We start from the raw sequence: 53,457 nt of genomic DNA on the forward strand, positions 1-53,457 counted from the left end.
AACATTTCACTATATTAAAAAAAAAAACGGCGTATACTTTTCTCCTACAACGTTTTCAGCATATTTAAAAAAAAAAATTGAAGTCTACAGTTATTTTCTTGTTCCCTGTCCCCATCTCTTTCCCTGAAAACATCAAGTTTGGTCGTTTTATGAATATAAACTTACTGTGCTTTTTCTTATGCTATTCGGCTGTATTTTTCATGCGGAAGGGAAGATTTGTCTGTTTGCAGGACATATAAATAAGCAATCCCGACCTATGATCACCTATTGAAATCGGGACACCAAAGTCAATAGGATGAGAGCGTCCCGCTCTCTAACACGTTAAAAAATTATTTCAAAATCGACTTGGGTGAGGGTAGTTGGTAAGGATCTGTCCCGTCCCATCTTGGCCTCACTACTTGAAAACACCTACTTATTTATTGAACTGTTTTAAGTTTTACTTGTCTTAAACATGACTGGGATAGTTGCCACTGGACTTGAAGCGAACAACAATCAGTCACGGCGAGTCAATTTTCATTATTGGTCAACTTATAAGAAATTAAAAAATTACATCGATAGATTTATAACAGTTAAGATATCCTCGAACAAAATTGGAAGTAGTATATAACCTTTTCACCTGCCGACCGAGAATTGCCCTTCCCACGAAAAACTTTTTTGGATAAATTCTAGAAAACACGGTTAGCGGTATGTATTATGTGGCTTAATGTTTGTAATAGTCTGTTTGGTTACCGGACGGATATGTAAATAGCAGACAAACATCAAAATAAATATTATAAGTTGTGAAAATTAATAATATGACTATAATGTGTGGTGTTTCACATCAAGTTCTCGTCTGACATCTACGGTCGATGAACCCTTTAGGATTTGAACTGTCTATTTAAAGAATTAAGAAGTTAATTTTGGTATACATGTACTGACATTGAACATGTATTTTTTTTAAATATTTTCACAAGTAAACAAGAGGTAGCAAAATTGGGATATCGTTGATAGCATGATGAACAAAGATGCACACACAGAACGCCTTAAAAGGTTCAAGACTTCTATAACTATTCGTGTTATAGTATATGCATTGTCTTAGCTATGATCTATCTAGCGAGAGATTCATTGGTGGAATAGATAACCAGCTGATACAAATCAAAGACATTAAAATTGCAGCATTGAGTAGTAAGAGCAAAGACATTAAAATTGCAGCATTGAGTAGTAAGAGCAAAGACATTAAAATTGCAGCATTGAGTAGTAAGAGCGAAGACATTAAAATTGCAGCATTGAGTAGTAAGAGCAAAGACATTAAAATTGCAGCATTGAGTAGTAAGAGCAAAGACATTAAAATTGCAGCATTGAGTAGTAAGAGCGAAGACATTAAAATTGCAGCATTGAAATTGCAGCATTGAGTAGTAAGAGCGAAGACATTAAAATTGCAGCATTGAGTAGTAAGAGCGAAGACATTAAAATTGCAGCATTGAGTAGTAAGAGCAAAGACATTAAAATTGCAGCATTGAGTAGTAAGAGCAAAGACATTAAAATTGCAGCATTGAGTAGTAAGAGCAAAGACATTAAAATTGCAGCATTGAGTAGTAAGAGCAAAGACATTAAAATTGCAGCATTCAGTAGTAAGAGCAAAGACATTAAAATTGCAGCATTGAGTAGTAAGAGCAAAGACATTAAAATTGCAGCATTGAGTAGTAAGAGCAAAGACATTAAAATTGCAGCATTGAGTAGTAAGAGCAAAGACATTAAAATTGCAGCATTGAGTAGTAAGAGCCAAGACATTAAAATTGCAGCATTGAGTAGTAAGAGCAAAGACATTAAAATTTCAGCATTGAGTAGTAAGAGCAAAGACTGGTAGGCTCCAAGTAGGATTAATGAATCTAAGTAGGGGCTATGTCTTCACTGTAACTGTTGCATTGGGAACTAATACGTTAAAAATGCTATTCAGTGTTTGGTTTGAATATATGTTAATGTTTCTAAGACCTGCATTCATCAAGCCACACTTTTCAGTGTATCTTGTATATTTCTGGTCGACTTTACAGTAGGAATTTGGTCGACCAATGCTTCAAAAGGAAGTTTTATGGCTGTGCGGGATGGATGTGTAGATACCCATTCACGTTCGGTCGAATATAGGGTCATAAAATGGCAGACTTTGTGAAAAGTGGGGGGGGGGGGGGTAATTGTCATGCCCTTTGAACGTTAAAGACCTTTTCAGCTGCTATTCGAAAATAAGTATGCGGCCTAGCAAGGCGAAATTTATGCCTTTATCTTAATTACTAGTACCCTCATTTTACACAGACCGTAGAAATTCCAACGTTTTATTTCGCTCGACCACTCTGCAAAAGGAATATATTTATTGTATTTATTTTTAATTTGTGGTCGACCTAAATATGGCAAATGGTGCATGAAATTGTAAAACATTGATTTATCCATCTCTTCACTGTTTGGATCGTATGCATCATGTCAGGAATTTGACGGTCCTTGGATTCACACCTGAAAAATTTTGTAACTCCTTTAAGTCATGTTGACAAGATTAAATAGCGGTTTGACTGGTTTTGTGTCTTTTCGTTAAAAAAAAATCAATGTATTTAACCGTCTTTGAAAATATCTCAACTTCTGTCTCTGAGCTTTCTAACTGACGGAATATCAAGAAATTCACATGGCACTATACTTGAAAACTAACACATTGAATGAGTAAATTTAGCGTTAGAGAGAGCCAAAACTGATTAGTCAAAAGCAAACTGACAATGCCACTGCAAAAACGAACAAAAAATACAAAAAGATAGCAGTGCACACAACATAACATATAGAAACCCCATCAAAAATCGGGGGTGTTCTCAGGTTTTCCAGAAGGGTAAGCAGATCCTGCTCCACATGTGACACCCGTCTTAATCATCACAATATAAGTTACGCAATTTCTTGAATTTATAGTAACTAAAGATTTGTAGAAACATGAATAATCATATCTCTGTTTTACGTGAGAGTTTTTAGAAAGCATCGATGAAACTGACAGCTATGTTATAGAGTTGTGCACCAACAAACAAAAAAACAATGCAAGATGAGGTGTGATAAACGGTAAATGTGAACTTCTATATTAACATGATTTAGATACATTTGATAATTTTAATTCTTATGATGGTTTAAAAAAAACACATGTGCGTTCCTAATGACATCCTGGTGTAACCCACCCAGCCCATGACTTCAAAGTTTCAATTGGTAAATCCAGAAATTATTGCGATGTTTTTTTTATTATTACGAAAATTCGATAAGGTTATACTCGCATTAATTCAAACTCGCTTTTTTATAGGTTTTATATATATAATAAATTAAACAGGATTTTTCTCAATATTACAAAATATAAATCGCATTTAAGTCTAAAATGACAAAATCGCAATAATAAATGCACGCAATAATTTCTGAATTTGCTGTGACATAAGTGTTCCATTTTCTTTAATGATAAGGTGCAGTCAGATTTTGTATGTTAAAACGTACAGAAAAAAATCGGTAAAAATTGTGTTATACATTAACAATAGGATGATAAGTAACTATTCTTGTATTAAGCAAAGTCATTTTATGTGATAACCATATGTTATAGATATACCGTGTCTATTGTTTTATTATTAATCTACATTCCCTACTATTCTTTGAAGCATTTAAGAAAATTCCATTAAGCAAATTCAAGTGCAATATTCTTACAAATTATAACATTTTTTTTACTACTTGTTGAAATATGTAGTTTATGAGAATTGGGCTTGACACATAAATAGAATCTTATTGGTAGTATGCATAAGCTGAATCTTAGGATAAAAAATAGAAATTGCCGTTTTGTATCAATGATAATGTCAATATTTCATCTTTGGGAAGCATTATAGAAGTTTTATATGGGTGTAAAAGTGTTGATCGAAACTCATTTTGTATGAAGAGTTGAAACATTCAATTCGCCCGATTACATGAAAAAAACTTAGCTGTTCTTTTTATTTTTTTGCTTTATATATCCAAAGCAGGGGTGGATCCAGCTATATTTAAAAGGGTGTTCCAACCCTCGGACCCCTAGCTTTCTTTTTTATCCGTCACTGTCAAAACATTGTATCGTTCTTGTTGAAGTTGCAATTTATTGGAAAATAAAAAAAAAACAATTTGGAACAGTGTTTGCATGATTGTCGTCGGACAAGTAAAACGGGGGAGATTTACTATGAAACATCTATATAAAATAGTACTACTTTGTTTTATTTAATTTTCCTTTTTGAAGCCTATTATGAAATTAACAAACTTGGGGGTTAAATGCTTCGACCGAATTAACCAGTTTTTGTGTTGGTGCACATTTTAAAATGCGCATATTCCGGTTATATTACTGATGTGTGTTTTTCCCAGATTTATTAGGGATTAAAAGCTTACATTATGTGATTAAAAATTTGAAAAACTACATTGAAATGCACTCTATAATACTCATTATCAGTGTTGATTCAATTTGTAGTTGAGCTCAATCGAACTGTAGAATAACTGTTAAACAACTTCTGGGAAAAGGAACTATATATTTCAAGCTCACCTGGAAACAAGTCAGCATGTTGATCGCGCGCTTCATACAAAATGTGCTTCGGTTAATGCTTTTACACCCCAGAAAAATTACAAAAGGACGCATTCATTCAATTCTTCACTTGAACTACAAAAAGGAAGATGTGGATTATTGTAATGAGACTTTTCACAAGACCAAATGACCAATTAACAACTATAGGTCACCGATGATGGAAGTTTTTAACGACCTTGACTAGCTATACAGCCCTTGGATAGGTCAAAATACGGCCTTCAACAATGAGTAAAACCTATACTGCATAGTCACTTATAGGCCCCGAAATGACAAATGTTGAACAAAATTAAAACTAGAAAACTAACGGCCTAGTTTATGTACAAAATAATGAACGACAAATAAGTAACACAGCAACAAACGACCAACAAACGACAACCACTGAATTACAGGCTCCTGACAAGTTAATTTATTTTTAACGGACTGAGTACACTGTCGAAAAGATTCACTATAACACATTCCATGCACCCGTAATACGCGTCACGTTGTATGTGAACGGAAGTGTTAAGTTTGATTATTAAAGCCCCAATATTTACTTGACAAACAACACTAGACTAGAGTGCTCGCTACTTAACAATTTGGAGGAACTAATAATCACTCTGTTTATAATTATAAATTGTAACCTTTGGGGACAACACTCTTTAACTAATTTATTTGGGGTATCAAAAGGGGGAGTAGATATTTAGGTCCATTTTCGGATCGCAAAAATTGTTTCGGGACATTAATAAATAGAGACTTAAACGATGTCTATCATCAACACACGTAAAGCTCGTAAAGAGACTCAGCTCGTGGATGCAGTTCTTACTTAACTTTCTCAAAATACTTATATTCACTTATATTACACTCTTCAGAGAAAAATGAAACGTCAATGTAATGACAAATCTATTCGTTTTCGATTTCAACCATTAACAAACCCGTCCATTTATTCATTTTATTTTTTATTTATATTTATTTAGGTAAAGGGAGTGTTGGGCATGATTATTTTTGTTGTACATTATGTTGAGAAAAATTATTGTTTCAGAAGGGAAGTGACTAAATTTTATGACCTATCTGAATGCAAAATATAGTGAGAAAAAAACAACAAAAAAATCGACTAAAAAAAGTTGTTCCTGAAACTTTTTGAAAACGTTTTTGTTTTCCCCGAGAATTTTTGTTTTTTAACCTTTCAAACAACTAATTATCAATTCCTTACAAAACAACACACATTGACACCTACAAAAACCGTAACAAAAAAGTTTGAAAAATATTAATACGAAAAGTTATTCCTTACTATGAATTTTCAAAGAGGTTAAAGGTTAAATTATTTATCTTAAAAATGAACGGAGATAAAAAGATTATGCTGATCATCACACCCTAATATGGGCCTCATCGAATTTACCTATCATGTTCAAGTAAAGCGATGTTTTGCACAAATATTTACATTTTAAAATGTCTTGTTTATCCAAATTAAGATAATAGTTTTGTCTATATAAAACATCATGTTTATGTAACTTGTAAAATTAATTAGAATTTGATACAACATTACCATAACAAGGAGATAACATCTGTCAAACATTTTATTTATATTAGCTGTTATTTTCCTGAAGATTTGAAACATTTGTTAGTTTAGAGGGCACGGTTCAGACTCCGCTGCATATCTTCAGAATTAGTTGAACGGGTCATAATCTTCCCATATCTGCATCGCATGCGATTGATCTTAATGATTTGGTTTGTGGTACAGATATTCTCTTCATATTTCTGGAAAAACTTGCTATAGACCCCCCTTTTCCCCTTCTGTTGATGGAACTGATACTTAAGCATAGACACACGAAGGGGTTTTAATTGGAAGTGGGTGTCTTTTCAAATTTCTTTATTGTTTCCGCTTACTTTCAACTTCATTTTTTATATAAATAAGCCCGTTAGTTTTCTCGTTTGAATTGTTTTACATTGTCTTATCGGGGCCTTTTATAGCTGACTATGCGGTATGGGCTTTGCTCATTGTTGAAGGCCGTACGGTGACTTATAGTTGTTAATGTCTGTGTCATTTTGGTCTCTTGTGGACAGTTGTCTCATTGGCAATCGTACCACATCTTCTTTTTTATATTATATAATGTATGTGGCACCAATCCAACTATAAAAGCAGTCACTATCATTGAATGTATATCAATACCTGTCATATAAGGGGGGTCGGAGGGGGCCTGATCCCGAAATCCCGGGCTTAAAAACATGAAATCCCGAGGTTCCGAATTAAAAAAAAAAAAAAAAAATCCCGACATCCCGTATTGCGAAAAGAAAATTCCCGGATCCCAAAAAGGGTCAATCCCGAAATCCAGAGCTTAAAAACACCCGATCCCGACGTCCCAAAATAGGTCCTATCGCCCCTCATAGTAATAAGATACTCAAGACTTAATTTCATGCTGGTTTAAACTTTTGGTTAGTTATAATTGTTTTAACTTAATATGGCCTTATATAATTTAATAACACTTTGTATCAATGATATGATTGGTTGATAGATACGTGAAGAGAAAATAAAAGTACTACACAGCCAATTTTGCATAGGTACTATATTTGTACTTAAAATCTGTAGTACTGAAAATTTACTTTTGATATTTAGTACTATTTTTTTACTTTAAAATTATTGTACTATTTACGTACCTGTATTTTACAGTACTTGATTTGTACTTAAAAATTTTGGTACAGAAATAATACCAAAAGCGATCACAATATTCCATGTTTAAAAATCATAATATTAAGAGATTTGAAGTAAACATACTATCAAAATGCTTAAAATGTAACGTTGTAACCAAAAATATGTAGTACTTAAATTTTCAAGTACAAATCAAGTACTGTAAAATACAGGTACCTAAATATTACAATACGTTTAGAGTAACAAGATAGTACTGAATATGAAAAGTAGATTTCCAGTACTACAGATTTTTGGTACAGACATAGTACCTATGCAAAATTGGCTGTGTAAGTATTATCATGGCCGGCAAAATCAGAGATATATACTTTGTTGTAACTACACATGTTAGTTCCAGAATTAGAATAATCATGAAAACAAGGATTTGTTCAAAACTGTAATAGCAGGCGCTGATCAACGGGGAGGGTTCCGAGGGGGGGGGGGGGGTGGAACCCCCTTTTTTTGGCCGATCAATGCATTTGAATGGGACATGTAGTTAGAACCCCCTTTGTAGGACCCTCCCCCTTTTTAAAATGGCTGGACCGCCCCTGAATAGATGCCTAGGTTAATTCCCCTTAATTTTGACAGATTTATTATTTAGTGTTTAAATGGTTTTTTTTTTAATTTAAATTTGATTTAAACATATAAAGATAGAAGTAAGGATTGTTAATTTTACTATTTTAGTATTTAACTTTTGATTCTTTAATATTGTTTTGTGAATATTCATTTCTTCAACTTTTTATCAGTACTTTCTTTGTTAAAGTTATCTTGTTTGATTACAAGATAAGGAATTAAATTGATATCGCACAGCCTCCTATTTCTTCTTCGGGTAGCTCATCTTTAAATTCTTCCGTTTTGAACTCTATTGAGCTTATTGTTTCTACAGTAACCACATTCCCGCTAATATACACTCGAAATATATCATTCCACTTGAGGCTCTCCTGGGTGAAAAATATCTTACTTGAGCAAAGAGTAAGCCACCACTTCGGTGCAGTTCGCTAGAATTAGTCACCCTTTTGGTGAAAGATTTTGCTACTTTTAAAAAACACAACACGAAGCATATTTTCTTTACTTAAGACTCTGGGAACACTTTATTTTCATTTTACATTTGAAGCGTTTATTTTTTAACTTCATTTAAGACAGTTTTCTGACTCTTGTTCATCCGACTTTGTTTAATGCAATTATTATACATTTGTAAGTAAATATGGTTTCATTCGATTTATTGTGTTGTTAAGCCATAAATCTGATATCAGATATCCAGTTGGTCGAATGGGGACGAAGTACTAGCCATCCGTTACAAATGGTGCCGTGACCAGGATATTTGATCCCTCAGTTATGGCATGATCATTTTTGCTTATATTTACTTTTGATTTTCAAATTGTTTTAATTTTTTATTTTCAATATGATCAAGTTTGAACAGAAACCTTGTACTTTTGACGGTGTTAGTGTTAATGTTTAAGATTGTTTTATTCAGTTAGTCTGTGGGATAACTGGAATTTATCAGAAATGGCTCTTCAGTTAGTAATAAATTTAAGAGAAGAAGCACGAACTGAGATTTAAGTTGTTTGAAGTCTGGTTTTAATCAAATTGTCAAAGTTTAAAAAGCTGGTTTATAGGAAGTTTAAAGTTAAACAATGTTTTAACTGTTCGGTAGTTGGACATATCAGAGCTAATTGTCCAAATAAGATTTGTAAAAGTGTCAATTCTGTTCATGTTGTTGAACCAGTTGTTGTACCGGAAAAATCAGTTTCTTCTTCAATAGACGTATTTACACTTGTATGCAAATTTGTCCGCCATTACATATAATCACACAGGTTCCCTTAAACTTTGACATCATTATTCAAAACATTTGACGTCACAACTAATTAAAGATAGTTGTTTGACCTCAAATGGTTATTCGGAGGTGATATAAGGTTATTCGGAGACAAAATACAGCTAAATACCAAAAGTGTAAATACGTTTATTAATGAGGCTGTCAAAAAAATCATGCAAAGTTGTCAAAAGAGTTCAAAGTTTAATTCCATCTGATTTGCATAGCTTTTCATCTGATTATTTGATTTCTAGCGTGGATGAGTTTTCTCGATTGAAGGGTAAGCTAGTTAAAGTTTTGATATAGAATGTTTTATGAGTTTTAGTTTGTATACCGGTATTTGAAGTATTTTACTTATTTTGTCAGTTTATATTGTTTTATATTTGTACAAAGTCAGGAAAATGACCATTGTTATATTATAGTTTGTTTCTGTGTGTGTTACATTTTAACATTGTGCTTCTGTTGTGTCGTTTGTCTCCTCTTATATTTGAGTGTGAATTCGCATTCCTATTAGACGTGTCACGGTACTTTTCTATCCCAAATTCATGTATTTAGTTTTGATGTTATATTTGATATTCTAATCGGATTTTTTATAATGCTTTAAGTTAGTTCATTTCTGTGTGTATTACATTTTAATGTTGTGTCGTTGTTCTCCTCTTGTATTTGATGCGTTTCCCTCAGTTTTAGTTTGTAACCATGATTTAGTTTTTTTTTTCCATTGACTTATGAGTTTTGAACAGCGGTATACTACTGTTGCCTTTATTTAGTAGATATGGTGTTAAAGTCTTGATAAGATTTTTTTTTTTTCTTGGTCACGTTTTTTGAGCCGGTTTTGTCATCGAAACCACCATCAAAAACGGTTTTGATTAGATTGTGTTTTCTCTTTAGATGTTGGTTTGTTTAGATTGTTGCTAAGTTTCTTGCCGGTTTGAATAGGTTTATTTATGAGTTTGCTCATTTATTTGGATTTTTAACTTTCTGAACAAGTTTTATTGTTTTAAATTTGATTGCTTTAGTTATGGTGTTCCTTTTGTGACGTTTATAAGTAATGGCAGAAATCTATAGAGTGGCAGTTAGATTCTGTGTGAAGACAACCAGCTGATTAAGTAAGCCGTTCTTGTATCGAGAATAATTTTCTTACTTTTGGTAAAACGTATGATAATTTTGAAACCCGGAATTACAAATTAAATGTGATTCTGTAAGATCTACAAAGGTGGACTAAACCTGGTACAACGTATGATCACCTGAACCCGGAATTACAAGTTAAATGTGATTCTGTAAGATCTACAATGGTGGATCAAACCTGGTACAAAAGAGGGACGAAAGATATACGCAAAGGGACAGTCAAACTCATCAATCTAAAACAAACTGACAACGCCATGGCTAAAAATGAAAAAGACAAACAAACAACAGCACACATGACACAACATAGAAAACTAAAGATTAAACAACACGAACCCCACCAAAAAACTAGGGGTGATCTCATGTGCTCCGGAAGGGTAAGCAGATCCTGCTCAAAATGTGGCACCCGTCGTGTTGCTTATGTGATAACAAATCCGGTAAAAAGTCTAATTCGGTAGGTCACATTCATAAACGGGAGGGGGATTGTAGTTACGACGTAAGGAACATATCCGATATCATTATATTCCATAACGGTCAACCAACTCGTGATGGCGTCCGTAAAATTTACGAAGAGATGATTTCAACTTCACCATTTGGAACTCTTGGTTTAATAGATTCCTTGTGAGCAGCAACCCTCTATCAAGAAAATCATGATAGGAAATGCAAGCACGGGAATAAAGTATCAATTGGGAGATGTATACCCCGTATGCAGGTGCTGCTGAAATGTTTCTACTTAGAAATGGAAAGTTCACAATTGGAAAGCTGAAATCATCTCTTTTGTCGTAAAGTTTTGTTTTCAACCGACCCTCATTGTCAATTTCTAGATGTAAGTCAAGATATGAGGCCGACTTAACTGTATCTGTAGTATCCTTTATCTCTAGCTCGGTGGGATAGATGCGTTCCACATAGTCAACAAATTTTGAATTATTTAGTGAAAGAACATCATCTATATAGCGGAAAGTAGAGTTAAAGGATATTGCTAACTTCTTATCTTTCTTCCTAAGAAGTTCCTGCATGAAGTTAGCCTCATAATAGCAAAAAAACAAGTCGGCAAGTAGAGGGGCACAGTTTGTTCCCATTGGAATACCGACAGTCTGTTGAAAAACACGTCCTCCGAAAGTAACAAATATGTTGTCAATCAAGAAATCAAGCATCTTGATAATATCAGTTTCAGAGAATTTTTTGTTTGAATCAGAGTGATCCTTTACAAAGTAGGATTTATCCCTCCCTAAGACAAGATACTTGTATCTACGTTGGCCATTCTTTTTAATGAAGCAAAGCAATACCAACTCTTTCAATTTGTCTCTTAGTTTGGAATGTGGAATACTAGTGTAAAGAGTAGAAAAGTCAAACGTTTTAAAACTGTTACATGATGAAAGAGAGTTAGATTGTATGTACTCTAAAAGATCTTTGGAATTTTTAAGTATCCACATCTGATTCACGCCCCCTCTAGAATAGGGAGTTTTACAATAACTTTTAAGCCCGTCTTTGATTGCTGATAAAAAAGATGTTAATAATTTAGAAAGAGGTTTCGTGGAGCACTTGGAAGACCAAACAATTTACCGTTGTTTCTAAGGACATTTATGTAGTTTAGGTATCGAATACAGTGATGGAATATCCAGTTCTTCATCTTTGGTTGAAATTCCAAAGGAACACAGAACAGACCTATGATTATCAAGGATTTCCTCTTTGGTAAGTGTTGTGAGGGTATATGTTGAGTTTCCAAGTGAATTGTCAATACCTAATACAACGTATGATCATCTTGAACCCGGAATTACAAATTAAATGTGATTCTGTTAGATCTACAATGGTGGACTAAATCTGGTACAGCGTATTGTCATCTTGAATCGGAATTACAAGTTAGATGTTATTCTGTAAGATCTACAATGGTAGACTAAACCTGGTACAACGTATGATTCTCTTGAACCCGGAATTATAAGTTAAATGTAATTCTGTAAGATCTACAATGGTGGACTAAACCTGGTACAACGTATGATCATCTTGAACCCGGAATTACAAGTTAAATGAGATTCTGTTAGATCTACAATGGTAGGCTAAACCTGGTACAACGTATGACCATCTTGAACCCGGAGTTGCAAGTTAAATGTGATTCTGTAAGATCTACAATGGTGGAGTAAACCTGGTACAACGTATGATGATCTTGAACCCGGAATTACAAGTTTAATGCGATTCTGTAAGATCTACAATGGTGGACTAAACCTGGTACAACGTATGATTCTCTTGAACTCGGAATTACAAGTTAAATGTGATTCTGTAAGATCTACAATGGTGGAGTAAACCTGGTACAACGTATGATCATCTTGACTTTAACTTTTGAAGTTTTTATAATATTTTATATGGCTATTCATTTCTTCAACTTTTTATCAGTACCTTCTTGCTTAAAGTTATCCTGTTTCATGACAAGAAAAGGATTTTAATCGGGAATGATTAACCCACCGTGCAAGATTGAGTCGGATTCGGCTATGCACAGCCCTTCAAATTCGTTTTCGGGTAACTGATCTTTTAATTCATCAGTCTTTAACTCTGTTGTATTTACAGACTCTACAATATCCATATTCTTTCCGCCCCCGTTAGAAAATGCTCTCGAAATGTGTCATTCCACTTAAGCTCTCCTTGGTGAAAAGTAAAATAAAAAAAATACTGAACTCAGAGGAAAATCAAATCGGAAAGTCCCTAATCACATGGCAAAATCAAATGACAAAACACATGAAAAACGAATGGACAACTACTGTCATATTCCTGACTTGGTACAGGCATTATTATCTTACTTGCGCACTGAGTTAGCCACCACTTTGGTGCAGTTCGCCAGAGTAAGTCACCCTTTTGGTGCAAAATTTTGCTACTTTTAAAAACACAATGCAAAGCAGATTTACTTTACTTAAGGAACACTTTATTTTCAGCAAATTCAGGTCGGTCGCTTGGGCTTTTTTTGGCGTTGCTATGGTCTTCTTGCCATTTTATTTAAAACTAATCTTTTTTTTTTTATTTTAAAACAAATTTAAGATTTTACAGTCTGTTAAATTTCATTGATGTACCAAAGAGCAAAACTTTTGAAAATGAATAAGTATTCTGTTTTGTCATTTTTTATGAATTTTACAATTTTTTTGTTGCCATGGTAACAAAAAAAATAGAGAAAAAAAAATATTTCTTTTTCGGTTTTAAATAATTCAATATATGAACTTTTAGCTGCAACCATAGTTTGTAATAAACTTATCTGCCCAATGTCAATTTTACTTGATTTAAAATATGATATTTAAGCCATTTTTAGAAAATACAGATTTATTCAACTTTTTGAATACCATTTTAGCCTTATATGAAAAAAATATTTTACAACTTGAACATCAAAATATAAACTTCAAATAATGTAAAAATATGTGTTGAAATTATTTTTCTCTTGCAATTTTTATTATCATAAAATTGCTGCAACCAAAAAGCACACATTTTTCGATTTTCATGTCTGATTTCATCATAAATTCCTGAAAAAAATGGCTGCATGTTTCCATAGCAACCGCTCAACAAAATTAAAAATATTAGCCTGCAACCTTCATTTCTGTCTATTATATAAAAGAATAAAGCAGTTCTGTGATATACATGAATCACCACTTGCCTGGATCTTACAAATAACATTTAAGGATAGGTGTTTGCGAGAGAAAAGTCTAAAGAAAACATTTGTTATATTTTTTTAATATGTTCATAATTTTTGTTGCATGCTTTCATTGTCTTAGGTAAATAGTAACATACAAAAGTGCTAGTAAAAAAGGACTGCACAGAGGCGGATTTAGGGGGGGGGCAGGGGGCCCGGCCCCCCCCCCTTTTTCGGAAAAAAAATGGTTGCTTATATAGGGAATCACTGAAGCGTGACTGGAGCGGGCCCCCTCTTAGGTCAGTCAGTGGGCCCCCACTTATGAAAATTTCTGGATCCGCCACTGCTGCAAACCAGTTAGGATCATATCAGTTATTCCCAATTCCAGCAAGGTTCGTGCTGTTTGGTTGTTTTATGCTGTTTAATTGTTTTTTGGTGTTGTTTTTATTTTCATTTTGCGATGGCTTGGATTTAATTGGAGGTTTTAAATTGTCCCTTTAAATTTTCGTCCCGATTTTATTGAACCAGCACATGATTTACCTTACATAAAACTGCCAACACACACATTGATATATATCAAGCCTAAAATTTGTCAATACAGAGACGTACATTGTATGTAACTGTCAACAGAGATGAACCTCGCCTGAAACTGTCAACACAGAAATAAACTTTGCTGGAAACTATCAACACAGAAATGAACATTGTTTAAAACTGTCAACACAGAGATGAACATTGCTTAAAACTGTCAACACATAGAGGAACCTTGCCTGAAACTGTCAACACAAAGGTTCACATAGTTTAAAACTGTCAACACAAAGGTTCACATAGTTTAAAACTGTCAACACAGAGACATGCATTGCATGAATGCATGTTCTAGAAACTGATAGTAGAAATGTACTTTACCTGAAACTGTCAAACAGAGATGAACCTTGCCTGAACCTGTCAAACACAGAGATAAGTGTCAACACAGAGACGTACATTGCATGTTCTAGTAACTGATAATAGAAATTTACTTTACCTGAAACTGCCAACACAAAAATAAACATTGCCTGAAACTGTCAACACAGAGATGAATCTTGCCTTAATTTGTCAACACTGATATATTCCTAGCCGGAACTGTCAACACAATGACATACATTGTATGTCACTGTCAACAGAGATGAACCTTGCCTGAAAATGTAAACAGAAATAAAACATTGCCTGAAGCTGTCAACAAAGAGATGAACCTTTCTTTTAACTGCCTTAACAAAGATGAATCTTGCTTGAAAATGTCTAGATATCTAACTTAATTTGTATGAAACAGTCAACACAGAGAGGAGCATTGCCTGAAACGGTTTACACTGGGATATCATTGGCTGTAACTGTCAACACACAGAGGAGCATTGCCTGAAATAGTTTACACAGGGATATCATTGGCTGTAACTGTCAACACACAGAGGAGCATTGCCTGAAATAGTTTACACAGGGATATCATTGGCTGTAACTGTCAACACACAGAGGAGCATTGCCTGAAATAGTTTACACAGGGATATCATTGGCTGTAACTGTCAACACACAGAGGAGCATTGCCTGAAATAGTTTACACAGGGATATCATTGGCTGTAACTGTCAACACACAGAGGAGCATTGCCTGAAATAGTTTACACAGGGATATCATTGGCTGTAACTGTCAACAAATAGATGTAAATTGGTTGAAACTGTTCATAGAAAGATGTACCTTGTTTGAAACTGTCAATAGAGGTAACCCAAGCTTGAAACTGTCAACAGAGGTAACCCAAGCTTGAAACTTAACAGAGGTAACTCAAGCTTGAAACTGTCAACAGAGGTAACCCAAGCTTGAAACTGTTAACAGAGGTAACCCAAGCTTGAAACTGTTAACAGAGGTAACCCAAGCTTGAAACTGTCAACAGAGGTAACCCAAGCTTGAAACTGTTAACAGAGGTTACCCAAGCTTGAAACTGTTAACAGAGGTAACCTAAGCTTGAAACTGTCAACAGAGGTAACCCAGGCTTGAAAATGTTAACAGAGGTAACCTAAGCTTGAAACTGTCAACAGAGGTAACCCAAGCTTGAAACTGTTAACAGAGGCAACCCAGGCTTGAAAATGTCAACAGAGGAAACCCAAGCTTGAAACTGTCAAAACAGAAATTATATGAAATTTTCAATGCAGAGATGAACCTTGTTTTACACTGTCAATGCAAAGATGTACTTTGTCTGAAATTGTTTACTCATAGACGGAACTTGCTTGAATTTATCAATACTAAATGTATCTTATATGAAACTGTCAACACAAAGGTGAACTTTTCATAAAACTGTTGCCAGATAGATGTCTGAAACTGTCAACAAAGTGTTGTACCTTGCCAGAGACTATCAACACAGAAATCTAACTTGCCTGAAACTGTCAACAGAGTTGAATTTTGCGTGAAATTGTCAACACAGAGATATGATTTGCCTTAAACTGTCAACAGAGATTAACCGTTTATGAAACTGTCACCACAGAGATGAATCTTCCATTAAACTTTCAACAGATAAAATTTGTCTGAAACTGTCAAGAAAGAGATGTTAATTGTCTGAAAATGTCATCACAAAAGATATATTTTGCCTGAAAGTGTCATATAGAGATGTATCTTACTAGAAACTGTCAACAGAGATGAACCTTGCCTAAAACTATCAACACTCAATGTACTTTGCTTGAAACTGTCAACAGAGATTAACTTTACATGAAACTGTCTACATAAGATTTATTATGTCTGAAACTGTCAACAAAGAAATGTACCTTTGCCCGAAACTTTTAACACTGAAATGTACCTTGCCAGAAAATGTCAACAGAGATGGATGAACCTTGCATGAAACTGTCAACAGAAAGATGAATTGTCTGAAACTGTCAACAAAGAGTTTAATTCTTGTCGTAAACTATCATCAGAGATATATTTTGCCTGAAACCGTCATAGAGTGACGTATCTTTCCAGAAACTATCACCACAGAGATGTACTATGAATATCTGTATCTCTATTATAAGACGTTTCACGGTACATATCTATCCCAAATTCATGTATTTGGTTTTGATGTTATATTTGTTATTCTCATAGGATTTTGTCTAATGTTTAGTCCGTTTCTGTGTTTGTGTGTGTGTTACATTTTAATGTTGTGTCGTTGTTCTCCTTAATATTTAATGTGTTTCCCTCAGTTTTAGTTTGTTACCCCGATTTTGTTTTTTGTCCATGGATTTATGAGTTTTGAACAGCGGTATACTACTGTTGCCTTTATCTAGCACAATAAACTCACAGAACCTCTAGTTAAACCTTTCAGAATTTTAGACCTCAATGCTCTTCGTCTTTGTATTGTATTTGACTATTTTAACCTTTTGAATTAAGCATCACTTATGATATTTTTTTTGTAGACGAAAACATAAAGTACAAAATTTTTATCCTGGTATCTATGAGTTTATTCAAATATGTTTCAAATATAACTGCTCTTTTGAAACAAGAATGTGCCCATAGTACATGGATGCCCCACTCACACTATCATTGTCCATGTTCAGTGGACCGTGAAATTTTGGTCAAAACTTTAATTTGGCATAAAATTAGAAAGATCATATCATACAGAACATGTGTACTAAGTTTCAAGTTGATTGGACTTCAACTTCATCAAAAACTACCTTGACCACAAAATTTAACCAGAACTTTGCACTATCATATTCTATGTTCAGTGGACCTTGAAATTGGGGTCAAAAATCGGCATTGAAATTAGAAAGATCATATCATGGGGAACATGTGTACTAAGTTTCAAGTTGATTGGACTTCAACTTCATCAAAAACTACCTTGACCAAATTTTTTTTAACCTGCAGCTGGACTGACCACGGTCAAACAAACGAACCGATGGATGAACATACGCACAAACCAGAAAACATAATGCCCCTCTACTATCATAGGTGGGGCATAAAAATAACATCCTTTTTTTATAATTAAATCAGCACTGAATGTTCTAAAGAAAGTCCCCGGACAAAATGTGTGGTTATAAATTTTATTGCACATGACTATTATAAAAGAAATCAATAAATTATCATTATTTCAAACAAACCATCTTCCTACATAAACAAGTGCAACTACTTCAAATATGTCTCATTTCTCAATCTTTCATTTCTGCTTGTTTTTAATTTCACACATTAGGTCAAAAGTATCATTATATTTTAAGCAAAGAAAATGAAATTTATCTATTAGTGTTCGATAAAAATTTGCAAGTATATTCAACAATACTGTGAAAAACTCTTTAAACATTCTACAAGACTTTATATCTTTATCACAATAAATCAGATTATGATCTTTTTTAACATCAAGATGAAATTCTTAAGCCAGCCAATTTTGTTTCTTTAAGGGAACTGGATTGGAATAGATGTTTCCAGGGTGAAACTCAAGGGGTACAGAACACCTAAGAAAAGATATCTCTTACTCATGGTCTGAGTCATAGGTACGTTTTAAAATCTTGTGCAATATGCAAGCTTTTAAAAGATCATGATTAGAATGTTTACATTATTGCTAAGAGCAGCTGTTCACCTATTATTATTCATTAAATCTTTTAATCCATTTAAAGTTATTCATTTTCCATGAATGAATCTTCAAAGAGACATAATAGGGAAATTTCAGTGAAATAAATTTACAAAAAAAAACCCAGGACATTAGAAAAGGAGGGAAACCATTCGTCAGTCATTATGAATCTCTTTTCCATTCTAGTTTAGTCGAATGAACTTAATATTTCAGCAAATAAATAAAAAGAGTGAGTCTTACTCTTCTCTAATTCAACTGACTTTACAATAATATTTTCACCATTTCAATGGAATATGAATTATACAATGTCAGAATACTGAATTCAGACAGAATTCAATGTACAATTCAAACCAAAATGTATTTACATTTTCAAAGTTGCTAAAAAAATAAGTTGGTCCCAATTCTTTATAAACAAAATATTAAATTAGAAAACAATTGTTAAATATTTAAATTAGAGAGAGTTTATCAAGCAAACTATTATTTGATTGTTATTTCATATATTAACTTTTGAAAAATACAAATAGAAAAGAACTAAGCATACAAGGATTCTACTTATAACAGTAAATTTAACATACATATAAAAAGGGAGACAATTTCAATTCCTTTTCTGATAAATATAAGACTGAGATCTTTACAATTTCAACAGTTATGCAGTTTGTATAGAAATGCAGTATAGTAGAGTGCATCAATTTGTCTGGTAACAAAACAATTTCTATTGTGCAAAATCCCATGACATAGTTCTGTGCACCATTGCTGACAAATCAAGAAAAAAGTCAAGAAAAAACATTGTTACATTTTCTTTAACAAAATAAATATATTACCAAAAACAAATCTTATATCAACTATCCAATATTTGTTACCAAGAAGTTTACCAACAATTTATTACCTCCCTTATTCCTAAGGTACATAACACTAATGGGAGATAACTCAGTAAAAATCAGCAAAACATTTGAATCAATGTTATATTGGTTAGCAAATATCAAGCATCTCAATGTCAAAACATTTGAATCATGTTATATTGGTTAGCAAATATCAAGCATCTAAACTGCTATATATTGTATGATAATTTTTTCAATAAAATGTGTGGTTTAAGTTTTTGAAATTTGAATTTTTTTGTCAAAATTAAGGTGGTACCCAACACTTAAACTAAAATTAATTTGGCTCGTTTAATTTTCTTAAAATGTTGACAAAGTATTTACTTTGACCCTTTTACAAAAATATAAAAATTTCAAAAAATTTGAACCAACCGTTTTATAAGAAAAATTACAGCAGTTTGACAAACACTTATTTTGATCATTGAGAAGCTTAATATTCCCTTAACTACACAACGTAATTAAAACGTTTAGCTGATTTTACAGAGTTATCTCCCTGTAGTGTTAGGTACCACCTTAAACAAGCCAAATTAATTAGTAAAGTATTTACTTCCACCTTTATACACACTAATAAGGTGAACAATCCTGAAATCTGATATGAAAAATTCTAAAGTCATAAATTTCACTAACATGTTACAATAAGGAATGTTTTATTAAGTCTACATTTCTAATCCTGCTTCTTCTTCTAACAAACATAAAAACTTCGGAATTCTTTGTGTTTCTTCATTCTGAAAAAAAAACAAAATTTTAAAAATCAAGTACAGTCTTTAAAGATCATTTCATTCAAACATAATGTTACAAAAATGTTTATGCACAAATATTTAAAACAAAGCTTTCAATTTCCTGTTCCACATAGTACATGATATAACCCTAGGTTTTTGTTGGACTTTTAAATATTTTTCAAAATATTATTTTTTGAAATGCATATTTATGCCATTGCAAAGAAAACACCCAACCATGTCATATAACCATTTTTTCAACATTTCTTACTCTGGTTCCTTCAATTTGTGATTTTTAAATAATTTTCAAAGTTCTTCACAGTAAACTTTAAAAGTTAACAATGCCTTGATTCTTTGAACTGAATACATAAACTGATTTAGCACACCTTTCAGCTCAGAAGCCTATTTTTATATTTATCTTAAAATGTGTTGTGATTCAAATTTTCTTTTTGTAATCAAATGTGGACAAAGAGCAGATAACTCTCAAATTTAAATGTTAACAAAGAGGAGATAACTCTATTATATTTACCTGTCTGGCCATCTCTATGAGAATTAATAATTTCTTTATACCTATCCACAACCTGAAAAAATATAAGTCATTATATTACAGGGGTGTATTGATCAACAAATTTGTATACTTCATAAAAAGACAAGATATTGTATCACAAAAACAGCAATGTATTATTCAAAAGAGTTGAAATATATACGTGAATTGCATAATATTTGAAGGCATTTTATTGATTAACAAGTTTATGATAATATGTTATAGTTTATATAATTGACACAGATATGGGTTATGCAATTTTTATTAGGTATGAATTTTTAACACAAACTGCAGAAGTTCCCTCTTTGATTCTTAATATATTACATATACATGCATATCTTCTTAAATCTAAGTATATACAAATAAATGGAGAATGTGTCCATTGGACACATATGGCATCAAAACTAGAGAACTGTAAAAGTGACGCTACCTAAATCCCAACTTGATCTGTGTTTTATGGTAATAAGCATTGTCTTTAAGTTTCATAACATTTGGTAGAAACAAACAAAAGGGAGCTTAAATAAATTAATTTTGTGACGAATCTAGAAACAGACAAGGGTAACAATTAATGCGACCATCACCTCGATCGGGGAATAAAAATAACCTTTGGGGCCCTTTTTAGCTTGTTGTTCGGTGTGAGCCAATGCTCCGTGTTGAAGGCCTTACATTGACCTATAACGGTTTACTTTTATGAATTGTTATTTGGATGGAGAGTTGTCTCATTGGCACTCACACCAAATCTTCCTGTATCTGATATCTGCATACCTTTTTCCGCCTGTTTTCTTCTGTATAATTTGTAATTCTTTTTCATTAAAAGCATCTACATTTTCTAAGATTGTCATTAAATGTTCACTCGTTGATACATTCGATACATGTAGTCGTGCACTGAATACGTTAGACATTTCCATTTCTTCTAGCACGTCTTTTCTACTTGTTGTACCAAGAACCAACAGTTTTTTACCCTGAAATAAAAAAAATATTAGATAACAAAATTGAAGCAGGGTCCAAAAAAAACAAGTGAAACTGCGAGCTACTGCTCACTGATGATACCCCCGCCGCAAGTGGATAATATTAATAGTGTAAAAATATGCAAGTGTTCGGTAAACAGGAATTTGTCGAGTGATGAATCTGAAAACTCATCACACAGTATAGCTGACTTATATAAATCCTGAAACCAAATTTCAGAAATCCTTGTATTGCAGTTCCTGAGAAAAATGTGACAAAAATTTTCAACTTGGCTATCATGTGTAAAATCATTCAAGTGTTCGGTAAACAGGAAGTTGTCAAGTGATCAATCTGAAAACGCATCACACGGTATAGCTGACTTAGATAAACCCTGAAACCAAATTTCAGAAATCTTTGTATTGTAGTTCCTGAGAAAAATGCGGCGAAAAATATTCATTGGACGGACGGACTGACTGACGGAAGGACAGACAGGTAAAACAGTATACCCCCCCCCCTTTTTTTAAAGCGAGGGTATAATGATAGAATATAACTGTTTAAGGCACAAAAATTCCTTCCTACTATTTTTCCAAGGGTTATTAATATGAAATGTGTCCTGACTTTATGTAACACATTGATATAGGGTTCAAGGGAAGTAACTCAACTGCTATTAGTTAAAATATAAGAATTAAAAGAGTAAAAACCTCTGAAGTTTTTATTCTTTGAAGACTTTCAAAAAATTGTAATTTAAATTGCATGTTGTGGTAAAATGTTTATTTGACTAGAAGATAATGAAAAATGTATATCATTGTTTTTAAAATTCCAATAGGGAACATACTTTATATTCTTGTATCAATAAACCAGTTTTTGAATTTTTATTGATACAAAAAAATATATATCAAGCAGTCATTCTAAGTCATGTATATTTAGTGTAATTTACAGTCGATTGCATTGAGTTTGTAGGTAAAAATAATATCTTTGGTTAGGTTGCTTGTTAGCTGAATCATGAAGTCATTTTTGGTGCGGTACACTACCCTCTTTTCAAACAAGCATAGTCTTACAGACAGAAAGGTTGATTATCTATCGGACTAGTCTACTTTTAAAGAAGGATAGTTTACTAACCGTATAATGACTTCACAATTCAGCTAACAAGCTAACCAAAGATATTACCTTTATCTACACACTCAATGTAATTGGCTGTAATGACCATATTTTGCATCAGTTGATGGATGCCATGTATATCAGAACTTCACAAAACATTCTTGTATTGATGTCTCCTTGCCAAAAATTTCTTTCATAGGCGAGATAATTTTTTTTATTCAGAAGTACCGGTAGTCTATTCAATGTACTTACTTGAGGAGGTGGTTTCTTTAATAAAACAAGTAATGCTTGTAGAACTAAATTAGAGAATCTTGGTCCTATTGGTACATAATCTGTAAGGACAAAAAATAAGGGATTATTACTTGAGGAACAACTTCATCAATTACACTTGACGCAGGAAAACATAAATGAGAAAGCAACCTTACAGCTCAAAGTAACAAAAACATACAATTGCTCATATTGTAATCTGATACCCACATAAGAAACCTGTTACATATTGGTATTTTTTTGATAATACCTTTTTAATTTAAATGATTTTAGTCATTTCACTCAGGAGCCTGAAAATTAGTTGTTGTTTGTTGCTGTATATCATATGTTTTTTGCTCATTATTTTGTATATAAATCAGGCCATTAGTTTTCTAGTTTGAATTGTTTTACATTTGTCATTTTTGGGCCTTTAATAGCTTACTTTGTGGTATGGATTTTGCTCATTGTTGAGGACCTTACTATGTACCTATAGCTTCTATATTATTTACAATACTCGCTTTCAGTTGCTTACGTCATCCGATATTTTCAATTTTTACCAAGTTGATGAAACATCAATTTTAAAGAAATTCAGACATAAACGATTAATTTTCTTAAGAAAAGAGGTTGAAGCATTGTCTTTACAGTGTGTAGCAGGTTACTAATAGGATAGACAACTTTTTATAACTTCATGAACTTCCGTACCTTTCGGTGCTTTTTACTTGAAAACATACATTAACCTAACTTTTGGCAGCAAAATAAGTTTGTTACTTCATTTAAAGGTGACAAAAGTTGTCTCCAGTAAATGTTTAATCCATTTATTGCATTAAAAACGTCATGTTCCTTTCCAAATAGCTTGTCAAACATCATTTACTTTTTTTAATTTTCTTGCATTCCTCCACCATTAACTGTTATCTTACTACAGAATTGGAACCGGACCAGCTATGACCGAAATACATATTTTTACAATAATAACTACAGAGGTATGGATGGAACAGCTGACAGAAGAATATTGATCCCAAAAGGGAAAATTATGTATTCCACACACATTAACAGACTTTTGGTTACATCTGATTGATTAGTGTATATAATTCAATATAATTTATATGGATTGTTTCAAAATACTGATTTAACTCTGAGACTATTATACTAATTCTATTTATTATGGCCCAGCTTAACTTTGTATATATATCTTTTGATGATAATCCCTGAATTTCATATTGTATACATAAGATAGTTTTTATTTAAATTGTAATTGATATACATCATGTACATGTATCATAATTTCTTTACCTTTTTGACATACAAAAATTATATTTTTAGTGCTAGATATCTAGTTGGTAGTTTCTCACAAGAACTTAACTAAAACAACATTGAATTTGAACTGTTACTTGAATTGTATACTCAGATATGAATTGAACAATATAAAAAGAACATTATTTGCATATGACCCTTTATACTATAATTAGTAAAATCCAAGCATTGTAGCGCAGCGTGCGAAAGAGCATTTGTCTTTCAAATTTCACCACTTCTCCCTATTAGTTTCCGAAAGAGAAGTCACTTCTCCCTATGATTCTGAAATAGTGTGAGCCCTGATATCATTTGGTCTCTTGTGGAGATTTGTCTCATTGGCCATTAAACCATACTTCAATCATTTAAGTAACTTACTAACCTAATAATCTCTCTATATCATCTATTATTATGCAACTTAAGGGTGATTTATATGCATCATCGAACAGCTGAAAAATAAGACTTCAAATTAGGTTGGAGTTTTCTTAAGTAGTATGCATTCATAATGATATTCACAAGTATTCTGGAGCATTACTGTATAAAAACAGGTGCTCTGCAGGGTGCAGCTTTATATGACCCCAGAGGTCGCACCCTGAACAGTTGGGGCAAGTATGGACACAACATTCAAGCTTGATACAGCTCTGAATTTGGATTGTGATCAAATTTTTGACATAATAGGGGTCTCTTACACAAAACAAATGTCAAGGTCTTATAAATCTATTGAACAATATTGTGCAATTAAAGATTTCTTCTTCAAACTTGGAGGAAAAAAAATGTAAACCACTACAACCCCTTTTTTTTGGCAATTAGTCCAAAACCTGACATTTCTTTATACATAATTTACAAGTAGTGTAAGGGAGATAAATCCTAACATACTCAACCCTGTATGTTCAATGTTTTTGAATTATCTCTCTTACACAGCTTTTAAATTGTCTTAATTGTCCATTGACCAGTAAAAAACTAGTTTTCCCCTTTTTTTGCCCCTAATTCCAAAACATTTTGAGCCATATCCCCCTAAAGTCAATACTAACTATCCCTTCATGGAATGGAAACTTGTGGTATAATTTCAGAGAGATTCATACACTTAAACACAAGTTATTGTTTGAAAACTACAAAATGCTTATTTTGGGCCCCCTTTTTGGCCCCTAATTCCAAATTTATTGGGACCATAACCCCCAAAATCAATACTAACTATCCCGTCATGGTATGGAAATCCCAACCTTCCTTTAGTGTTATTGAACCTTCTGGTAAAAATTTATAAAGATCCATTCACTAAAACTAAAGTTATTGTCTGGAAACTAAATGCATCTTCAGACTACGCAGACGACAACAACATGATAGCATTATACTACACAAAGATATTTTGGCGGTCGTATATAAAATTAGACTATGATTTGTTTTTTTTGGCTCCTTTTCTTCAAACAATCTGCTCTTTCCTTCTTCATCTAACAGTTTTTCATTTTTTCTTTGATACCATTATACATTATTTTCAATCCTTTCTTCTTCAACTATTATGAATCTCAAAAAAAATTTACGATGTTTATATTAAAGGGAAAAATGCGACTCAATAGGTTTTGCAAAAATAAAAATTTGCACACTAAATTTTGATGACATTAGTATGCAACATTCCCTAAAATTGCATTAATTAATCTTGAATGTCAACTATAAATACATGTAAATTTTAGCGAATTTCCAGTAGAATCAATAATAACCTTTTTTATACCATGACACTTAGCAGGCTCTGTAAAACCAATCATATTTTCTGGAGAACAGATTTTAACAAAAGGAAAATCTGAATTTTTAGCTATCTGTGCTGCAAGTGATGTCTTACCACTGCCAGGTGGACCTAGAAATACAAATAATAGTAAATATTTAGATCCTGTTGGTCAAAATACTGGATAGATAAAGGGAAGCAACTCTACATATCAAATCCACTAAAATGAAGAGAAAGTGAAACAACTTTATATAACAAATCCACCAAAAAAAAGAGAAATATTTATAGATAATCGTTGATCATCTCAACGAGATTGATTTTCTCGCTTGAGCTGGTACAGCGAAAGTGAGAAAAGCAATCGAGTTGAGATGACCAATGATAATCTGTTTATCGCTATTTTAACTATGACGACGTTGTCAATTTCATGTCAATTTCGTTAGCAACGCCACGTGGCCTCCTAAGTTTCTAGAGATAATTTTTCCATCTCAGGCGAGAAGCATGATATGAAAATTATCACAAAAAAAGTTCAAAAGAAAAATGCTCAAAATAGCGATAATATGCATTATATATTTTAAAAATTCCAAAAACCTCTATGCTGATTGTCTTTGTTCACTTGTCTTTAAAACTTTCAAAAAATATTAACAATAAAATAATGTGAAATGTTTGCAGCAAATATTTGTAAACCACTTTTGTTTTTACAACTTTTAAGCTTATGCATTCTCAGAAAATTTTGACAGTGCAAGGGCTATATAGCCAGTCAAGGTCGGTTAAAAAATCCCATCATCAATATTTTGAATCAATGCACTCTATTTCAACAAATAAAATTAAAAAATATGATAAATCAAGGAGAAAATATTAACAGTTGTTTTAATGTATCCTAATATCTTCTCATTGGCTTCATTTAAAAAAAAAATTTTAACCTGTTTTACCTGCATTTCATTTGTGATCTAGATACAATGGTTACAAATGGTTTCAACCATACCAAATTATAATTTAGAAGGATTTTTCCTGATACTATATTTACCTTCTAAAGATAGAAAGGATTTTCCCTGATACTATATTTACCTTCTAAAGATAGAAAGGATTTTCCCTGATACTATATTTACCTTCTAAAGATAGAAAGGATTTTCCCTGTTACTATATTTACCTTCTAACAATACAGTAACCAATGGTGTCATGGTACTACTTCTACACTGTGATATTAATAGATCACCATCCTCTAACAATCTGGAGACAGGGCTTCCCCATGTAATAATACCATTCATAATATATTTTTCGAACTCTTCTTTACTGCTTCCAAAAGCCTGTAAGAAGATTAAATTCATATTTTGGTGAATATATACCTTTATACTTCTCAGGGAGCTACCATTTGATTTTTATGGGGGGCTAGGGTGAAAAATTTAGTCCTGCATTTTTTTTTAGCTGTATCTCTGTCCTGCCTTATCATTTTTCACTCTGTTCGGTCCTGCCTTTTTTTTTTTTTTTAGTTTATTCTGACTTTTTTTTTACTCAAAACTCCTGTCCTGCCTATTTTTTTCAAATTTCATCCTACCCCCCCCCCCATAAAAATCAAATGGTAGCTCCCTAATGAACATAAGTCTTTTATCATTGATTTAGTAGCTAAAGCTAAAACCACAGAAATAAAAGTTGAATGAAGTAAAATTTAATAGATTTGTAAAGCAGAATTTGGCAAAACCATAAAAGTAAGTTTTCACGGGTTTTCATATATGTGACCCGCCATGACATTTGCAGGCTTATGGAGGTAGAACGTCATTGTTTGAAAAATTATAAACATGATAAATATCGAGATTCAATGAAATACGTATTTGTTAAGAAGAGATAAAAACTTTCCTTTTCTTCTCTTTTGCGGACGCCGAACTATACATCATACATAAGTTTTTAAGAAGTTTTACTTTATCGTTTGAAGTGAAAAATATTTGAATCTACATTTTAAACTGATACAAAAAAAATCAAATTTCTGCTCTATAGATTTCCTTTCATAAATGAAGTCTGAAATATATCCATAATAAATGTACCGTTTCAAATGAATATAAGAGAACGCCTACTTATAAACTGTTACGCGCCGCATACTATGTATAGAGACATCTTTTGCATAATAGATGTAAATTAAAAAAAAAGGAATTCTTAAAGCTTACTTTGACAAATTTTAAACTAATTTTATTTCAACAAGTTTAAATTACATGTTCTAAAATAGAGCTACAAACAAACAAATAATGCTCTGCTCTATAGATTTTCTTTCATAAATGAAGTCTGTAATATATTTATAATAAATGCACCGTATCAAATTAATATATGAGAACACTTACTTATAAACTGTTACGCGTCGCATACTATGTTTAGAGACATGCATAATAAATCTAAATTAAAAAAAGAAATTCTTAAAGCTTACTTTGACAAATTTTAAACTAATTTCATTTCAAGAAGTTTAAATTACATGTTCTAAAATAGAGACAAGAATTGTTTGCATTGTAGTAAATTTAAGTCTTTGAAATTATATTAAAAAACGCTATTAAACATCACTAAGAGCTAATAGATACAATAATTTTGTGTTTTATAAATTAGTGCCTTCAATAAGTAAAAGTCGTCATAGAACAGTCTCATTTTCAAAAATTCGAAATGTCTCGTTTCATTGCTATTACAACAAATATGTCATAATAAAATGACAGAGAGTTTTGTTTCGGAATATTCTAGATAAATATACAAAAATCAAATTTTATACAATGTACCCTCCTAAAACTGGAAATGGCTAGTCACATATAGTTAACGGCGTTTTTCTCACAATGACGTTCTACATCCATAAGCCTGGATATGTCGTGGCTGGTCACATATAAATGAATCCCTAGTAAACTGATTAAAATCTAGTTGTTGTAATAGCATTAAGGTCAGTGTCAATTAATGCTGATTTTTTGGCTTTTAACAGGTTAGGCAAAATACTACTATTATTTTGGTCACTCAGCTGTTTTCATTTCAACCCCATAATAAATTTTTATTGATATTGATTGAATGATTTTTGGTGTTTAAACACCACTTTTAAGCACCCATTTAGGCTATTTCATGACGGCCAGTTGTTTATTGGTATAGGAAGCTTGAGTGCCCAGAGAAAACCACTATCTTCGATAAGAAAACTGACAATCCTAGTCATTTAAGATTGGAGTTGAGTGCACCTGCACCAGACGGGTTCAAACTCACAATTAGTGTTGACTGGCTAGTGATTACAGTAGAAATACTTAGACCACTTGGCCACCGAGGCCCCAATTTTAATGGAAAACACATAATATAATTACATTGTCATAAAATCAAAACTTACCGGTTTAACATCATTTTCAAGTGCATGCAGAAAATCTTTTCTTGTCACTAGAATTTTCTCCATGGCTTCAGGATCTACTTCAACTTTAGAAGAAGCTTTGATAAGTCTATTCATTGCAGTAGAAGTGGCTGCTTTTACCAGACCTTCAATTTCAGCGCCACTGAAATTCTTTGTCATAGTTGCTAATTCTTTAATTTCTACATCTGGCGCCATTTTACCATTTTCTCTCATCGTAGTGGTGTGTATATTTAATATCTGAGTTCTTCCATATTCATCTGGCAATCCTATAGTACGATAGATAAACAAATAGCTATTTTTATTTCATTTAAGGTGGTACCCAACACTTTGACTAACATTAATTTGGCTCGTTTAATTTTCTTAAAACTTTTTGAACCAACCGTGTTATCAGAAAAATTACACTGGTTATATAGCAGTTTGATGAACACTTATTTTGATCATTGAGAAGCTTGATATTCCCTTAACAACACAACATAATCAAAACGTTTATCTGATTTTACAGAGTTATCTCCCTGTAGTGTTAGGTACCACCGTAATTTTATTTCAAAGATATCAAGCTTTTATTTCAAAGATATCAGTTAAATACACCAAAATCATCTATTATAAAATTGTTTGTCATAGAAACTTTTTTCTGTTTGTGAAATGAAGTAAAAATGTTTTTTTAAACTGCAAATAATATTTTTTATGTATTTTTAAATCTTAAATCATTATGGCTAATTGCTTTAAATCAGATATTGAAGCTTTCTCAATAAATTTCTCTATTAATTGTTAAAAAATGTCAGTATTGCATCAATATCCATGTAAACTACATACTTCAAATATTACACCAACAAAGTTTATAAAGTTTATTTACCTATTTCCATTTGAACTTCTAATCTTCCAGGTCGTAACAGAGCTTCGTCTATCATATCTTTTCTGTTGGTCATACCTTCAAATAATAAATCCAAAGTTAAACATTTTAAGCTTATCATCAGCATATCTAAATCAACATATTTTCTTAATTAAGGTGGTACCCAACACTTTCACTAAAATTAATTTGGCTCGTTTAATTTTCATAAAATTTTGACAATGTATTTACTTTGACCCTTCAACAAAAACATAAAAATTTCAAAAATTTTGAACCAACCATTTTGTCAGAAAAAATACACTGGTTATATAGCAGTTTGACAAACACCAATTTTGATCATTGAGAATCTTAATATTCCCTTTACAACACAATGTAATTAAAACGTTTAGCTGACTTTACAGAGTTATCTCCCTGTAGTGTTAGGTACCACCTTAAGCAATAAACATAAATTCAATTAGGATTAGACAAAAGTTGAATAAAAATTTTACTTGTTCCATTTTTACCGAAACATTTCCAATCATTGACCTCTTTCTTGATGGATATTTTAGATTTACTCTTTTAGATTGCTGGATTATTATTAAGAAATCAGTTGTGATATTTATCAAAGCTAGAAGATTCCTTGTGAGAAATTAAGATTTTCTGAGTCAGTTCTACGTTAAAATAGCACATCTTTAAATCATGAAAGATTTACCCACTTCCCTCCAATCCAAAAAAATTATTCTAATGTTGTCCAAATGTTTGAGTATTTAAACATTTTCAGTACTTAAATCATCAATGCAAACTGAAGCTTACAGTTTTCAATTGTAAAAAGTGCAGAACTTAAGGTGGTACCTAACACTACAGGGAGATAACTCTGTAAAGTCAGCTAAACGTTTTAATTACGTTGTGTTGTAAAAGGAATATTAAGCTTCTCAATGATCAAAATTGGTGTTTGTCAAATTGCTATATAACCAGTTTTATTTTTCTGACAAAACAGTTGGTTCAAAATTTTTAAAATTTTTATATTTTTATTAAAGTCTCAAAGTAAATACTTTGACAAAATTTTATGAAAATTAAACGAGCCAAATTAATTTTAGTGAAAGTGTTGGGTACCACCTTAAGAGAAAAAATATTGAAATCCAATGAAAAAAAATAAAAGTTTCAGAAATGAAAACAAACCTATAACTAAGATATTATTGAGTTGATCTACACCATCAATCTTTGCTAAGAGCTGATTGACCACTGTATCATGGACACCTGTATTTCCTGCCTGAAAGAGAAAAACACACCTGTATAAGTCTTATGTTGCATGTTCAAAAGATAAAAGAAATACAGGCAAATTCTTAGATGTTGCCGATCTTTGAAAATGGTTTGAAATTAGAGAATGTTTTACAGCAATACATTGTCTTGAAAAAATCCTTGTAAACATTTAAACTGAATTTAGTAATAATGAGTAAACCTGAAGCGATTTCATGAAATAATTAAATATTATTGAAGAATTCTGATAGACCTCATGTTAGTCAGTAGGAATAAATTTAAACACTTACCACTGAACCTCTCGCTTTACAGATGGCATCTATCTCATCAAATATAATAATATGTAAACCACTATGTGAACCACACTGAAATGTAAATAAACATATATTTACTGTAACATAAGAACATTTTATGTATTATTTCTTTCAAATTCCCTATTGTGAATCTTCCCATTTTGATTTGTTTGTGATGGTAGTGCAAAATGATGTACTGTGTGTTCATTGTTCTTTGTGAATACCATTTTTGTGGATTGTGTGGGAACAGGTGAACCATGAATTTAAATATTCCTTGAATGGAACATTTTCTATAAGTTTATATATGCAGATTCCAGTAAACCTTGAAATTAAATATCCACCCAACTGCAAGTTTTCCTCAATTTAAAAAAATGACACTTACAAAAAGAAAAGAATCATCAGTTGGTCTCATTGGGGTCTAAGCGTGACGCAGGATTGCCAATTTTTTGTAAGCGTGACACGTGAAAGTCAAATTATTATGACATGAAAACGTGAAATGAGGTCTTGCGGGACACAAGAAATTACAAAACAATGAGAATTGCTTAGTACATAGTGTAAGCGGGATATGGGAATCTGACAAAACAGTAAGCGGGATATGGGATTAGAACCCCCCCAATGAGACCCCCTCATCAGTACTTCAGTTTTGTTTTTTTTTAGGTTTATTTTACAGTTGTGCATTTTAAAACCAAAATGATATACTTTAACTATATTCTATGTAGTCTTCTCTTGTTCAATATAATAAAATTGAAAAATACAAATATGAATTCACAGAACCTAATTGCTAAATACTTAAATATACCAACCCTTTTTTCTTCTTCCTCAGCATCAGCAAACAGTTTTCTGACGTTAGCCTCTGACTCTCCAACATATTTGTCTAAAATCTGTGGACCATTAATAATCTTGGGTTCTCTGGCATTTAACATTTTCCCAATTTGTCTGAAATTAAAAATACAAATAAATAACAGAACACAATTATTACATGCATTCTCTTATACAGTAAAAAGTATTAAGTAAATCATGAGCAAAAATGCTCAAGTTGAAATAATACAGTGAAACCTGATAAAACCGAACCCTGAATAAACTGGAAACCTGTCTAATCCAAACTTGTTCTAAAGACCAATCATATCACATTGTATGCATTGTGAACCTTATGAAACCGAATACCTGCCAAAACCGAACAAAATCTGAAGTCCCGAAAGGGTTCGGTTTAGTCAGGTTTTACTGTACCTTTGAAATTATTACAGACACCATCATGAATTGGTAGATTACGATGAAATATATGTAACTGATATGTTCCAATGGTTGTAAACACAATCCTTCTCTCTTTTCAATGAATATAGATGGTATTAGATTTATGACTCGGTTTGTACAGTGAGCAACAAAACAGGAACCACAGGTAGAGCAGGATCTGCTTACCCTTCGAGAGAACCTGAGATAACATCATGAATTGGTAGATTACGATGAAATATATGTAACTGATATGTTCCAATTATTGTAAACACAATCCTTCTCTCTTTTCAATGAATATAGATGGTATTAGATTTATGACTTGGTTTGTACAGTGAGCAACAAAACAGGAACCACAGGTAGAGCAGGATCTGCTTACCCTTCAAGAGAACCTGAGATCACTCACCCCTAGTTTGTTGGTGTTTGACTTGCTCAACCTTTGTTTTTCTATGTTTTTTTTTTTTATTATGGTTCTTACTTGCTATGGCAATGATAGTTTGTTTTGGACATATGAGTTTGAATATCAATTTGGTATGAGAGATCTTTTGCCTACCTAAACAATTATTTAAATTTTTCATTCAGTGAGTCAAACAAAATAAGCAGTTTTTAATAAATAAAAGTATATACCTAGCCATCAGAGTTTTACCAGTACCAGGGGGTCCAAACAGTAGGATACCTTTAACATGTTTAATACCTATAAAATAAAAGAAATATGCTATAAAAATAATGCCTGTTAAATTAACTGCTATTTGCAATATAAGTGTACAGCTATGTGTTCCTTTAAAGAAATCTTCTTTAAGGTGGTACCTAACACTACAGGGAGATAACTCTGTAAAGTCAGCTAAATGTTTTAATTACATTGTGTTGTAAAGGGAATATCAAGCTTCTCAATGATCAAAATTGGTGTTTGTCAAATTGCTATATAACCTGTGTAATTTTTCTGACAAAACGGTTGGTTCAAATTTTTTGAAATTTGTATATTTTTGTGTCAAAGTAAATAAGGTAACACCTTAATTGCATAAATTCTTTTATCTTACATTGTTTACATGTCTGCATTCATTAAATCTTTTTAACATGAGGAATTGCTCAATCAGCACACTTATGTTACATTGGATGTTGTTTTAAACATATGAAGCTTCAGTGAATCCCTTATGTAAACCAACCCCTCCCACCCTTGATTGCTTTTTTCACTTTCGCCATACCAACTAAAGCAAGAAAATCAATCTCACTGAGATGATCAATAATGATCTATAACTATTGCTGTTTGTGTGTATATCAATTATATAAAATTGAGAATGGAAATGGGGAATGTGCCAAAGAGACAACAACCCGACCATAGAAAAAAACAACAGCAGAAGGTCACCAACAGGTCTTCAATGTAGCGAGAAATTCCTGCACCTGGAGGCGTCCTTCAGCTGGCCCCTAAACAAATATATACTAGTTCAGTGATAATGAACTCCATACTAATTTCCAAATTGTACACAAGAAACTAAAATTAAAATAATACACTACTGACATAGGCCAGAGGCTCCTGACTTGGGACAGGCACAAAAATGTGACGGGGTTAAATATGTTTGTGAGATCTCAACCCTTCCCCTATACCTCTAGCCAATGTAGAAAAGTAAACGCATAACAATACGCACATTAAAATTCAGTTCAAATGTATATTTATCTATCATCAATACAAACCTATTTGTTCTACAACTTCAGGTGGGAACACTCTGGAAGCAAAAGCTCTCCTGAAAATGGCTGAGAATTCAGAGTCCAAGCCACCAATACCCATCTTGTTAAAGTCCCAGTCTGGGTTTATTATAGACGTGTATGCCTGTTTACTGTAAAATACAACAAAATTGAAATAGTGTTAATTTTATATTACAAATATATTCCAGAAATGAGATGTTGCATGTGCACCAAAAATGCTCATGCATTATAACTCATCACCACTAGCTGCTCATCAATATATAGTAATTCTCTTCAGCAGTTTCTTAGATAGGCTTGAGTGAATCATTTGTTGAACAAACAAGGTGGTTGCAATACTCAAATTAAAGAATAAGTTATAACATTTGACAAGTATGAAAAATTCTGAGTATTGGGAGTCTTTAAGGTGGTACCTAACACTACAGGGAGATAACTCTGTAAAATCAGCTAAACGTTTTAATTACGTTGTGTTGTAAAGGGAATAGGAAGCATCTCAATGTTCAAAATTGGTGTTTGTCAAACTGCTATATAACCAGTGTAATTTTTCTGACAAAACGGTTGGTTCAAAGTTTTTTTTTATATCTTTGTTAAAGGGTCAAAGTAAATACTTTGACAAAATTTTATGAAAATTAAATGAGCCAAATTAATTTTAGTTTAAGTGTTGGGTACCACCTTAAGAGTTTAATCAAAAGACCTGATAACATTTTATATTTGAAAATTAAGAAAATTAAGAAAAGTAATGGTTTAACCTCTTGTCCTGAATATAATGTTGAATTTGAGTGGGCTTCCTAGGGTGGGAAGGTAGAGAAAGCATAATGCATCTGAGTTATAATGTATGTATATAACTAGTTAGACAAACCTTTTGGATTTACCAGTCAAGTTCAGAGTAGAATTTTCGGCTTTCTCAAAAATAACTGTAGAGTTTGGTGTCAGTAAACCTCTTGGAGCCTAAAATTAAAATTTTATCAATATAAAATTTAAGTTTAGACGAGGGTTGAATACTCACAATTGTATTTAACCACAATGAATCATTATCAGTGTTCTCCCCAGACATTTCATTTAGCATCCTGGTAGGCAAGAAAATTTGAAATACCATCTTCTTTCTTAAAATTATAGCATCACATCCATAATGTAATCTATCAGAAAATCAATTCACATAGCACCACATTCAAGAAATATATTATCATATTACCATGATGCTAAAAGGCCCTCGGGAGATTACTGCTTTAATGTGCCTGTCCAAAGCCTGAATAGGAGTCTCTTACCCAGTGGTTGTTGTTGTTAGTAGCCACCTATTATAATTGTTTTTGTTTAATGTTATATGCTGAGTCAGCCTGTTAATTTCCTCTTTTTTATATTGTTTCACGCTTTGTTATCATGTGTCCTTTAATAGGTTACAATACAGTATGAATTTTACTCATGATTGAATGCTGTTTGTATAATGACATGGAGCTGTGTCCATTTGTCCTTTGATGAAAAGTTCATATTTGCAATCACACCTCATCACATTGTCTTAAAAAACTTACACGTCTAGATGTTGGCTGTCCACCCTGTTGAACATTGGTAAAATCAACAACTGGAAAAATAAAATGCATTTCATTAAAAACTGTATTTTATATTTTGTGCATTCATTTATTTTCATATATAGATACAGTGTTCTCCCCAGAAATTTTGGATAGCATCACATTTTGCGTAAAAAAAATTAACTGTTTTTAAAATTAATTATTTTTAATGTCATTTAACGCGTCAACGCGTTGATGCTCTATTTCCTTTATATGTTTTAGTTTATATTGTTCAATTCATAACTGAGAATACAATTAAAATATAACCACAACAACAGTTGTTTCAGTTTATGTTTTCTTTATTCATTTATAGTTACAGAATTATTTTTTTCCTTTTGTGCCAAACAAAAATAAATATGAGGTTTCAGTTACCCAACAATAAGTCAAATGAATGAATGGTTCATTATACCTATAGTGCAACCTGTATATATACAAAACTAAATATCTAGTATACAAAATTAACTATTTTTTATATTATATTAAGTAAAGATAAAGTAGCAAAAGTAGCCAAAAAAAAATCAATTTAAAAACTTTTTTTATCATGTTTATGAAATTCATTGTTTTATGGCACTCAATGAATTAGTCCCAGTAGTTTCTTATCTTTACATTAAAATGATATGTATTTTTAACAAAGTTATCTAACAAATAGTCTGTTAATGCATAGTATTCTCTCTTGGTATATTTTTTTCTGTCTACTGTCCATCTGTTGTCATTATCGTGAAAATGCGGATTTTTGTCATATCTCGTCCGGTTCCTATCTGTAGTTTACACAAAAATGTGCAAAGGTGGCCGTAGAAAAATTTACGAAAATGAGTCAGAGAATAAACATTGTTTGACAAGAGATTGTGAATGAATAATACGCTTTTAATACATTAAATGGATTAAACATAAACTTAAGCCAATTATGATAACTTTTTAAAGAAGTATTAAACTTCTTTTAGCTGTAAACCAAAATTCTCGCTCTCGTATTACCGGAAGAGAAAGAAAGTACTTTTTGGAGAGTTGCACAAATAAACGGTCTTTTTAAAAAAAAATAATAATCGTTTCAAGCTTTGAAATTTCTTAATACAAAACTTATATTTCGAATTGTTTTGTGATTGCATTTTTCCATGTCAAAATGGGTGATTGCAGACACGTGGTATTAGTCATGTCACAAGTGTTAGCTTGGGATATTCGCATCCAAACAGTTATCACCCTGAGGGCAATTAACAGTACACCTGGCTATTTAATCTCTTAATTGCCTTTAGTGTCCGACTTAAATGGATTACAATTAAAGGTGATATAATTTTTATGATCATAATCGATAATAGATGAAAGTTCAAAATTGAGGACAAGTAAAATAGCATCTTCAAAATAATTATAGCGTCGCGGGAATTATTATAGCATCACGGTGAAAAATTATAGCGTCGCGGTACCGCGACGCTAAAACGGCCTGGGGAGAACACTGAGATAATATACCATATATTTTGTACTTTCATTGAAACATTCAAATTTGTAATTTTACCTATACCCTTTACCTAAATATTAGTATCAAACCCTAATCCTTACTTCTGAATGTGAAAAAAGATTTTTTTTGTAATTTCAGGAAAGTATTTATACAAAATATACAACATAAACAACTAAATTTCAGATACAAGATCATGGTTGTTTTGAGAGACCTTATCATATCATTGTAACTATTTATACATACCTTCCATTTCCTTGACAAAAACTCCCAACAGCTTTTTGTCTCCAAACTGGAATGCCATGATCTGTTCAACGGAAAAGGCCTGCCCATTAAAAGCCATTGTAAACTCTGCAGCCATCTTGTCTGAGTCATAAGGGTCAACGTTTGCACTGAAAAAGTCAATAGGTTTATTGTCTTATAACATTCTAGGCCAGCTACTGAAATTTAAATATTTTTTTATCTATCACATAAAAAGTTATACCTAAGGTACTGAAAACTGAAGAATGAAAAAAAAACAAATGTGTTTTCCTTTCATAATGATTAATAGTTTCAGGTTTCTGTCTTATTGACTTTTACTGCATATCTCCAAGCCTGATAGTCATTTTAAAATTTGTAACCTGTTAGATCTTAATCAATGCAATGTTTCAAAATCTAAAGAACTATGCCCGTAAATCAGCAATTCAAGCCTGAAGCTTATGTAGTCTTTGCACTCAACCACAGACTCACCAGCACAGGCTTGTAAAAATGCTGTCAGGTCGTGTTAAAATCATCTCTACAAGCCAACAGACTCTTACTCAAATTTTTCGTAAATTTCAGCTTCGGGTCTGTAATTTTGAAAGTTTATCGAGAAGATTGCTTAAGGGAGATAACCAAATTTTTTTAATTTTGGGTACTCAATGCTCTTTAAATTTGTACTTGTTTGGCTTTATAACTACTTTGATCTGAGAGTCACTGGTGAGTTTTATGTAGACAAAATGTGCGTCTTGCGTATCAATCTATAAGCCTGGTATCTTTGATAACTAATTTTTGATGACACACAAACATATATTTCCCTTAAACCAGAACTCAACTCTTTTTAAATCTTTTTAATATTTATAACTTACTGTTTCTTTTGTAGAAAATCCACCTCTAATGTGATTGTATTGACAGATTCTGCCTTACTACTGACCAGTTCTGGTTTTACCTCTAACTCCTGGTTCAAGGATAAGTTTGCCCATTTTCTCTGAAAAAAATGTATTGTGAGTAATTGTTAGATTGTATTTAATCTGACTTACCATGCATAGCTGTAATATTCCTAAGTTAAACCCCATGGTCAACATTCACATTTGATGCAATCATATGATAATCGTTCATACTTAAAATGTTAATTAAGAAGGATATTTATCCTTGCTTTGTTTGAAGTTTCTATTTTAACAAACAAACAAACATATGAATCACAGCCTGTGAAGTCTAAATTACACATAATTTATTTATGCACATTAAACATATTTTAACCTATACATATAGATATAGGAAGATGTGGTGTGAGTGCCAATGAGACAACTCTCCATCCAAATACATGTAACAATTTAATAAAGTAAACCATTATAGGTCAATGTACGGCCTTCAACAATATAGTACTTTTTATAACTAGCCGTTTCTAGTTGATTTCAAAATTTTGTAACGTAGTCTTTTTAGTAATAAAAGATATATTTCATGTGAGGCATATTTGTGACAATTATTTTATTTCATTTTTTTTTTTAAATTGTTCTATAGCCTGGATATTTGTGACAATTTACATTTGCGTTTCCCTTAGTTTTAGTTTGTTACCCCGATTTTGTTTTTTTGTCCATGGATTTATGAGTTTTGAACAGCGGTATACTACTGTTGCCTTTATTTACATACCAGCCTATTTTCTACTCACAAAAGTAGAGAACATAATATAAACTGATAATTTTTATGTTCAAACAAACACAAAATAGTATATAAAATATAAAAAATCTAATATTTTCATATAAAATATATTTTACGACATAGATTGTATATTATTCAACTAACCTGCATCAAGTTGAATCCAATGGTTCCCTGTGCCATTCTAGGGAAGGACTTGATAGAAAACAGATATTTCTGGTGAGGGGCTGTGTATACTTCAACATGTCTGAAATAAAAGAAGTTAGAATTGAAAATTTCTTTTAATATAAAAATAAGAAGATGTGGTATGATTGCCAATGAACAACAATCCACCAGAGTTAAAAGGAAGTGGATGAATGGTAAGCAAATATAGGCAACCATACAGCCTTCAGCAAGTTTTTTTGCCCAAGGACCAAGGAAAGAATGTAGTATTTTTTTGAAGAACTCAAGATGACACCCATCCTAATGCATCTTTTCTATACAATGCTACATGTATGCATCTATGAAAAGTTCTACAGAACTGTAATACACAAATATTCTGATGCATTGAAACTGATTGGTTTTTATTGACTCTTCTGGACAAATATAAAGCTTCTATATATTATTTTTAGGAAGAACTATCTTTAAGTGGTTTTTTTTTTAATATTTCAATGTTCATGATGTCATGGATGTATTATCTATCGAAAATGACATCTTTTATAAAAATGTTCTTATTTTGAATTTAAGTAGGTAACATCAATAGTAAACATGGTAAACAACAACCTATTTCTTCCTATTTATTCGAAGAATTCTCCATTTGTTTCCTTTATTTTTTTAAAAGATCTTACACATTTTTACAAAGACTTACTTGACTTTTTTGTCATCAAAATCTTTATCACTGACAATGGCAAAGTTAGTTACTGACAGTTCATCAGTAGGACATTTCACTGCCTTCAATTTCTGAAAAAACAAAACAATATCATGATAAAACAAGAATGTGTCCACAGTACACGGATGCCCCACTCGCACTATCATTTTCTATGTTTAGTGGACTGTGAACTTGGAATAAATTATCTAATTTGGCATTAAAATTAGAATGATGTTATCATAGGGAACAAGTGTACTAAGTTTCAAGTTGGTTGGACTTCAGCTTCATCCAAAACTACCTTGACCAAAAACTTTAACCTGAAACTCGCACTTTCATTTTTTATGTTCAGTGGACCGAACGGACAGACGGACGGACGAACGAAAGGACAGACGAACGAAAGGACAGACGGACGAACGGACGCACAGACCAGAAAACATAATGCCCCTCTACTATCGTAGGTGGGGCATAAAAAATAATTGAGTATACATATAAGTGAATATAGCTTTTGCTTTTAACTCATCACTCTTCAATTTGTAGTCCCTCAATTATTGTTCTGAAAAAAAATTGAAAGAACACTTTGTCCAAGCTACATGTACAACTATTACCATATTTGGAAAGGAACACTTTGTCCAAGTTATATATATAGCAATATTTGGCAAGGAACACTTCATCCAACCTATATATATTGCAATATTTGGAAAGGAACACTTTGTCTAAGCTATATCCATGATATCTAATAGACTATTGTCATATTTGGAAAGGAACACTTTGTCCAAGATAAATCTATAGCCATATTAGGAAAGGAACACTTTTTCAAAGCTATATCTCTGGCCATATTTGGAAAGAAACACTTTGTCCAAGCTATATCTTTTGCCATATTTAGAAAGGAACACTTCGTCCATTCATCCAAGCTATATCTTTTGCCATATTTAGAAAGGAACACTTCATCTAAGCTATATCTTTTGCCATATTTAGAAAGGAACACTTCGACCAGGCTAAAACTATTGCCATATTTGGAAAGGTAAGTTTAGATTTGTTGACAGTATGGAGTTTTAATTTGCATATATACATTTTGTATATTTCTACTAGTTAGCTCAGAAGCTCTTGTTTTACTTGGGTTTATTGAAAGTCCCAAAAAATATTATCTGTGGCCAATTCATCATATCCAGTTTTTATAATCATGTTCGTTTGTCATACACAAAAGAGCACCGAAAAAAAGAATAGAAACCAGGTAAGGTCTAATGATCGAGAATAAAGTGGGTCAGATTTTTAGCCCTGATAATGTTCATGTTTGTACATTTTTTATGCGAAAATTGTTTGTTATACTATTTTAAGGGTCATGTGTACCCCTTCCCCATAAACTTTGTTTTATTAAAATACAGGATGTATTTGAATTACATTCTTTTGTACAAGTAACATGTATTCTAAGTTTCCAGTAGAAAATGGAGATCGTCAGTATGATTGGCAATACAAGATTTCCAATGAAATTTAAACCATCTGTCACCCAGAAAGTTATTTACATGCACCATGTGCATGTTCAAATAATTTGTAAATAAAAATTTAAACCTAGAAAAAAAGAACCCCAAACTTCTGATTTACAATGGCTTTATGATAGATACATTAGAATCTTTTTTTAACTCATATTTCCCAAATTCTAATCATTCTAATATATTTCTTATTCATTCTCATTTAAAAAAGAATATGATAAGTGTTTTTTTAAATAGCTGTTATTGAAAACCTACCTTAGCCATCATTAATCTATTATTACACGATTCTATCCCTTTAGAAAAATTCAATACCGCCTTTCTAACAGTCTCCCAGAAGTCTGACATTTGTCATTGCAAACAGAACCTTTGACCTTGTAATTTGCATAAATATATAAACACATAAAATATCCCATAGACCACTAGAGCTAATTACGATGAATGTACTGTCTATGGATTTCCGTGACAAAATATAGAATTTCAAGCACTGCACTTTCAGTCAATATTGGCCAACTAGTAATCTTGATAATGAATCGTTACTTGTATTGATTTTTTACACTACAAATATTTTTCCCTGCCGTTAGTCTCTGATTTGATGGTTTTTAGGCTTAGTTGTAAATTGATTGTAATATCTTGTATTGAAAAAATTTTGATTGAATTAATACACCAACATTCTATTGATAAAAAAATAAACACAGCCAGAAAATCTATGCAAAGCTAGTGTAACAATTGATTCCTTTAGGCTTTGGGATATAATAAATATAGGAAGATGTGGTGTGAGTGCCAATGAGACAACTCTCCATCCAAATAACAATTTGAAAAAAAAAAAAAGTAAACCATTATAGGTCAATGTATGGCCTTCAACACGTTATTACTGAGGGCCCTCATGGGGTTTTTGATTATGTGATTACTTGGCCGTTTTTTTAATGATTATTTGATTATTAAGCCAAATATTTCATGATTATTTGATTACCTAGGACTGTATTTTTAGTTTATGATTATTTGATTACTAAAGATAAGCAAATATTTAATGATTATGTGATTATATTGGCAAAAAAATGGTGATTATGTGATTACTAGGACCCCCCATGAGGGGCCTCATTACTGGGGTTTTTTTGCCATTTACAGCATTTAAGCTTAAGTATATATAACTGTTTGTCTGAGTTACTGCGACATTTTTTTTTATTCATACCAGTAAACATTTTATATTATATGCTGTTATACATGTAAATGTATATATACTGGTAATGGAGTACAGGTGTAAGTTAAGAAAAGTTCCAGATTAATTTTTGAAACAATAATTAATCTTCAAAGGTTTTGAATATCAGACCAAATAATACCTAGCTTGACCCTCAGACCTCCCCTGAACAAGGGAGGTGTTTTGTTTAAACTCTGTTTTCTTAAACTTCTTTGTAATTTTTTCTGCTTGCTTTCTTTCTTTTTTTCCCTCTGTTATTCCCTTTTTTTTTTTTTTTTATCTTTGATCACCCCATTAATTTTAATTCTTTATTCCTCCCATTATTCTTAATCTGAAAACTCCATACAGACCCCTTTGAATTTAACTGGGCATAACTTGAGAGGACCAGAGAGGGTTGCCAATGGTGTGCTGGTGGAAAGGAAACAAAGAATCACGTCCCCTGTACCCTTTCCTCCCTGTCATTTTCATTCCAATTTGGAAACAACCATTTAACTTCAAAAGGGGGATGCTATTTTTTTTCATAAATATATAAACAGGTTCTGACTCCCCCAATTTGATGGAGAAATAGTTGCTCCCTTACAGAAAAGTGACTGCTGAAAAAAATCAGAATTGAGGCAAAATGACTATCAAAAATGAATCATTTTTACTAGCAGATACAAATGTAGCTTCATTTGCATAAATTGTCTACAGAATACAGATAAATGATAAGGTTTTTCCCATGAATAAACAAGTAAATGGAGTTCCAAGAAGAAATGATTAATTATAGATTACCAGTTGACCATGAATTTTAATTGTAGGTCATCAGTTCATACAAATTAAAAACTACTTGATCGATAGCAAGTTGTGCCTAACAATATAGATTTTTGTATGGTACAGAATAGAAACAAAATTGTCTGGAGAATTACAAGAGTTTTTTGTAGGCGACTATGATCGGTTTAAATAGTTAACGCTGGATCAGTTGGACCTGGTTTCCATTTCCAGAGTTAACCTTCTAGTAAAATTCTAGTTAAACCATTTAATATTTACAAGAGCACATTTATCTCAAATCTTTTTGAAGATTAATTATTCTGTTTTCAGCATTACATTTTTATGAAAATCTTAAAAAGTTCCATGAAGTCATCCTCACTACACTTGACAATTTTCTGCATAGGATTGTAAAAATATTTTTTAAACCATTACCCAATCTCCTGTATGCCTGTTAAAGTCTGTTTGTTTGCTCACATGTACTTTTATCTAATTCTTCTTTCAAACCACAGATACTGGTTTTTTGGATGGGGTTTACTATTCTTACTTTTGGTAAACCCCCTATTGACAGAAACAAATGCCTGTGTTGCAAACGTCTTCCCCACTTGGACAAATGTTGGACACTGAGATAGAAATAAGACCAAACTTTTTTGGTAGTACTGCATCTTTGAATTTTGTATATCAGCTGATGATGATGTGTGAGAACCTTCTTCCATCCTTTTGTGTTTAACTGTGCAGACTGTTACTGACTACAGAAAATCTTGGAAAACATGCCCTGTTCTACCCATGCTCAGGATATGTAAACCCTGTACATGTTCTATCAGGATTCAGTATCAAATCAATGATTTAATTTTTCAGGACCCAGGAAGTTGTGTTTTATTTTTCCAGGAAATCTAGGCTGAAAATTCCTACCAGTTTTCTTAAACCACTGACCATTTTTTGCTGACAGGAAGTTCATGTCTAAATCTATATTGTAATATACATCTTACTGCAAGTTATTTTACAGTTATTAAATCTATTGGTCTATTGAGTTTTTTTGGAGTCGTTGGGAAATCTTTGTACCTATACGACCTTCAGCAGAATTGTCTCTGTAAAGCCTAAATCTTCTGATGTCGTGCAACAATCACTTTTAATTAATCAATATCAAATTTTTGAAAATGTGATCAGATGCTGATATAGGCAGGGCTCTTGGGGGCAAGGGCCCCCTTGTGAATTATTATGAAACTATACAAAACTATACATAGATGGTAACGGAGGAATTCAGACCCTCAAATCTCAGGCAGCACTTTAATTGATTGAGCCAAATAAAATCTTCATTAACTGAGACAATCAACATGTGATCTACCCTTATATCTCCAGCTATACAACTGGGTCATGCATACTTTTTATCTGTTCAATTATAATTGTCTATTTCAGGATCACCTGGGCTCCCAGTGATATTGTTTGCCTTAAATTAATGGAGAATAAAGGCTTTTTCCCCTGGAGGAGAATCCCAATTTGAAAAAAAAATGGCTTAAAATTATTCCCAAAAAGACAATTTTTTTCCCCAACACTGCAGTTTCAGTAGTAATTGTGCATAAATTCAAACTGAAAAACACTAATTTATACTTTTTTCATGCCTAAAATTACTATATGTGCAGATTTGAGGGTCTATTTATGTATCATCACTGACAACAAGGGGTCTTATTTCAAAGCAGGGTTTAACTCTTGAAATGGGGTCTGTAAATTGAAGTTTCAGTCAAATTCATGGTTTATTCTAAAATTCCCAATTTGATGAAAATTACGCATATTTTTCCAATAAAAAAGGGTAGAGGTAGTTTAGAAAAAAGCCAACAATATCACTGGCTCCCCCTTTTAAACCTGTGATCAGTAATTGGTAATGTAAAATTGCACACTTATTAGAATAATATAACTAATGACCATGATGACAGACAAATATGCATACAATGTACATGTACATGTACAATAAAATTGAGAATGGAAATGGGAAATGGGCCAAAGCGACAACAACCCGACCATAGAGCAGAAAACAGCTGAAGCCGTCTTCAATGTAGCGAGAAACTCCCGCACCCGGAGGCGTCCTTAAGCTGGCCCCTAAATAAATATTATACAACATTTACAAGCATAGAAGTGTACAATAAAATTGAGAATGGAAATGGGAAATGGGCCAAAGTGACAACAACCCGACCATAGAGCAGACAACAGCCAAAGGCCTTCAATGGGTCTTCATGCCATGTAGCAAGAAACTCCCGCACCCGGAGGCATCCTTAAGCTGGCCCCTAAATAAATATTATACAACATTTACAAGCATAGAAGTGTACATGTAAAATTGAGAATGGAAATGGGGAATGTGTCAAAGCGACAACAACCCGACCATAGAGCAGACAACAGCCGAAGGCCACCAATGGGTCTTCAATGTAGCGAGACTCCCGCACCCATAGGCGTCCTTCAGATGGCTCCTTAAAAAATATGTGTACTAGGACAGTGATAATGGACATCACACTAAACTCAGAATTATACACTAGAAACTAAAATTGAAAATCATACAAGACTAACAAAGGCCAGAGGCTCCTGACTTGGGACAGGCACAAAATTGTGGCGGGGTTAAACTTGTTTATGACCCTCAACCCTCCCCAATACCTCTAGCTAATGTAGAAAAGTAAACGCATAACAATACATGTGTATGTTCATACATTGTAGGTTTGAGGGTTGCAATCTCACAAACATGTTTAACAATGTTAAACCCTGCCACATTTTTATGTATGTACATAGGTTCTAGGGTTGCAGTCTAACAAACATGTTTTAACAATGTTTAATCCGCCTATTTTTAAGAATGTCTTAAGTCAGAAACATATGGCCTTTGATATCTTGTATGTTTTTTTATTGTTGGTTGATTTTTATGTTTTCGGAGGTTAGTGTGACATGTGTGACATGATAACATCCATTTCAGCTGAACTAGTATACAATTTTGTTTAAGAGGAAGCCTGCATCAGAAGTGCCTTGCAGTTTGATATGGCCAAAGAGGGTTGACCAGGTCATAGAATGCCCAGGACATGTCTAAGTGACATACAGGGAACTGGCCAGAGGATTTCTATGTCTTTTGATTTACAGTATTGGACCTGTGAGCTGCTCGGATGAATGGTATACAGCCCCAAAAAAGAAAAGTTGGAAGACTAGTTGAGTTAGGGAAGATCTTCTTTACTTCAACTAAAGTGCTGCCTTTAAATACTGGGATCCTGTTGGTAACATCCAAGAATTTTTCACATTGCTGTGTTGAAGACCCATTGGTGGTGGTTTTTATCTTAGGCACATTCACCGTTTCCATTCTGAATTTTATCTATACAAATGTATCTGTGGCCATTCAGAACAACCTGTGACTTCCTCTTAGTAATGTCCACTCTCTTGTATGGTCACCATCGAATGTTGGCCATTTGTTGGAATATTCATCTTGAGATGTTTGCCATAAATTGGAGTCATAAAACATAGGTTATTGTTTTATCTAGTTATGTTATCTGTTGAAATCAAATTATCAGCTGTGTTCAAGTTTTCTAGTGGTATAGTGCCAAAGTGACTAGAATTCATCTCTATTGATTACATTGAAATTACAAGAAACTTATGAAAATATTCAAGAAAAATATGACAAAAGTCTCCATAATATAAACAGAACGTACAAAAAGTGAATAAATACAAATTTTGAAGCCGACAGAATGTGAGAGACAGTACTGTTTAGTTATAAAATTTAAACTGAAACTGAAAGTTAAAAAAAATATGCTTTTACGGTGTAGACTGTATTCTTGACACCGAATAAAACACCTGCTTTATCAACTACATAGATCTCTTATTGTCTAAGAACGTGTTACTAAGCATCAATAATCATAAATTAGTTTAAAAAAAGTGAATTAATTTCCATCCTCCTACCTGCGCCATGTTGGATTCCGTGTGTTTAAATTTCATAGATTTTTATTTACTTATACTAAAGTTATTGTACGAAAACCAAGAATAATGCTTATTTGAGCCCTTTTTTGGCCCCTAATTCCTAAACTGTTGGGACCAAAACTCCCAAAATCAATCCCAACCTTCCTTTTGTGGTCATAAACCTTGTGTTAAAATTTCATAGATTTCTATTCACTTTTACTTAAGTTAGAGTGCGAAAACTAAAAGTATTCGGACGACGACGACGACGCCAACGTGATAGCAATTTACGACAAAAATTAAAATTTTTGCGGTCGTATAAAAATCACTCATTTAAGTAAGTCCCCTGACTGCCTATTGACAGAAACAAGTGCCTGTGTTTCAAACGTCTTTCCCACTTGGACAAATGTTGGACATTGGGATAGAAATAAGACCGAACTTTTTTGGTAGTACTGCATCTTTGAATTTTGTTTATCAGCTGATGATGATGTGTGAGAACCTTCTTCCATCCTTTTGTGTTCAACTGTGCAGACTGCACTTATCAAATCTTTACAGAAAATCTTGGAAAACATGCCCTGTTCTAGACATGCTCAGGATATGTAAACCCTGTACATGTTCTATCAGGATTCAGTATTAAATAAATCAATGATTTAATTTTTCAGGACCCAGGAAGTTGTGTTTTATTTTTCTGGGAAATCCAGGCTGAAAATTTCTACCAGTTTTCTTAAACCACTGACCATTTTTTGCTGACAGGAAGTTCATGTCTAAATTTATATTGTGATATACATAGTATTGAAAGCTATTTTACAGTTATTAAATCTATCGGTCTATTGAGTTTTTTTGGAGTCCCTGGGGAATCTTTGTACCTATATGACTTACAGCAGAATTGTCTCTGTAAAGCCTAAATCATCGAATTCTGATGTCGTGCAACAATCACTTTTAATTAATCAATATCAAATTTTTGAAAATGTGATCAGATGCTGATATAGGCAGGGCTCTTGGGGGCAAGGGCCCCCTTGCGAATTATTATGAAACTACAAAACAGTACATAGATGGTAACTGAGGAATTCAGACCCTCAAATCTCAGGCAGCACTTTAACTGATTGAGCCAAATAAAATCTTCATTAACTGAGACGATCAACCTGTGATCTACCCTTATATCTCCAGCTATACAGCTATACAACTGGGTCATGCAGACTTTTTACCTGTTCCACTATAATTGTTTATTTCGGGGTCACCTGGGCTCCCCCTTTTAAACCTGTGATCAGTAATTGCAGACAACAGCCGAAGGCCACCAATGAGTCTTCAATGTAGCGAGAAACTCCCGCACCTAGAGGGGTCCTTAAGTTGGCCCCTAAATAAATGTTATACAACATTTACTAGCATAGAAGTGTACATGTAAAATTGAGAAAGGAAATGGGGAATGTGTCAAAGCGACAACAACCCGACAATAGAGCAGACAACAGCCGAAGGCCATCAATGGGTCTTCAATGTAGCGAGAAACTCCTGCACCCATAGGCGTCCTTCAGCTGGCTCCTTAAAAAATATGTGTACTAGTACAGTGATAATGGACGTCACACTAAACTCAGAATTATACACAAGAAACTAAAATTGAAAATCATACAAGACTAACAAAGGCCAGAGGCTCCTGACTTGGGACAGGCACAAAATTGTGGCGGGGTTAAACTTGTTTATGACCCTCAACCCTCCCCAATACCTCTAGCTAATGTAGAAAAGTAAACGCATAACAATACATGTGTATGTTCATACATTGTAGGTTTGAGGGTTGCAATCTCACAACATGTTTAACAATGTTAAACCCCGCCACATTTTTATGTATGTACATCATGTACATAGGTTCTAGGGTTGCAGTCTCACAAACATGTTTAACAATGTTTAACCCGCCCATTTTTAAGCTTGTCTTAAGTCAGAAACATATGGCCTTTGATATCTTGTATGTTTTTTTATTGCTGGTTGATTTTTATGTTTTCGGAGGTTAGTGTGGCATGTGTGACATGATAACATCCATTTCAGCTGAACTATTATACAATTTTGTTTAAGAGGAAGCCTGCATCAGAAGTGCCTTGCAGTTTGATATGGCCAAAGAGGGTTGACCAGGTCATAGAATGCCCAGGACATGTCTAAGTGACATACAGGGAACTGGCCAGAGGATTTCTATGTCTTTTGATTTACAGTATTGGACCTGTGAGCTGCTCGGATGAATGGTATACAGCCCCAAAAAAGAAAAGTTGGAAGACTAGTTGAGTTAGGGAAGATCTTCTTTACTTCAACTAAAGTGCTGCCTTTAAATACTGGGATCCTGTTGGTAACATCCAAGAATTTTTCACATTGCTGTGTTGAAGACCCATTGGTGGTGGTTTTTATCTTAGGCACATTCACCGTTTCCATTCTGAATTTTATCTATACAAATGTATCTGTGGCCATTCAGAACAACCTGTGACTTCCTCTTAGTAATGTCCACTCTCTTGTATGGTCACCATCGAATGTTGGCCATTTGTTGGAATATTCATCTTGAGGTGTTTGCCATAAATTGGAGTCATAAAACATAGGTTATTGTTTTATCTAGTTATGTTATCTGTTGAAATCAAATTATCAGCTGTGTTCAAGTTTTCTAGTGGTATAGTGCCGAAGTGACTAGAATTCATCTCTATTGATTACATTAAAATTACAAGAAACTTATGAAAATATTCAAGAAAAATATGACAAAAGTCTCCATAATATAAATAGAACGTACAAAAAGTGAATAAATACAAATTTTGAAGCCGACAGAATGTGAGAGACAGTACTGTTTAGTTATAAAATTTAAACTGAAACTGAAAGTTAAAAAAAAATACGCTTTTACGGTGTAGACTGTATTCTTGACACCGAATAAAACACCTGCTTTATCAACTACATAGATCTCTTATTGTCTAAGAACGTGTTACTAAGCATCAATAATCATAAATTAGTTTAAAAAAAGTGAATTAATTTCCATCCTCCTACCTGCGCCATGTTGGATTCCGTAAAGTAAGATGAAACGAAACTGAACATTAATTGTTCCTATTGTTTTATTCTCTGTATCTTCTTAGCCTTCCTTTATATTTTATTTCAATTTGTGTCCTTGTTATTAATTTCAGTAGGTTATATTATAGATTGTCAAAATCATGAACAAGTTTTAATTACATTTAAAGTTCGTATAATTTCCGTTCGTAAATGTGGTACGTACTGAAACCCGGACCGGACCGGACTCCGGACCCGGACTTTGGTATGAAACCCGGACCCGGACCGGACGCCGGACCCGGACTAAATGCCGGACCCGGACTAGGTAAAAATTATGAATTTTCTTAGAATCACCTTTTCTTTTTTTAATCGGGAGAAGGAAGATAATTTTTTGAGAACTGTAACACAGTACATTATAATAATGATAAGATAATCAAATTTTGCTCTTACTCTTGTATAGTCTAGAAGAGAAGACAAGCATGCAAGTTAGCCTTGCAATGATTCTGTATCTTCAATTTACAGTTGTGCAATTACTTTTAAAAAAATCATACATACAGAATAAATGTTTACAAATGACTTTAAAAAACATGGAAATATTTTTTTTATAAATTATAGGGAGAAAGTGGATTTTCTTAGAATTATTTTTTCCGTTTTTTATTAAAATTATTCGGAAGGAAGTTAATTTTGGCAGAAATAAACAAGATGCATTACATATGTATAATAATTATGAAAATTAATCAGACCTGTATAACCGGCCCCATATACTGATATATACCGTGACAGTAGTTTATATGAGCAGCAGTGACGCGATGCATGAACACGCATTACGTAATTGTGTACTATATGTGTTTTAAAGTCCGACAGGAAATCACTAGAATACCTGGTCATGTCACCTCACAATAACTCTGGCAATAATTCCGTTAGTCATACTGATAATCAAATTAGGGAAGGACCGAATCATAAACAAATGTATTACATAAAAGTGTTATGAACAAAATGATATTTTGAAAACTGTTGAACTATGAAATGATTTAAAAAAATAATCTTATTTATAATCCCATACATGTATTTGCATCATAAACTTAGAAAAAAAAAACAGTTTAAAAACGACTGACTATAGTTGGCAGTAGTCCTTTTGTGACAGTTAATGTTTTTCAAGGGTATCATTTGCGCCATTTTTTCTTTCAAATATATCAATTGCGCCAATATTCGGAAATTATTTGCACCAGTTTACTTGTGACAAATTTGTATCATACATAATAACGATAGACAAATATTTGATGATAGTGCGTTGGTTTCACCATCCGTAAGTGCTAAAATCCCATCTACCGAAAGACGTACAACTAATGGAGCAGAGGCATTCTACAATAATTACAATGAACTGTTTATGGATCCCATCCGTCAATATTTGTGTTTTTTGACAAAATAGGCAAGCGACAAGCTACTACATATATTAAATTGCGAAATACGTCAAAATTATCTCCCCATTACGCCAGTTCATTTTCACAATCGTAGAAGTCATTGTAGGGATGACGCGCTACCAATTTTGCTCTTGGAAACCGATAAATTTATCCACATTGCACCATTACGATCCTTATATGTCAGTTGTATTTTAAAAGACAAATGTATCAACTAGCTAATGAGCATCAGTTAATGATCTAGTCTGCATTGGTTCAACTTAAAACTATTGTCTGATCGGTTTTCAGGTGGAATTTTCGAAAATTCATAAACATTTAAAAAAATTCTAATTTAATATTTCGTGAAAGGGCAGACTAGATTTTTTTAGTGGTTGAAGACTAAAAACCCTAGTTATCACACACAAACAATTCGAATTTTTCGAAGATATGCATTTTCATCATCCAACTTGAAAGACTGTCGTCAAGTACTTTCAGTAAAAAAAATAGCTATTCGAACACACCTACTCTGTTTTTGTGATTCATTAGTGGAGATGAGAGTATATCACTTGACCCATATATTTCATCTTTTAGTACTGTGATTTTTTTTATGTTATAAAGTCAACCTGTAGCTTTGATATATAAAAATGATAGAATCTGAAGCGAGACGATGTATGAAATATTCTTGCTTTGTACGATATCAAGACAAAATATTTAACTCAAACACGCCCTAACATAAAAGGGTGCACTCGATTTTCTCTTTTCGATACACTTGTTTTTTGATTTTTTTCTTAAATCACACAATGGAAGGGCAGACACGAAAATTACTGAACTCATAGATTGATATGTTTTCCGTCCGTGTTAATTTTATTTTAAAAATCGAAGATTATGCATTTTCTACATCCAACTTGAAAGATACCCATGTCGTCGACTTGATATCTAATTGTTTTGCTCAACTATGTACTAAATAAATTGAAAACTTATGCAAATGGTGTTTTTAAAATAAAACACTTCGTAATTGAGAAGAAAATTGTAATTTTGTTTGTTTCTATTAACTTTTTAAAAAAATTTCACTATAGTAAACATTACAGTAAAGATTTCTCGCCTTCTCTAACAAAGAGCTTCGATTCGTTTGTTCTATTTCAACTGGGTTTCCGACTGAGTAAGAAGTAAACATGTTTCAGAGTAAATGGGGAATGTGTCCATGGGACACAGACGATGCACCCGCTTGCATATCATATATCATTTTCATTATTCATTTGTAACGGAGTATAACAACTCCGGGATCCAGAACGGTTTCAGTGACGCTACCAAAATTCGAACTTATCTCTGTGTTGTGGTACTAAGCATAGTGTATAAGTTTCCTAACATTTGGTAAAGTCAAACCTTCATGTACGTAAGAAAACTGAAACGAAAATTTCAGCATTTTCCCCATTTGTAAAAGAACATAACTCTAGAATGGTTTAAATGACACCTTCAAAATTTAAACTTGATCTGTGTTTTTGTGGTCACAAGCATTGTGTATACACAGTGTGGGAACGAAACTGCACGGTTTTCTCATTAGTTTAAACATATTTTATTGTCTAGATATACAA

At 32.7% G+C, this 53,457-nt stretch overlaps 1 protein-coding gene across 3 annotated transcripts; it reads right to left on the reverse strand.

The window, feature by feature from the left end:
* Positions 1-19,695: 19,695 nt before the first annotated feature.
* Positions 19,696-50,625, reverse strand: LOC143058928 (vesicle-fusing ATPase-like). 3 transcript variants are annotated; one of them, XM_076232403.1, is made up of 21 exons: positions 50,472-50,625; positions 40,131-40,222; positions 39,431-39,530; positions 38,497-38,615; positions 37,637-37,782; positions 35,911-35,960; positions 35,244-35,332; positions 34,376-34,518; positions 33,314-33,380; positions 32,263-32,395; positions 31,457-31,531; positions 31,089-31,179; positions 29,937-30,011; positions 29,066-29,349; positions 26,885-27,041; positions 25,736-25,869; positions 24,406-24,472; positions 22,743-22,822; positions 21,213-21,409; positions 20,433-20,484; positions 19,696-19,912 (listed from the first exon to the last, which is right to left on the reverse strand). In XM_076232403.1, exons 1-21 carry the CDS (start codon positions 50,517-50,519, stop codon positions 19,844-19,846), a joined length of 2,268 nt encoding a protein of 755 aa, XP_076088518.1. In that variant the 5' UTR covers positions 50,520-50,625; the 3' UTR covers positions 19,696-19,843. The 3 variants fall into 3 exon arrangements, with proteins under 3 accessions (XP_076088518.1, XP_076088519.1, XP_076088517.1); XM_076232404.1 differs by lacking the exon at positions 50,472-50,625 and adding an exon at positions 47,475-47,489; XM_076232402.1 differs by lacking the exon at positions 50,472-50,625 and adding an exon at positions 41,873-41,987.
* Between the last annotated feature and the right edge of the window lie 2,832 nt (positions 50,626-53,457).

Source organism: Mytilus galloprovincialis, chromosome 14 (genome assembly GCF_965363235.1).
Source record: "Mytilus galloprovincialis chromosome 14, xbMytGall1.hap1.1, whole genome shotgun sequence".
In the NCBI taxonomy this organism is placed as follows: Eukaryota; Metazoa; Mollusca; class Bivalvia; order Mytilida; family Mytilidae; genus Mytilus; species Mytilus galloprovincialis.

What these genes read in the sequence shown, in the direction of transcription:
- LOC143058928 (XM_076232402.1), bottom strand. Translation starts at nt 41,962, where the DNA reads ATGTCAGACTTCTGGGAGACTGTTAGAAAGGCGGTATTGAATTTTTCT. An exon ending in GTAAAGCGAGAGGTTCAGTG is followed by an intron (nt 31,180 to 31,456) that starts GTAAGTGTTTAA and finishes TTTCTCTTTCAG; the next exon opens with GCAGGAAATACAGGTGTCCA. An exon ending in TAAAGAAACCACCTCCTCAA is followed by an intron (nt 21,410 to 22,742) that starts GTAAGTACATTG and finishes TTTTTATTTCAG; the next exon opens with GGTAAAAAACTGTTGGTTCT.